Below are 69,518 nucleotides of genomic sequence, written 5' to 3' on the forward strand. Positions count from 1 at the left end.
TAGCTCAAAAATCTGGGGTTTTTCCCTCATGGAAATTTAGGTTTTTTAATAGGAAAATAGAGGAATTTGGGGAGGGGGCGCCACAACCCGGAAATGCCCCCTCAGAAAAAGGCGGGAAACGCCCCCTCAGAAAAAGGCGGGAAACGCCCCCTCAGAAAAAGCCCGCCACGAAATTCAGCTTTTTCCAAATAAATTCCCGGTTTTTAAGTGAAAATTTGGAATTTTTAGCTCAAAAATCTGGGTTTTTTCCACAGGAAAATAGAGGAATTTGGGGAGGGGGCACCACGACCCGGAAATGCCCCCTCAGAAAAAGGCCGGAAATGCCCCCTCAGAAAAAGCCCACCATGAAATTCAGATTTTTTTCCCAAAAAAATCCCGGATTTTAAGTGAAAATTCTGAAATTTTAGCTCAAAAATCTGGGGTTTTTCCCTCATGGAAATTTAGGGTTTTTTAATAGGAAAATAGAGGAATTTGGGGAGGGGGCGCCACAACCCGGAAATGCCCCCTCAGAAAAAGGCCGGAAACGCCCCCTCAGAAAAAGGCAGGAAACGCCCCCTCAGAAAAAGCCCGCCACGAAATTCAGCTTTTTTCCCAATAAATTCCTGGTTTTTAAGTGAAAATTTGGAATTTTTAGCTCAAAAATCTGGGTTTTTTCCATAGGAAAATAGAGGAATCTGGGGAGGGGGTGCCACAACCTGGAAACGCCCCCTCAGAAAAAGGCCGCCACGAAATTCAGCTTTTTTGTCCCCAAAAAATTCCCGGATTTTTAGTGAAAATTCCGAATTTTTAGCTCCAAAATCTGGGTTTTTTCCACAGGAAAATAGAGGAATTTGGGGAGGGGGCGCCACAACCCGGAAACGGCCCCTCAGAAAAAGGCCGGAAATGCCCCCTCAGAAAAAGGCCAGAAACGCCCCCTCAGAAAAAGGCCGGAAATGCCCCCTCAGAAAAAGGCCAGAAACGCCCCCTCAGAAAAAGGCCGGAAGCGCCCCCTCAGAAAAGGCCCGCCACGAAATTCAGCTTTTTCCCAATAAATTCCCGGTTTTTAAGTGAAAATTTGGAATTTTTAACTCAAAAATCTGGGTTTTTTACATAGGAAAATAGAGGAATTTGGGGAGGGGCGCCACAACCTGGAAATGCCCCCTCAGAAAAAGGCCGGAAACGCCCCCTCAGAAAAAGCCCACCATGAAATTCAGGTTTTTTGTCCCCAAAAAATTCCTGGATATTAGGTGAAAATTCTGAATTTTTAGCTCAAAAATCTGGGGTTTTTCCTCATGGAAATTTGGGTTTTTTATTAGGAAAATAGAGGAATTTGGGGAGGGGGAGCCCAACCCGGAAATGCCCCCTCAGAAAAGGGCCGGAAACGCCCCCTCAGAAAAAGGCGGGAAACGCCCCCTCAGAAAAAGCCCGCCACGAAATTCAGCTTTTTTGTCCCCAAAAAATTCCTGGATTTTAGGTGGAAATTTGAAATTTTTAGCTCCAAAATCTGGGGTTTTTTCCACAGGAAAATAGAGGAATTTGGGGAGGGGGCGCCACAACCCGGAAACGCCCCCTCAGAAAAAGGCCGGAAACGCCCCCTGCAGAAGAAGCCCGCCACGAAATTCACTTTTTTGTCCCCAAAAATATTCCCAGATTTTAGGTGAAAATTCCGAATTTTTAGCTCAAAAATCGCGGTTTTTTCCCTCATGGAAATTTAGCTTTTTTAATTTCCCAAAAAATCCCTAAGAATTCCCCAATGTTCCTCTCCCACACGTGCTGAACCTCCCCAAGCCGCCACATTGAGACCCCAGAACGCCCAAAAATCGCCCCAAAACTGCCAAAATCCCCCCAAAATTCCCAAATTTTCCCCAAAAATCTCCACATTTTTCCCTCAAGATTCCTGATTTCCCACAAAATTCCAGATTTTTTCAGCGGTTCTGTGGAATTTGTGCTCCTGCCCAGCCTGGCCACCATAGAGACCCACTGGATCTGGGCCCCAAAACTGCCCCAAATCCCCTCAGAAAATCCCCCCAAAAATCCCCAAATCCCCCCAAAAATCCCCCAAAATCCCCAAAAAATCCCAATAATTTCCTCAAAAATCCCCAATAATTAAAAAAAAATTCCAAAAAAATCCCCAAAAACTCCCAAATGTTCCTCTCCCACACGTCCCGAATCTCCCCAAGCCGCCATTTTGAAACCCCAGAACACCCAAACTCAACCCAAACACCCCCAAAAATCGCCCAAAAAATCCCAGAAAAATTTCCCAATTTTCCCCCCTCAAAATTCTCGATTTTTCCACCAATTCTCTGGAGTTTGGGCTCCTGCCCAGCCTGGCCACCACCGAGAACCGCTGGATCCGGGCCCAAAACCTCCCCAAATCCCCTCAAAAAAAAAACCCCAAAAATCCCTCAGAAAATCCCCCAAAATCCCCAAAAAATCTCCCCAAATCCCCAAAAAATCCTAATAATTTAATCAAAAATCCCCAATAATTAAAAAAAATTCCCTAAAAATTCCCTCAAAATTCCCAAATGTTCCTCTCCCACACGTCCCGAATCTCCCCGAGCCGCCATTTTGAGACCACAGAATGCCACAAAACCAGCCCGAAACCGCCCAAAATCGCCCCCAAAAAAAGAAAAACTCCCCAAAATTCCCATTTTTCCTACCAAATCTGTGGAATTCGGGGTCCTGCCCAGCTTGGCCACCACCGAGAGCCGCTGGATCCGGGCCCAGACGTTGGGGCCGGGCCCGGAGGGGCCAGGGGGGCCCAGCAGGGGGTGCAGGAACCCCCGGAACTGCAGCACCACGGCCGCGTCCCCCGGGGGGGTCAGAGTGATCGTCGCACTCCGGATCAGAGACACCTGAAGGGAGCAGAAAGTTCCGGAACAGTCTCAAAAATTCCAGAATTTTGGGGATTTTTTGCAAGTTTTGTGGGATTTTGAGGGGTTTTGAGGCATTTTTTTTGGAATTTTTAGAGGATTTTTTGGGGGAATTTTTTGTGGATTTTTTAGGGATTGTCTGTGAATTTTTGGGAGATTTTTGGGGATTTTTTTGGGGGGAATTTTGGGCTGATTTCTATTGGTTTGGGGGTGCAGGAACCCCCGGAACTGCAGCACCACGGCCGCGTCCCCCGGGGGGGTCAGAGTGATCGTCGCACTCCGGATCAGAGACACCTGAAGGGAGCAGAAAGTTCCAGAATTTTGGGGATTTTTTGCAAGTTCTGTGGGTTTTTGAGGGGTTTTGAGGTGATTTGGGGGATTTGTTTGGGGTTTTGGGGAGTTTTTAAAGGGATTTTTGAGGAGGATTTTTTGAGGATTGTTTGAGGAATTGTTGGGATTTTTTTTGGAATTTTTAGGGGATTTTTTGGGGGAATTTTTTGTGGATTTTTGTGGGACTTTTTGGGACTTTTTTGAGATTTTGGGGGATTTTTTTTAAAGGATTTTTGAGGGGTATTTTGGGGACATCTGGGGGGATTTTTTTGGGGGTGATTTTGTGTATTTTTGGGGCTCACCTTGTCAGGCTGGGACTCAATTTTGGGTCATTTTTTGTGTATTTTGGACCATTTTAACTGGACTTTTTTCCCCATTTTCACCAAAATTTTGGGGATATTTTGGGGATATATTTTGTTGATTTTTTAGAAAGGAATTTTGTTGATTTTTTGGGTTGATTTGTGGGATTTTTTGGGCCGTTTTCTGTCCATTTAAAGGGATTTTTGGGCCATTTTTGCTCCTTTTTTTTGCTATTTTACCCAGAATTTTGGGGATTTTTTTGGGGGATTGATTTTGGGTATTTTTGGGGCTCACCTTATCGGGCTGGGACTCAATTTTGGGTCACTTTTTGTGTATTTTGGACCATTTTAACTGGACTTTTTTTCCCCATTTTCACCAAAATTTTGGGGATATTTTGGGGATATATTTTGTTGATTTTTTAGAAGGGAATTTTCTTGATTTTTTGAGGTGATTTGTGTGATTTTTGGGCCTTTTTCTGTCCTTTTAAAGGGATTTTTGGGCCATTTTTGCTCCGTTTTTTTGGTATTTTACCCAGAATTTTGGGGATTTTTTTGGGGGGGTGATTTTGGGGATTTTTGGGGCTCACCTTGTCAGGCTGGGACTCATTTTTGGGGTGCTGGAAGGTCAGAAGGTGCAGCCCAGGTGGGACCCCGTGGCTCCGGCACTGCCCAAGCTCGGTCAGGAAATCGGCCCTGGGGCCCCACCAGCCGTGGGTGCCTGAGATCTGCCCCACCCGGCAGCGGGAGCGCTCTGGGGAGGCCAAAATCGGCTTCAGCGCCCCCAAAAACCCCAAAATCCACCCCAAAAACCCCCAAATCCACCCCAAAAACCCCAAAATCCACCCCAAAAACCCCCAAGTCCACCCCAAAACCACCAAAAATCCCAAAATCCACCCCCAAAAACCCCCAGATCCACCCCAAAAACCCCAAAATCCATTCCAAAAACACCAAAAACCCCAAAATCCAACCCCAAAAACTCCAAAATCCACCCCAAAAACCCCAAAATCCATTGCCAAAAACCCCCAAAATCCACCCAAAAAACCCCAAATCCACCCCAAAAACCCCCAAAATCCACCCTAAAAACACCAAAACCCACCCCAAAATCTACCCCCAAAAACCCAAAACTCCACCACAAAAACCCCAAAATCCATTCCAAAAACCCCAAAATCCAGCCCAAAAACCACATTTTCCCCCCATTTTCCGCCTTTTTTATCCCCTTTTTCCTCCATCAAACCCCATTTTTCCCCCCAAATTTCCATTTTCCCCCATTTTTCCCCAAAATCCCGGTTTTCCCCCCCCCTTTTTTCCCCAAAATCCCGGTTTTTTCCCCCATTTCTCCCAAAATCCCGCTTTTTTCCCCCCATTTTTCCCCAAAATCCCGTTTTCTTCTCCCCATTTTTCCCCAAAATCCCGCTTTTTCCCCCATTTCCCCACCCGCCAGCATCACACAGATGTCGCTCTATCCCCATTTCCCCATTTTCCCCCCATTTTTTCCCAAAATTCCCATTTTTTCCCCCATTTTTCGCACCTTCCAGCGGCACGCAGGTGTCGTTCTGCACGCACCAGCCGAAGCGCGGGGGGGCGTGGCCAACGTCGGGGGCGTGGCCAGCGTCAGAGGCGTGGCCAGCGTCGGATGCGTGCCCAGCGTCGGGGGCGTGGCCAGCGTCGGATGCGTGCCCAGCGTCGGGGGCGGAGCCTCGCGGTGGGCGGGGCGAGGCGGGCGCGGAGGCCCCGCCCCCCCCGAAGGCCAAGCAGGACTCGCAGTCCCCGAGGAGGCGCGAGAGGCCCGGGCAGGGCCCGGGCGGGCACTGAGGGGAAAATTGGGGAATTTTACAGCAAAAATCACCAAAAATCACCCCAAAATTCACCTCAAAACTCATCTGAAATTCCAGCACCACTGCCCCAAAATTTTATGGTGTTTTCTCCTGAAATTCACTTGAAATTCCCTCAGAATTCCATCGGAATCCGCCCGGGATTCCATCGGAATCCACCGAAAATCTACCCAGAAATTCCCCACCAAAAATCCACCAAAATTCTCTTAAAATTACGTCAAAATTCCATCAAAATCCATGCAAAGTTCCGCCTGAAATTCCCTTAAAATTACCTCAAAATTCCATCAAAATCCATGCAAAGTTTCTCCAGAAATTCCCTTAAAATTACCTCAAAATTCCATCTAAATCCACGCAAAATCCATGCAAAATTCCTCCAGAAATTCCCCCAAAATTCCATTGAAACTCTCCCAGAAATTCCCTCAAAAATTCCATCCAAATCCGCCCAAAATCCCCCCAAAAATTCCATCGAAATCCCCTCAAAATTCAATTGAAATTCCTTTGACATTCCACCAAAATTCTATCAAAATTCCCCCAGAAATTCCCTCAAAAATTCCATTGAAATTCCACTAAAATTCCCTCAAAAATTCCATCAAAATCCCACCAAAATTTCATCGAAATCCCCCCAAAATTCCTTTGAAATTTCACCCAAAATCCCCCCAAAATTCCACCAAAATTTCATCCAAAATTCCCCCAAAATTCCACAAAAATCCCCCAAAACTCCATCAAAATTCCATCCAAAATTCCCCCAAAAATTTCACCGAAATCCTCCCAAAATTCCTTTGAAATTTCCTTAAAAATTCCATTGAAATCCCCTCAAAATTCCCCCAAAATTCCACCAAAATCCCCCAAAAATTCCATCAAAATTCCCCCAAAATTTCATCCAAAATTCCCCCAGAAATTCCCTCAGAAATTCCATCCAAATTCCTTTGAAATTCCCTCAAAAATTCCATTGAAATCCCCTCAAAATTCCTTTGAAATTCCCCCAAAATTCCACCAAAATCCCCCCAGAAATTCCCTCAAAATTCCATTGAAATTCCACTAAAATTCCCCCCAAAATTCCATTGAAAATCCTTTGAAATTCCACCAAAATTCCCCAAAAAATTCCATCCAAATCTGCCCAAAATCTCCCCAAAATTCCATCCAAATCCCCCCGAAATTCCTTTGAAATTCCATCAAAATTCTCCCAGAAATTCCCTCAAAAATTCCATTGAAATCCCCTCAAAATTCCCCCAAAATTCCTTTGAAATTCCCTCAAAAATTCCATTGAAATTCCACTAAAATTCCACCAAAATTTCATCCAAAATTCCCCCAGAAATTCCATCCAAAATCCCCCCAAAATTCCACCAAAATTTCCACCAAAATTCCCTCAAAAATTCCATCAAAATCCCCCAAAATTCCACCAAAATTTCCATCAAAATTCCATCAAAATCCCCCAAAATTCCTTTGAAATTCCATCAAAATTCTCCCAGAAATTCCCTCAAAAATTCCATTGAAATCCCCCCAAAATTCTACCAAAATTCCCCCAAAATTCCTTTGAAATTCCCTCAAAAATTCCACCAAAATTCCCTCAAAAATCCCACCAAAATTTCATCCAAAATTCCACCCAAATTCCTCCGAAATTCCATCAAAATCCCCCCAAAATTCCTTTGAAATTCCCTCAAAAATCCCATTGAAATCCCCTCAAAATTCCATCAAAATTCCCATTGAAATTCCACCAAAATTAAATCCAAATCCACCCAAAATTCCATCGAAATTCAATCTAATTCCACCAAAATCCCCCCAAAAATTCCATCAAAATCTGCCCAAAATTCCCCAAAATTCCATCGAAATTCCCCCAAAATTCCACCAAAATCCCCCCAAAATTCCATCAAAATTCCACCCAAATCCACCCAAAATCCCCCAAAAATTCTCCCCAATTTTCCCCCATTTTTTCCCCCAAATTTTTCCCAAATTTTTCCCAAATTTTCCCGAATTTCCCCCAATTTGGGCCTCACCCGCTCCGGGGGCGTCCCCGGGGTTCCACAGCTCGGATCCGACTCCTCCTGAAAAATCCCAAAAAAATTTGGGAATTTTTGGGTGGAATTTTGGGGTTTTATTCAGGGATTTTGGGGTTTTTAAAGGGAATTTTGGAGGGGGAAAATTTTGGGGATTTTTGAGGATTTTTTTGGGGAATATTTGGAATTTTTTTGGAAAATTTTGGAGTTTTTGGGGAAAGATTTGGGGATTTTTTTGGGATGAAAATCAGAAATTTTTGGAGGAATATTTTGGGTTTTTTTGGGAATTTTTTGGGGTTAAATTTGGGGGGGTTTAGGGAGGAATTTTGGTGGTTTTAGGGTAAAATTTTCATTTTTTTAACTGAAATTTTGCCTTTTTTGAGGGGAAATTTTGGGATTTTTACAAGGAAATTCTGGCAATTTCCAGGCCCATATTTGGGGATTTTTGGGCTGAATTTGGGAGATTTTGGGGAAGGATTTTGGGGAAGAATTTTGGTACTTTTAGGGTAAAATTTTCAATTTTTGGGGTAGAATTTGGGGATTTTTACAAGGAAATTTGGGGATTTTTGGACTGAATTTGGGGAAGGAATTCTGATACTTTTAGAGTTAAATTTTCAATTTTTGGGGGCATAATTTGGGGACTTTTACAATGAAATTTTGGGGATTTTTACCAGGAAATTCGGGATTTTTACCAGGAAATTTTGGGGATTTTTACCAGGAAATTCTGGCCATTTCCAGGACTATAATTTAGGATTTTTTTGGGCTGAATTTGGGAGATTTTGGGCAGGAATTTTGGTACTTTTAGGTTCAATTTTCAATTTGGGGGCAGAATTTGGGGATTTTTCCCAGGAAATTCGGGGATTTTTACCAGGAAATTCTGGCCATTTCCAGGACCATTTTTGGGGATTTTTGGGCTGAATTTGGGGAAGAATTTTGTTACTTTTAGGGCTTAATTCTCTTTTTTTTTTGGGTATAATTTGGGGATTTTTACCAGGAAATTTTGGGGATTTTTGGGCTGAATTTGGGCAGGAATTTTGGTACTTTTAGAGTTAAATTTTCATTTTTTGGGGCAGAATTTGGGGCTTTTTTCAAGGAAATTTCAGGGATTTTTCCAATGAAATTTGGGGATTTTTACAATGAAATTTTGGGGATTTTTACCAGGAAATTTGGGGATTTTTCCCAGGAAATTCTGGCCATTTCCAGGCCCATTTTTGGGGGATTTTTGGCTGAATTTTGGGAGATTTTGGGCAGGAATTTTGACATTTTTAAGTTTAAAATTTTCAGGTTTTTTAGCTACAAATTTGGGATTTTTACCAGGAAATTCTGGCCATTTCCAGGCCCATATTTGGGCTGAATTTGGGAGATTTTGGGAAGGATTTTGGGCAGGAATTTTGGTACTTTTAGGGTTGAATTTTCAATTTTTGGGGGTAAAATTTGGGATTTTTACAAGGAAATTTTCAGGATTTTTGGACTGAATTTGGGCAGGAATTTTGGTACTTTTAGAGTTAAATTTTCATTTTTTGGGGGCATAATTTGGGGATTTTTACCAGGAAATTTTGGGGATTTTTCCAATGAAATTTGGGGATTTTTCCCAGGAAATTTGGGGATTTTTCCCAGGAAATTCTGGCCATTTCCAGGCCCATTTTTGGGGGATTTTTGGGCTGAATTTGGGAGATTTTGGAGAAGGATTTTGGGGAAGAATTTTGGTATTTTTGGGGGTAGAATTTGGGGATTTTTGCAAGGAAATTTTGGGGATTTTTACCAGGAAATTCTGGCCATTTCCAGGCCCATTTTTGGGGATTTTTGGGCTAAATTTGGGAAAGAATTTTCATTTTTTGGGTATAATTTGGTGATTTTTACAAGGAAATTTGGAGATTTTTACAAGGAAATTTTGCTGATTTTTACCAGGAAATTTCAGGGATTTTTACAAGGAAATTTTGGGGATTTTTACCAGGAAATTCTGGTCACTTCCAGGCCCATATTTGGGGGATTTTTGGGCTGAATTTGGGGAAAAATTTTGTTACTTTTAGGGCATAATTCTCATTGTTTTGGGGTATAATTTGGGGATTTTTCCAATGAAATTTTGCAGATTTTTCCCAGGAAATTTGGGGATTTTTCCCAGGAAATTCTGGCCATTTCCAGGCCCATTTTTGGGGGATTTTTGGGTTGAATTGGGGCGGTTTTGGGCAGGAATTTTGACATTTTTAGGGTAAAATTTTGAGGTTTTTTAGCTACAAATTTGGGATTTTTACCAGGAAATTCTGGCCATTTCCAGGCCCATATTTGGGCTGAATTTGGGAGATTTTGGGGAAGGATTTTGGGGAAGAATTTTGGTACTTTTAGGGTTGAATTTTCAGTTTTTGGGCGTAGAATTTGGGGATTTTTACCAGGAAATTTTGGGGATTTTTACCAGGAAATTCTGGCCATTTCCAGGCCCATTTTTGGGGATTTTTAGGCTGAATTTGGAAAGAATTTTCATTTTTTGGGGGCAGAATTTGGGGATTTTTTCAATGAAATTTTGGTGATTTTTACAAGGAAATTTCAGGGATTTTTACAATGAAATTTGGGGATTTTTACCAGGAAATTTGGGGATTTTTACCAGGAAATTCTGGCCATTTCCAGGAAATTTTTGGGGGATTTTTGGGCTGAATTTGGGAGATTTTGGGAAGGATTTTGGGGAAGAATTTTGGTACTTTTAGGGTTGAATTTTCAGTTTTTGGGCGTAGAATTTGGGGATTTTTACAATGAAATTTGGGGATTTTTACAATGAAATTTTGGGGATTTTTGGGCTGAATTTGGGCAGGAATTTTGGTACTTTTAGAGTTAAATTTTCAATTTTTGGGGCATAATTTGGCGATTTTTACAATGAAATTTTACGGATTTTTCCAATGAAATTTGGGGATTTTTACCAGGAAATTTTGGGGATTTTTCCCAGGAAATTCTGGCCATTTCCAGGACCATTTTTGGGGATTTTTGGGCTGAATTTGGGGAAGAATTTTGGTACTTTTAGGGCTTAATTCTCATTTTTTTGGGTATAATTTGGGGATTTTTCCAATGAAATTTTGCAGATTTTTACAATTAAATTTGGGGATTTTTACCAGGAAATTTCAGGGATTTTTACCAGAAATTTCGGGGATTTTTACCAGGAAATTTTGGGGATTTTTCCCAGGAAATTCTGGCCATTTCCAGGCCCATATTTGGGGGATTTTTACCAGGAAATTTGGGGATTTTTGGACTGAATTTGGGAAGAATTTTGTTACTTTTAGGACTTAATTCTCATTTTTTTTGGGGTATAATTTGGGGATTTTTACAATGAAATTTTGGGGATTTTTCCAAGGAAATTTTGGGATTTTTCCCAGGAAATTCTGGCCATTTCCAGGCCCATATCTGGGGATTTTTGGGTTGAATTGGGGCGGTTTTGGGCAGGAATTTTGACATTTTTAGGGTAAAATTTTGAGGTTTTTTAGCTACAAATTTGGGATTTTTACCAGGAAATTCTGGCCATTTCCAGGCCCATATTTGGGCTGAATTTGGGAGATTTTGGGGAAGGATTTTGGGGAAGAATTTTGGTACTTTTAGGGTTGAATTTTCAGTTTTTGGGCGTAGAATTTGGGGATTTTTACAATGAAATTTGGGATTTTTACAAGGAAATTTTGGGGATTTTTGGGCTGAATTTGGGCAGGAATTTTGGTACTTTTAGAGTTAAATTTTCATTTTTTGGGGCAGAATTTGGGGCTTTTTTCAAGGAAATTTCAGGGATTTTTACCAGGAAATTTGGGGATTTTTCCCAGGAAATTTTGGGGATTTTTCCCAGGAAATTCTGGCCATTTCCAGGCCATTTCTGGGGGATTTTTGGGTTGAATTGGGGCGGTTTTGGGCTCACTCACGCTCTGCTGGAGGATGTAGGAAGGAACTTTGTAGGCTCTGAGGTCGCCCCGAGGGGTCCCCGAGAATCCCCCGGCCACCAACAGCACCCGCCCGGCCAGGACCCCCGAAACGTGGGAGTAACGCCCCCCCCCGGGGGCTCCAGGCTCTGAAATTGGGGATTTTGGGTCAGTTTGGGGGGAAAAGAATCTTAAAAATAAAAAAAATTAAAAAAAAAAAAAAAATTCCCCAAAAAGCCCCAAAATCGCCACCCAAAAACCCCAAAATCGCCACCCAAAACCTCAAAAATTCACCCAAAATTGGCCCCAAAACTGCCCCAAAATCGTCACCCAAAAACCCCAAAATCGTCACCCAAAACTTCAAAATTCACCCAAAATTGGCCCCAAAACTGCCCCAAAATTCCCCTCCAAAAAATCAAATTTTGCCCCAAAATCCCCATTTTTTAACCAATTTTTGCTCAAAATCCCAACACCAAAATCGCCCCCAAAAACCCCAAAATTGTCACCCAAAACCTCAAAAATTGCCCCAAAATTGCCCCAAAATCCAACCCAAGACCCCAAAAATCCCAACCCTAAAACTGCCCCAAAAAGCCCCAAAATCCCCTCCAAAAAATCGAATTTTGCCCAAAATCCCCATTTTTTAACCAATTTTTGCTCAAAATCCCCCAAAATTGCCCCAAAATCCAACCCAAGACCCCAAAAATCCCAACCCTAAAATTGCCCCAAAAAGCCCCAAAATCCCCTCCAAAAAATCAAATTTTGCACCAAAATCCCCATTTTTTCCCCCATTTTTAAACCAATTTTTGCTCAAAATCCCAACACCAAAATCGTCCCCAAAAACCCCAAAATCGCCACCCAAAACCTCAAAAATTCACCCAAAAATTGCCCCAAAACTGCCCCAAAATCTCCCCCAAAAAGCCACAAAATCCCCCCTAAAAAGCCCCAAAATCGCCACCCAAAAGCCCAAAATCGCCACCCAAAACCTCAAAATTCACCCAAAATTGGCCCCAAAACTGCCCCAAAATCTCCCCCAAAAAGCCCCAAAATGGCCCCCAAAAAGCCCCAGAATCGTCACCCCAAAAACCCCAAAATCGCCACCCAAAACCTCAAAAATTCACCCCAAAATTGGCCCAAAATGGCCCCCAAAAAGCCCCAAAATCCCCCCCAAAAACCCCAAAATCGTCACCCAAAAACCCCAAAAACCTCAAAATCGCCACCCAAAACCTCAAAAATTCACCCAAAATTCCCAATGGCCCCAAACTGCCCCAGAATCTCCCCCAAAAAGCCCCAAAATCCCCCCCCAAAAACCCCAAAATCGCCACCCAAAAACCCCAAAATCGCCACCCAAAACTTCAAAAATTACCCCAAAATTGGCCCCAAAATTCCGCCCCCAAAAAGCCACAAAATCCCCCCCAAAAAGCCCCAAAATCCCCTCCAAAAAATCGAATTTTGCCCCAAAATCCCCATTTTTTCCCCCATTTTTTAACCAATTTTTGCTCAAAATCCCAACCCCAAAATTGCCCCAAAAAGCCCCAAATTCCCCCATTCCCGGCCAGGACCCCCGAAACGTGGGAGTAACGCCCCCCCCCGGGGCCCCAGGCTCTGAAATTGGGGATTTTGGGTCAGTTTGGGGGGAAAAGAATGTTAAAAATAAAAAAAAAAATAAAAGAAATAAAAAGCCCCAAAAAAGCCCAAAATCGCCACCCAAAACCTCAAAAATTCACCCAAAATTGGCCCCAAAACTGCCCCAAAATCTCCCCCAAAAACCCCAAAATCGTCACCCAAAACCTCAAAAATCCCCCAAAATTGCCCCATAATCCAACCCAGGAGCCCAAAATCCCAACCCCAAAATTGCCCCAAAAAGCCCCAAAATCCCCTCCAAAAAATCAAATTTTGCCCCAAAATCCCCATTTTTTAACCAATTTTTGCTCAAAATCCCAACACCAAAATCGTCCCCAAAAACCCCAAAATCGCCACCCAAAACCTCAAAAATTGCCCCAAAATTGCCCCAAAATCCCAACCCCAAAAAGCCCCAAAATCCCCTCCAAAAACTCAAAATTTGCACCAAAATCCAACCCAAGACCCAAAAAATCCCAACCCCAAAATTGTCCCATAAAGCCCCAAAATCTCCTCCAAAAAATCAAATTTTGCCCCAAAATCCCAATTTTTCCCCCATTTTTTAACCAATTTTTGCTCAAAATCCCCCAAAATTGCCCCAAAATCCAACCCAAGACCCCAAAAATCCCAACCCTAAAACTGCCCAACAAAAGCCCCAAAATCCCCTCCAAAAAATCAAATTTTGCACCAAAATCCCCATTTCTTCCCCCATTTTTAAACCAATTTTTGCTCAAAATCCCAACCCCAAAATCGCCACCCAAAAACCCCAAAATTGTCACCCAAAACTTCAAAAATTCACCCAAAATTGGCCCCAAAATGGCCCCCAAAAAGCCCCAAAATCCCCCCAAGAAGCCCAAAATCGTCACCCAAAAACCCCAAAATCCCCCCCCAAAAAGCCCCAAAATCATCACCCAAAAACCCCAAAATCATCACCCAAAAACCCCAAAATCGCCACCCAAAACCTCAAAAATTCACCCAAAATTGGCCCCAAAACTGCCCCAAAATTGCCCCAAAATCCACTCCCAAAAAGCCCCAAATTCCCCTCCAAAAAATCAAATTTTGCCCCAAAATCCCCCCTTTTTCCCCTCCCATTTTCCCCCATTTTTTCCCAATTTCCCTCCAATTTTTTCGCATTTTCCACCCAAATTCCCCCCAAATTCCCCATTCCAATTTTCCCCCATTTTTCCCAATTTCCCCCATTTTTGCCCATTTCCACCCAAATTTCACCCATTTTTTACCCAATTTTTTCCCCCAATTTTCCCACTTTTCACCCAATTTTCCCCCCAATCTCCCCCATTTTTCTTGCCCCAATTTTTGCCCAATTCCACCCAATTTTCCCCCAATTTCCCCCATTTTTTCCCCAATTTCCCCCAATTTTTTCCCATTTTCACCCAATTTTCCCCCAATTTTCCCCCAATTTCCCCCCAATTCTCACCCCTTTCCCCCAATTTTCCCCCATTTTCCCTCCCCATTTTTCCCCATTTCCCCCAGTTTTTGCCCAATTTCCCCCCATTTTGCCATTTTCCACCCCCTTTTTCCCCCATTTTTCCCCCAATTTTCCCCCAATTTTCCCCCCTATCTTCCCCATTTTCCCCCCAATTTTTTCCTGATTTCCCCCCATTTTTGCCCATTTTCCACCCAAATTTCCCCCAATTTTTATCCAATTCTCCCCCATTTTTCTTGCCCCAATTTTTTCCCAATTTTCCCCAATTTTTCCCCATTTTCCACCCAAATTTCACCCAATTTTCCCCCAATTTCCCCCATTTCCCACCCAAATTTCCCCCAATTTTTTCCCATTTTCCCCCCAATTTTCCACCAAATTCCCCCCAATTTTTGCCCAATTTCCCCCATTTTCCCCAATTTTTTCCCATTTTTCACCCAATTTTCCCCAATTTCCCCCAATTTTTTCCCATTTTTCCCCCAATTTTTTCCCATTTTTCACCCAATTTTCCCCCCCATTTTTGCCCATTTTCCACCCAAATTTCACCCAATTCTCACCCAACTTTCCCCCAATTTTGGCCCATTTTCCACCCAATTTTCCCCCAATTTCCCCCCAATTTTTCCCATTTTCCCCCAATTTTCTCCCCAATCTCCCCCATTTTTCTTGCCCCAATTTTTTCCATTTTCCCCCATTTTTGCCCAATTTTCCCCATTTTTCCCCCCAATTTTTGCCCATTTTTCCCCCATTTTCCCCCCAATTTTTCCCCAATTTCCCCCATTTTTCTTGCCCCAAATTTTTGCCCGTTTTCCCCCATTTTTTCCCCATTTCCCACCCAAATTCCCCCCAATTTTTTATCCAATTCTCCCCCAATTTCCCCCATTTCCCACCCAAATTTCACCCAATTTTCCCCCATTTTCCCCCCATTTTTCCCCCCATTTTTCCCCCAATCTCCCCCATTTTTCTTGCCCCAATTTTTGCCCGTTTCCCCCCATTTTTGCCCCATTTTCCACCCAAATTTCACCCAATTTTTTCCACCCAATTTTCCCCAATTTTTGCCATTTTTCACCCAATTTCCCCCCAATTTCCCCCCAATTTTTTCCCATTTTTCACCCATTTCCCCCCCCATTTTTTCCCGTTTTCCCCCTTTTTTCCCCCATTTTCCACCCAAATTTCGCCCAATTTTTACCCATTTTCCCCCCAATTTTCCCCCCAATCTCCCCCATTTTTCTTGCCCCAATTTTTTCCCAATTTCCCCCTTTTTTGCCCCATTTTCCACCCAAATTTCCCCCAATTTTCCCCCCAATTTTCCCCCCAATTTCCCCCATTTCCCACCCAAATTTCCCCCAATTTTTTCCCATTTTCCACCCATTTTTCCCCCAATTTTCCCCCCAATTCTCCCCCATTTTTCTCCCAATTTTTTCCCAATTTCCCCCCCATTTTTTCCCAATTTCCCCCCAAATTTCACCCAATTTTTCCCCAATTTCCCCCCAATTTTTTCCCATTTTTCACCCATTTTTGCCCATTTTCCACCCAAATTTCACCCAATTTTTACCCAATTTTTTTCCCCCAATTTTTGCCCAATTTTTGCCCATTTTCCCCCATTTTTGCCCCAATTTTCACCATTCTGGGTGTCCAGGGGGTGCCCTTGGCTCCAGCGGTGGCAGCGCAGGTGATAAAAGTGCAGCCCCTCCTCGTAGCACTTCTCCTCATGGTAGTGAGTGTGGACGTTTCCTCCTAAAATTTGGGCAATTTTGGGCCTTTTTCACCATTTTCCACATTTTTGGGGGGGTTGGGAGAGAAATCCCAAAAAAAACCCCGTGAAAATTGGGTGAAATTTGGGGAAAAAATGGAATTTTTGGGGAAAAAATTGAATTTTTTTGGTTTTTTTAATGCAAATTTTGGGGGTTTTTAATGCAAATTTTGGGGAATTTGGGGCCTTTTTCACCATTTTCCACATTTTTGGGGGGTTGGGAGAGAAATCCCAAAAAAAACCCTGTGAAAATCGGGCGAAATTTGGGGAAAAATGGAATTTTTGGGAAAAAATTTGAATTTTTTCGAGATTTTTAATTAAAATTTTGGGGTTTTTTTTCCCGATTTTTGGGGTTTATCCTAAATTTTGGGATTTTGGTGGATTAGGGAAAAAAATCCCAAAAAAAAAACCCCGTGAAAATCGGGTGAAATTTGGGCGAAAATTTGAATTTTTTGGGAAAAAAATTGAATTTTTTGGGGTTTTTTAATGCAAATTTTGGGGTTTTTTTTTCCCGGAAATTTGGGGAATTTTGGGCCTTTTTCACCATTTTCCACATTTTTGGGGGGGTTGGGAGAGAAATCCCAAAAAAAACCCCGTGAAAATCGGGCGAAATTTGGGGAAAAAATGGAATTTTTGGGGAAAAATTGAATTTTTGGGGGTTTTTTAATGCAAATTTTTGGGATTTTTTTCCCAGAATTTGGGGAATTTTGGGTTTTTATTCCAAATTTTGGGATTTTGGTGGATTAGGGAGAGAAATCCCAAAAAAAAACCCCGTGAAAATTGGGTGAAATTTGGGGCGAAAATTTGAATTTTTGCGACAAAAATCTGAATTTTTTCAGGTTTTTTAATGCAAATTTTAGGGGTTTTTTCCCAATTTTTGGGGTTTATCCCAAATTTTGGGATTTTGGGGGGATAAGGAGAGAAATCCCAAAAAAAACCCCGTGAAAATCGGGCGAAATTTGGGGAAAAAATGGAATTTTTGGGGAAAAATTTGAATTTTTTCGAGATTTTAATTAAAATTTTGGGGTTTTTTTTCCCAATTTTTGGGGTTTATTCCAATTTTTGGGATTTTGGTGGATTAGGGAAAAAATCCCAAAAAAAAACCCTGTGAAAATTGGATGAAATTTGGGTGAAAATTTGAATTTTTTGGGAAAAAAATTGAATTTTTTCAGGTTTTTTAATGCAAATTTTGGGGGTTTTTTCCCAGAAATTTGGGGAATTTGGGGCCTTTTTCACCATTTTCCACATTTTTGGGGGGGTTGGGAGAGAAATCCCAAAAAAAACCCCGTGAAAATCGGGTGAAATTTGGGCGAAAAATGGAATTTTTTGGGGAAAAATTTGAATTTTTTCGAGATTTTAATTAAAATTTTGGGGGTTTTTATCCCAAATTTTGGGGTTTATTCCAATTTTTGGGATTTTGGTGGATTAGGGAAAAAATCCCAAAAAAAAAACCCTGTGAAAATTGGATGAAATTTGGGCGAAAATTTGAATTTTTTGGGGAAAAAATTGAATTTTTTCGAGTTTTTTAATGCCAATTTTAGGGGTTTCTTTCCCCAGAATTTGGGGAATTTTGGGGTTTATTCCAAATTTTGGGATTTTGGTGGATTAGGGAGAGAAATCCCAAAAAAACCCCGTGAAAATTGGGCGAAATTTGGGGAAAAATTTGAATTTTTTGGGGTTTTTTACCCCAATTTTTATAGGATTTTTATGGGATTTTTTTTGGATTTTTCCCATTTTTTGCGAATTTTTTGGGGAATTTCGGGAATTTTGGGCTCTTTCATCTCCCAATTATGCTGACACCTTCAAAAATCCAAAAAATCACCCAAAATTTGGGATTTTAATGGGGTTTTCCCCATTTTAATGGGATTTTGATGGGGATTTTTGGATTTTTCCCATTTTTTTGGGAATTTTTTGGGGATTTTCGGGATTTTTGGGATTTTCGGGATCTTTCATCTCCCAGTGATGGTGCCACCCTCAGAAATCCCAAAAATTTGGGATTTTTTTGGATTTTGATGGGATTTTCACCATTTTAATGCGATTTTGATGGGGATTTTTGGATTTTTCCCATTTTTTTTGGGGATTTTTTTGGGAATTTTGGGAATTCTGGATCTGGGATCTTGTAATGATGGTGACACCTTCAAAAATCCAAAAAATCCCCAAAAATTTGGGATTTTGATGGGATTTTAATGGGATTTTCCCCATTTTAATGCGATTTTGACGGGGATTTTTGGATTTTTCTCATTTTTTCGGGAATTTTTTTGGGAATTTCAGGATTTTCGGGATCTGGGATCTCCCAATGATGGTGACACCATTAAAAATCCCCAAAATCCCCCAAAATTTGGGATTTCAATGGCGTTTTCCCCCATTTTAATGCGATTTCGACGGGGATTTTTGGATTTTTCCCGTTTTTTCGGGAATTTTGGTGGGAATTCCGGAATTTTGGGCTCTCACCGAACACCACCATGTAGTCCCCGATGAGGGAGGCCCCAAAGCCCCAAAATTTGGATTTTGATCGGATTTTATGGGATTTTAATGGGATTTTCCCCATTTTAATGCGATTTTGATGGGAATTTTTGGATTTTTCCCATTTTTTCGGGAATTTTTGTGGGAATTTTGGGAATTTTGACATCTTTGATCTCCTAATTATGGTGACACCTTCAAAAATCCCCAAAATTTGGATTTTTTCAAATTTTGGTGGCGTTTTCCCCATTTTAATGTGATTTTGACGGGGATTTTTGGATTTTTCCCGTTTTTTCGGAATTTTTGTGGAATTTTGGGAATTTTGGGATCTGGGATCTCCCAATGATGGTGACACCTTCAAAAACCCCCAAATTTAGGATTTTAATGGGACTTTTTCAGATTGTGGTGGCGTTTTCCCCATTTTAATGCGATTTTGATGGGAATTTTTGGATTTTTCCCATTTTTTCAGGAATTTTTGGGGATTTTTGGGATTTTTGGGAATTTCAGGATCTGGGATCTCCCAGTGATGGTGACACCTTAAAAAGACCCCAAAATTTTGGGATTTTTGATGGGATTTTTTTGGCGTTTTCCCCCATTTTAATGCGATTTTGATGGGATTTTTGGATTTTTCCCGTTTTTTTCGGGAATTTTTGTGGGAATTCTGGGAATTTCAGGATCTTTCATCTCCCAGTGATGGTGCCACTCTCAAAAATCCCCAAAATTTGGGATTTTAATGGGACTTTTTCGGATTTTTGTGACGTTTTCCCCATTTTAATGCGATTTTGACGGGGATTTTTGGATTTTTCCCGTTTTTTTGGGGATTTTTTTGGGAATTCCGGGAATTTTGGGCTCTCACCAAACACCACCATGTAGTCCCCGATGAGGGAGGCGCTGTGGAAGGCTCTTTCTCGGGGTCCCCATTGGGACCCCCCCCCAAATTCCCCCCGAGCCCTCAGGGAGCTCCAATGGCGCCGCTCCAGGTGGAAAAGGTCGGAGGAATTCACCCTGACACTGAACCTGTGGGGAAAAATGCACCAAAATCAGCAAATTCCTACCCAAAAAGGCTGGGAAAGGGGAAAAGTTGGAGTTTCTGGGAAAAAAAAATGGAAAAAAAACGGTGAAAAAATGAGAAAGATACGAAAAAAATGAGAAAAATGGGAATAAAATCCCATTAAAGGTGAGAAAAACCCTAAAATAAAACCTGAAAAAAATCCCACAGAAAGCTCAGAAAATAAAACCCCAAAATTCCTAAAAATGACCCCAAATTTGAGCCCAAAATAAACCCAAAAATGCCCAAAAATTTCCCCTAAAAAAGAGCCCGGAAAAGGTCCCTGGAGTTCACCCTGACACTGAACCTGTGGGGAAAAATGCACCAAAATCAGGAAATTCCTACCCAAAAAGGCTGGGAAAGGGGAAAAGTTGGAGTTTCTGGGAAAAAAAATGGAAAAAATTGGGAAAAAAATGAAGAAAAAATTAAAAAATTGGAGAAAAAATGAGAAAAAATGGGGAAAAAATGGGGAAAAATCCCATTAAAATGTGAGAAAAACCTAAAATAAAACCTAAAAAAATTCCCAAAGAAAGCTCACAAAATAAAACCCCAAAATTCCTGAAAATGACCCCAAATTGAGCCCAAATTGAGCCCAAAATAAACCCAAAAATTTCCCCTAAAAAAGAGCCAGGAAAGGTCCAGGAGTTCACCCTGACACTGAAGCTGTGGGAAAAATGCACCAAAATCAGCAAATTCCCACCCAAAAAGGCTGGGAAAGGGGAAAAGTTGGAGTTTCTGGGAAAAAAAATGGAAAAAAACGGTGAAGAAATGAGAAAAATACGAAAAAAAATGAGAAAAATGGGGAAAAATGCCATTAAAAAGAGCAGAAAAACCTAAAATAAAACCTAAAAAAAATCCCACAGAAAGCTCAGAAAATAAAACCCCAAAATTCCTGAAAATGACCCCAAATTTGAGCCCAAATTGAGCCAAAATAAACCCAAAAATCCCCCAAAATTTCCCCTAAAAAAGAGCCCAGAAAAGGTCCCAGGAGTTCACCCTGACACTGAAGCTGTGGGGAAAAATGCACCAAAATCAGCAAATTCCTACCCAAAAAGGCTGGGAAAGGGGAAAAGTTGGAGTTTCTGGGAAAAAAAATGGAAAAAATTGGGAAAAAATGGAGAAAATTGGGAAAAAATGAAAAAAATTGGGAAAAAATGGAGAAAAATGAAAAAAAAATGGGGGAAAAATGGGGAAAATCCCATTAAAAGGTGAGAAAAAACCCTAAAATAAAACCTTAAAAATCCCAAAGAAAGCTCACAAAATAAAACCCCAAAATTCCTAAAAATGACCCCAAATTGACCCCAAATTGAGCCCAAAATAAACCAAAATTCCCAAAAATTTCTCCTAAAAAGAGCCTGGAAAAGGTCAGAGGAATTCCCTCCTGACACTGAACCTGTGGGGAAAAATGCACCAAAATCAGCAAATTCCCACCCAAAAAGGCTGGGAAAGGGGAAAAGTTGGAGTTTCTGGCAAAAAAAAATGGAAAAAATTGGGAAAAAACGGAGGAAAATGAGAAAAAATGAGGAAAATATGGAAAAAAAATCCCATTAAAAGGTGAGAAAAACCCTAAAATAAAACCTAAAAAAATCCCACACAGAAAGCTCAGAAAATAAAACCCCAAAATTCCTGAAAATGACCCCAAAATTGAGCCCAAATTGAGCCCAAAATAAACCCAAAAATGCCAAAAAATTTCCCCTAAAAAAGAGCCCAGGAAAGGTCCCTGGAGTTCACCCTGACCCACTGAACACTGAACACCAGTGGGCACAAATGCCCACCCAAAATCAGCAAATTCCCACCCAAAAAGGCTGGGAAGGGGAAAGTGAGAGTTTCTGGAAAAAAAATGGAAAAAAACGGTGAAGAAATGAGAAAAATAGGAAAAAAATGAGAAAAATGGAGAAAAAATCCCACTAAATGTGAGAAAACCCTAAATAAACCTAAAAAAATCCCACAGAAAGCTCAGAAAATAAAACCCCAAAATTCCTGAAAATGACCCCAAAATTGTGCCCAAATTGACCCCAAATTCAGCCCAAATAAACCAAAAAATGCCCAAAATTTCTCCTAAAAAGAGCCTGGAAAAGGTCGGCGGAATTCACCCTGACACTGAAGCTGTGGGGAAAAATGCACCAAAATCAGGAAATTCCCACCCAAAAAGGCTGGGAAAGGGGAAAAGTTGGAGTTTCTGGGAAAAAAAAATGGAAAAAATTGGGAAAAATTGAGAAAATTGGGAAAAAAATGGAGGAAAAATGAAAAAAATGGGGAAAAAATGGGGAAAATCCCATTAAAATGTGAGGAAAACCTAAAATAAAACCTAAAAAAATCCCACAGAAAGCTCAGAAAATAAAACCCCAAAATTCCTAAAAATGACCCCAAATTGAGACCAAAATAAACCCAAAAATTCCCAAAATTTCCCCTAAAACCCCCCAAATTATCTCCCAGTCCAAACCAGTATAAACCAGTATAAACCAGTCTCCTCCCAGTCCCTTAAAATCCCCTAAAATCCCCCCTAAATCACCTAAAACTCCCCCAAAACTGCCCTAAACCTTCCCAAATCTCTCTCCCAGTACAAACCAGTGTCTCCCAGTCCCCTCCCAGTACAAACCAGTGGTCTCCCAGTCCCCTCCCAGTACAAACCAGTGTCTCCCAGTATCTCCAGTATAAACCAGTCCTCCCAGTACAAACCAGTCCATCCCAGTCCATCCCAATCCCCTTCTAGACCCCTAAAATCCCCCTAAAATCACCTAAAACTCCACTAAAATACCATAAAACGCCCCCAAAACTGCCCTAAACCTTCCCCAATCTTGCTCCCAGTCCCCTCCCAGTATAAACCAGTCCCTCCCAGTACAAACCAGTCCATCCCAGTCCATTCCAATCCCCTTCTAGACCCCTAAAATCCTCCCTAAATCACCTAAAACACCCCAAAACCTCCCCAAAACTCGGTCCCAGTCCCTCCCAGTATATCCCAGTCCCCTCCCAGTACAAACCAGTGTCTCCCAGTCAAAACCAGTGTCTCCCAGTACAAACCAGTACAAACCAGTTCAAACCAGTACCTGGCGGTGGAGGGGCGGTGCCCGCCGTAGACCAGGAGGCTGCGGGAGGGGGGGTGGAACACCAGGGAGTGCCCCCAAAATCCCATAAAACCCCCCCAAATCTCTCTCCCAGTCCCTCCCAGTGGTTCCCAGTCCCCTCCCAGTACAAACCAGTACAAACCAGTTCAAACCAGTACCTGGCGGTGGAGGGGCGGTGCCCGCCGTAGACCAGGAGGCTGCGGGAGGGGGGGTGGAACACCAGGAGTGCCCCCAAAATCCACTCAAACCCCCCCAAAACTTCATCAAAACTGCCCTAAACCTTCCCAATCTTGCTCCCAGTCCCTCACAGTATAAACCAGTATAAAACCAGTATAAACCAGTATAAACCAGTCCATCCCAGTCCATTCCAATCCCCTCACAGACCCTAAAATCTCCCTAAATCACCTAAAACCCCCCAAAACTGCCCTAAACCTTCCCCAAATCTCTCTCCCAGTACAAACCAGTACAAACCAGTATAAACCAGTATAAGCCAGTCCCTCCCAGTCCATCCCAATCCCCTTCTAGACCCTAAAATCCCCCCTAAATCACCTAAAACACCCCCAAAACCTCCCCAAAACTGCCCTAAACCTTCCCCAAATCTCTCTCCCAGTGGCTCCCAGTCTGTCCCAGTCCCCTCCCAGTCCCTCCCAGTCTGTCCCAGTCCCCTCCCAGTACAAACCAGTGTCTCCCAGTACAAACCAGTCCAAACCAGTACCTGGCGGTGGAGGGGCGGTGCCCGCCATAGACCAGGAGGCTGCGGGAGGGGGGGTGGAACACCAGGGAGTGCCCCCAAAATCCACTCAAACCCCCCCAAAACTGCCTAAACCTTCCCCAAACCTCTCTCCCAGTGTCTCCCAGTCCCCTCCCAGTACAAACCAGTACAAACCAGTCCAAACCAGTACCTGGCGGTGGAGGGGCGGTGCCCGCCGTAGACCAGGAGGCTGCGGGGAGGGGGGTGGAACACCAGGGAGTGCCCCTAAACCCCCCAAAAACCTCCCCAAAACTGCCCTAAAACCCCCCCAAACCTCTCTCCCAGTGTCTCCCAGTACATCCCAGTATAAACCAGTACAAACCAGTCCATTCCAGTCCATCCCAATCCCCTTCTAGACCCCTAAAATCCCCCCTAAATCACCTAAAACACCCCCAAAACCTCCCAAAACTGCCCTAAACCTTCCCCAAATCTCTCTCCCAGTGCATCCCAGTGGCTCCCAGTCCCCTCCCAGTACAAACCAGTGTCTCCCAGTCCCTCCCAGTGGCTCCCAGTCCCCTCCAGTACAAACCAGTACAAACCAGTCCAAACCAGTACCTGGCGGTGGAGGGGCGGTGCCCGCCGTAGACCAGGAGGCTGCGGGAGGGGGGGTGGAACACCAGGGAGTGCCCCCAAAAATCCCATAAAAACCCCCCCAAAACTGCCCTAAACCTTCCCCAAATCTCTCTCCGAGTACAAACCAGTATAAACCAGTATAAACCAGTATAAACCAGTCCCTCCCAATCCATCCCAATCCCCTTCCAGACCCTAAAATCCCCCCTAAATCACCTAAAACACCCCAAAACCTCCCCAAAACTGCCCTAAACCTTCCCCAAATCTCTCTCCCAGTGCATCCCAGTGGCACCCAGTCCCCTTCCCAGTACAAACCAGTGTCTCCCAGTACAAACCAGTGTCTCCCAGTACAAACCAGTTCATCCCAGTCTAACCCAGTACCTGGCGGTGGAGGGGCGGTGCCCGCCGTAGACCAGGAGGCTGCGGGAGGGGGGGTGGAACACCAGGGAGTGCCCCCAAAATCCCATAAAACCCCCCCAAAACTTCATCAACCCCCCCCAAACCTCTCTCCCAGTGTCTCCCAGTACAAACCAGTGTCTCCCAGTCCCCTCCCAGTACAAACCAGTTCAAACCAGTACCTGGCGGTGGAGGGGCGGTGCCCGCCGTAGACCAGGAGGCCGCGGGAGGGGGGGTGGAACACCAGGGAGTGCCCGGCAGCTCGGGGGGGTTTCCCCCCCCAGGCCCCCACGGGCTCCCAGGGACCCCCCCCGGGCAGGTGGAAACGGAAAAGGCCCGAGGAGAAAACGTCCCCGGGAGTGCGGCCTGGAAATGGGGAGAAAAGGGGGAAATTTGGGGGGGATAAACACAAAAAAAATTGGGATTTTTAGAGGTTGGGATTGAGGAATAATTGCCTAAAATTGGCCTGAAAATCGGCATCGAAATCGGCCCAAGATGCCCAAAAGTCTCAAAAATAAATTGGGATTTTTCCAGGCTTGAAATTACCACAGATCACCCCAAAAATCCACCCCAAAAATCCCCCAAACTCCTTCTTAAAATCCCCCAAATCCCCCTAAAATCCCCCCTAAAATCTCTCAAAATCCCCCTAAAGACCCCAAAATCACCCCCAAACCCCTTAAACCCACCCCAAACACCCCAAAATGTCCCAAAATCCCCGGAATTTGCCTCAAAATCTCACCCCCGAACACGCAGAGCCACTCGTGGTCCAAGATGGCGGCGGCGGGGCTGGCCAGGCCGGGGGGGCTCCAACCCACCCCAAAATCCCTTAAATCCCCCCAAAACCCCCCAAATCCCCCCCCAAACCCCCCGAATTTCCCACAAAATCGCCCCCAAAACGCCCCAAAATCCCCGATTTTTCCCTAAATTCTCACCCCCGAACACGTAGAGCCACTCGCTGTCCACGATGGTGGCGGCGTGGCCGGCCAGGCCGGGGGGCTCCAAACCCACCCCAAAATCACCCCCAAAAACCCAAAATCCACCCCAAAATCACCCCTAAAATCCCCAAAATCCCCCCAAACCCCCGAATTTCCCACAAAATCATCCCTAAATCCCACAAAATCGCCCCCAAACACTCCCAAAATCCCGGAATTTGCCCAAACTCTCACCCCCGAACACGCAGGGCCACTCGTGGTCCAAGATGGCGGCGGCGGGGCCGGCCAGGCCGGGGGGGCTCCAAACCCCCATAAACTCCCCCAAAACCCCCTTAAAACCCCCCAAAATCCCCCAAATCCCCCCAAACCCCCCGAATTTCCCACAAAAACCTCCCTAAATCCCACAAAATCCCCCCAAAACCCCGGAATTTGCCCCCAAATTCTCACCCCCGAACACCCAGAGCCACTCGTGGTCCAAGATGGCGGCAGCAGGGCCGGCCAGGCCGGGGGGCTCCAAACCCACCCAAAATCACCCCTAAAAACCCCAAAATTCCCCAAATCCCCTCCAAACCCCCCGAATTTCCCACAAAATCCTCCCTAAATTCTACAAAATCCCGATTTTTCCCTAAATTTTCACCCCCGAACACACAGCCACTCGTGGTCCAAGATGGCGGAGGCGGGGCCGGCCAGGCCGGGGGGGCTCCAAACCCACCCAAAATCACCCCAAAACCCTCTTAAAACCCCCCAAAATCCCCCAACCCCCCCCAAACCCCCCGAATTTCCCACAAAATCCCCCCCAAAACGCCCAAAATCCCCGATTTTTCCCCAAACTCACCCCCGAACACGTGGTCCAAGATGGCGGCGGCGGGGCCGGCCAGGCCGGGGGGCCTCCAAACCCACCCCAAAATCACCCCCAAAAACCCCAAAATCCACCCCAAAACCCCCAAATCCCCCAAATCACCCCAAAACCCCCGAATTTCCCCAAAAATCCTCCCTAAATCCCACAAAATCCCCCCAAAATGCCCCAAATCCCCAAACTCTCACCCCCGAACACGCAGAGCCACTCGTGGTCCAAGATGGCGGCGGCGGGGCCGGCCAGGCCGGGGGGCTCCAAACCCACCCCAAAATCACCCCTAAAAACCCCAAAATCCACCCCAAAACTCCCCAAAATCCCCCAAATCCCCCCAACCCCCCGAATTTCCCACAAAATTCTCCCCAAAATGCCCCAAAATCCCCGGAATTTTCCCCAAACTCTCACCCCCGAACACGTGGTCCAAGATGGCGGCGGCGGGGGCCGGCCAGGCCGGGGGGGGGGGTCCAAACCCACCCCAAAATCACCCCCAAAACCCAAAATCCACCCTCAAACCCCCTAAATCCCCAAATCCCCCCAAACTCCCCGAATTTCCCACAAAATCGCCCCCAAAACGCCCCAAAATCCCCGATTTTTCCCCAAACTCTCACCCCCGAACACGTGGTCCAAGATGGCGGCGGCAGGGGCCGGCCAGGCCGGGGGGGGGCTCCAAACCCCCATAAATCCCCCCAAACTCACCCCAAAATCCCTTAAAACCCCCCAAAATCCCCCAAATCCCCCACAAACCCCCCGAATTTCCCACAAAATCCCCCCCAAAAATCCTCAAAATCCCGGAATTTGCCTCAAACTCTCACCCCCGAACACGCAGAGCCACTCGTGGTCCAAGATGAGCGGCGGCGGGGCCGGCCAGGCCGGGGGCGCTCCAAACCCACCCCAAAATCACCCCCAAAAACCCCAAAATCCACCCCAAAACCCCCTAAAATCCCCCAAATCCCCCCCAACCCCCCGAATTTCCCACAAAATCGCCCCCAAAACCTCCCAAAATCCCCGATTTTTCCCCAAACTCTCACCCCCGAACACGCAGAGCCACTCGTGGTCCAAGATGGCGGCGGCGGGGCCGGCCAGGCCGCGGGGGCTCCAAACCCACCCCAAAATCCCTAAATCCCCCCAAAACCCCCCAAATCCCCCCAAACCCCCCGAATTTCCCACAGAATCGCCCCAAAACGCCCCAAAATCCCCGATTTTTCCCTAAATTCTCACCCACGAACACGCAGAGCCACTCGCTGTCCACGATGGTGGCGGCGGGGCCGGCCAGGCCGGGGGGACTCCAAACCCACCCCAAAATCACCCCCAAACTCACCCAAAATCCACCCCAAAACTCCCCAAATCCCCCCCAAACCCCCCGAATTTCCCACAAAATCGCCCCCAAAACCCCCCAAAAATCCCCGATTTTTCCCCAAACTCACCCCCAAACACATAGAGCCACTCATGGTCCACGATGGTGGCGGCGTGGCCGGCCAGGCCGGGGGGGCTCCAAACCCACCCCAAAATCACCCCCAAAAACCCCAAAATCCACCCCAAAATCACCCCTAAAATCCCCAAATCCCCCCCAAACCCCCCGAATTTCCCACAAAATTGCCCCCAAAACGCCCCAAAATCCCCGGAATTTCCCCAAACTCTCAGCCCCGAACACTCAGAGCCACTCGTGGTCCAAGATGGCGGCGGCGGGGCCGGCCAGGCCGGGGGGGCTCCAAACCCCCATAAACCCCCCCAAACTCACCCCAAAATCCCTTAAAACCCCCCAAAATCCACCAAATCCCCCCCAAACCCCCTGAATTTCCCACAAAATCCTCCCTAAGTTCCACAAAATCCCCGATTTTTCCCCAAATTCTCACCCCCGAACATGTAGAGCCACTCGTAGTCCAAGATGGCGGCGGCGGGGCCAGCCAGGCCGGGGGGACTCCAAACCCACCCCAAAATCACCCCTAAAAACCCAAAATTCCCCAAATCCCCTCCAAACCCCCCGAATTTCCCACAAAATCCTCCCTAAATTCTACAAAATCCCCGATTTTTCCCCAAATTCTCACCCCCGAACACGCAGAGCCACTCGTGGTCCAAGATGGCGGCGGCGGGGCCGGCCAGGCCGGGGGGGCTCCAAACCCCATAAACCCCCCAAACTCACCCAAAATCCCTTAAAACCCCCTAAAACCCCCCAAAGACCCAAATTTCCCACAAAATCGCCCCCAAAACCCCCAAAATCCCCGATTTTTCCCCAAACTCACCCCCAAACACATAGAGCCACTCGCTGTCCACGATGGTGGCGGCGTGGCCGGCCAGGCCGGGGGGGCCCCGGGGGTCGTTTTTGGGGGGCTGCAGCAGCCGCCAGCCCCCCCCGGGCCGGGCATCGAAGGCCCAGAGGTCGTTGGTCAGGGCCCCCCCCCGCAGCTGCCCCCAAAAATCACCAGGGAGTCCCCCCAGGCCACGGCAGAGTGCGAGTGCCGGGGGGCCTGGGGAGGGGAGAATTGGGGTCACCGGGGGTTTGGGGGGTTTTGGGGGGGGATTTGGGGAGAATTTGGGGTGCTTGGGGGATTTGGGGGGGATTGGGGGGGATTTGGGGTGAAATTCGGGGTCACTTGAGGGATTTGGGGGGGGTTTGGGGGAATTTGGGGGGGATTTGGGGTGGATTTGGGGGGTATTTTGGGGGGGTTTGGGGGTCACTCGGGGGATTTGGGGTGAAATTCGGGGTCACTTGGGGGATTTGGGGGGAATTGGGGGGGTTTTGGGTCACCTGGGAGGTTTGGGGGGGATTTGGGGTGAAATTCGGGGTCACCTGGGGGGATTGGGGGGGATTTGGGGTCACCAGGGGGGTTTGGGGGGAAATTCAGGGGGTTTGGGGGGGATTTGGGGGAAATTCGGGGTCACCGAGGGGGTTTGGGGGGGTTTGGGGGGGATTTGGGGTGAAATTTGGGGTGCTTGGGGTGGATTTTGGGTCACCAGGGGGATTTGGAGGGGTTTGGAGGGGTTTGGGGGGGATTTGGGGTAAATTCGGGGTCACTTGGGGGGTTTGGGGGGGATTTTGGGGTGAAATTTGGGGGGTTTGGGGGGGAAATTTGGGGTCACTTGGGGGGTTTGGGGCAAAATTCGGGGAGATTGGGGTGGATTTTGGGGTCATTTGGGGGGATTTGGGGTGCTTGGGGTGGATTTTGGGGTGCTTGGGGGGGATTTGGAGGGGTTTGGGGGGGATTTGGGGTGGATTTCGGGAGGTTTGGGGGGGTTTGGGGGGACAGAGTTGGGGTCACGGGGGGTTTGGGGGGGATTTTGGGGTAAATTTGGGGTCACCTGGGGGGATTTGGGGGGGATTGGGGGGGATTTTGGGGTCACCTGGGAGGTTTGGGGGGGATTTGGGGTGGATTTGGGGGGGTTTGGGGGGGATTTGGGGGGGGATTGGGGAGGTTTGGGGGTCACTCGGGGGATTTGCAGGGATTTGGGGAGATTTGGGGGGCCTGGGGAGGGGGAGAATTGGGGTCACCGGGGGGTTTGGGGGGCATTGGGGGGAATTTGGGGTAAATTCGGGGTCACCTGGGGGGATTGGGGGGAATTTGGGGTCACCGGGGGGATTGGGGGGGATTTGGGGTGGATTTGGGGGGTATTTTGGGGGGGATTGGGGGGGTTTGGGGGTCACTCGGGGGATTTGGGGGGGGTTTGGGGGGATTTGGGGGGGATTTGGGGTGAAATTTGGGGTGCTTGGGGTGGATTTTGGGGTCACCAGGGGGATTTGGAGGGGTTTGGGGGGGATTTGGGGGGAAATTCAGGGGAGTTGGGGTGGATTTGGGGGAGTTTGGGGGGATTTTGGGGGGATTTTGGGGTGCTTGGGGGGGTTTGGGGGGCATGGGGGGAGAATTGGGGTCACCGGGGGGTTTGGGGGGGATTTTGGGGTGATTTGTTGGGATTTTTGGATGGTTTGGGTGGATTTGGGGAGATTTTGGGGTAATTTTGGGGTAATTTTGGTTAATTTTGGTGAATTTGGGGGGCTCTCACCGGGGAAGGGATTTTAGGGTAATTTTGTGAGATTTTGGGGTATTTAGGGTAATTTTAGGGTAATTTTGGGATAATTCTGGGGTAATTTTGGGGGTTTTGGGGCAGTTTAGGGTAATTTTAGGGTAATTTTGGGGGTTTTTAGGGTAATTTTAGGTTAATTTATGGTAATTTAGGGTAATTTTGTGGGATTTTGGGGTAATTTTGAGGTCATTTTTGGTAATTTTGGTTAATTTAGGGTAATTTTGGGGGTTTTTAGGGTAATTTTGTGGGATTTTGGGGTAATTTTAGGGCATTTTTGGGTAATTTAGGGTAATTTTGTGGGTTTTTAGGGTCATTTTGGGGTAATTTTAGGGCAATTTTGGGGTAATTTTGTGGGATTTTGGTGTAATTTTGGGTAATTTTAGGGTAATTTTGTGGGTTTTTTAGGGTAATTTTGTGTGATTTTAGGGTAATTTAGGGTAATTTTAGGGCATTTTTGGTTAATTTAGGGTAATTTTGGGTGTGTCTCACCGGGGAAGGGATTTTAGGGTAATTTTGTGAGATTTTGGGGTATTTAGGGTAATTTTGTGGGGTTTTAGGGTAATTTTGTGGGATTTTTTGGGTAATTTTGAGGTCATTTTTGGTAATTTTGGTTAATTTAGGGTAATTTTGGGGTCTCTCACCGGGGAAGGGATTTTAGGGTAATTTTGTGAGATTTTGGGGTAATTTTGGGGTAATTTTAGGGCATTTTTGGTTAATTTAGGGTAATTTTGGGTCATTTTAGGGCATTTTGGGGTAATTTAGGGTAATGTAATTTAGGGTCATTTTAGGGCATTTTGGGGTAATTTAGGGTAATTTTGGGTAATTTTGGGGTAATTTTGGGGTCTCTCACCGGGGAAGGGATTTTAGGGTAATTTTGTGAGATTTTGGGGTAATTTTGGGGTAATTTTGGGGCTCTCACCAGGGAAGGGATTTTAGGGTAATTTTGGGGTAATTTTGGGGTAATTTTGGGGGCTCTCACCAGGGAAGGGATTTTAGGGTAATTTTGGGGTAATTTTGGGGTAATTTTGGGGTCTCTCACCGGGGAAGGGATTTTAGGGTAATTTAGGGTAATTTTGTGTGATTTTAGGGTAATTTTAGGGCATTTTGAGGTAATTTAGGGTAATTTTGGGGGTTTTTAGGGTAATTTTTGGGGGTTTTTAGGGTAATTTAGGGTAATTTTGGGTAATTTAGGTTAATTTAGGGTAATTTTGTGAGATTTTGGGGTAATTTAAGGTAATTTTTGGGGTCTCTCACCGGCGCAGGGCGCCCGGGGCTCTCGGGGATCCGTTCCCAGCGGTTGGAGCTGAAGTTGTACCTGACCAGATCCCCCAGGGCCTCGTTCAGGTCCAGTCCTGGCCAGGGGGGACACGCTCAGGACCCCTCCCCAAATCCCCCAAAAATCCCCAAAAATCCCCCAAATCCATCCCAAAAAATCCCCAAAAAAAATCCCATTGAAAAAATCCAAAATTGCCCCAAATTCCCCCAAAATCGCCCCAAAATTGCCCCAAAATTCCCCCCAAAATTGCCCCAAAATTCCCGCCAAAAATCCCCCAAAATCCACCAAATCCATCCCAAAAAACCCCAAAAAATCCCATTGAAAAAATCCAAAATTGCCCCAAATTCCCCCAAAATCGCCCCAAAATTCCCCCCAAAATAGCCCCAAATTCCCCAAAAATCCCCCAAATCCATCCCTCAAAGAAACCTCAAAAAAATCCCATTGAAAAACCCCAAAAATGTCCCAAATTCCCCCAAAATTGCCCCAAATTTCCCGCAAAATCGCCCCAAAATCCCATTAAAAATTCCCCAAAATCCCCCAAATCCATCCCTCAAAGAAACCTCAAAAAATCCCACTAAAAAACCCCAAAATCGCCACAAATTCTCCCCAAAATCCCTAAAATCCCCCAAATCCATCCCCAAAAATCCCAAAAAAATCCCATTAAAAAAACACCAAAATTGCCCCAAATTCCCCCCATTTTTACCCCAAAATCCCCATTTTTTCCCCCAAAATCCCAATTTTTTTCCCTTTTTTCCGTATTTTTTCCCAATTTTTTCCCCACCAAAACCCCATTTCCCCCCCATTTTTTCCCCATTTTTTGCCCCAAATCCCCTTTTTACCCCATTTTTTGCCCCAAAATCCCCATTTTTTCCCCATTTCCCCCCATTGTTCCCCATTTTTTCCCTTTTTATTCCCACCATTTCCCCTCATTTTCCCCCATTTTTTGCCCCAAAATCCCCATTTCCCCCCATTTTCCCCCTTTTCCCCCATTTTTTCCCCATCTTCCCCCCATTTTTCCCCCTCAACTGCCCCCCAAACCCCATTTTTTGCCCCAAAATCCCCATTTTTTGCCCCATTTTTTCCCTATTTTTTCCCCATTTTTTCCCCATTTTTCCCTATTTTTTCCCCATTTTTTTCCCTATTTTTTCCCCATTTTTCCCCCAAAATCCCCATTTTCCCCCCATTTTTTGCCCCAAAAAACCCCAATTTTTCCCCATTCTCCCCCCATTTTTTGCCCCAAAATCCCCATTTTTCCTCCATTTCCCCCCTCCAAAACCCCAATTTTTCCCCCATTTCCCCCCATTTTGCCCCCATTTTTTGCCCCAAAATCCCCATTTTTTTCCCGTTTTTTCCCCATTTTTTCCCCTTTTTCCCCCAAACTCACCCCCAAACACGTAGAACATCCCCATCCCTTCCAGCACGGCCCCGGCCGCCCCAAATCCCTCAAAAACCTTTGATTTTTTTTCCCCCATTTTTCCCCAAACCCCATTTTTTTCCCCATTTTTCCCCATTTTCCCCCATTTTTTCCCCATTTTTTGCCCCAAAATCCCCATTTTTTGCCCAAAAAAACCCCATTTTTTTCCCCAAAAACCCCATTTTCCCATTTTTTACCCCAAAACCTCCATTTTCCCCCCATTTTTTCCCCATTTTTTGCCCCAAAATCCCCATTTTTCCCTCATTTTTTGCCCCAAAATCCCCATTTTTTTCCCATTTTTCCCCATTTTTTTCCCCATTTTTTCCCCAAAATCCCAAATTTTCCCCTTTTTTCCCCATTTTTCCCCAAACTCACCCCCAAACACGTACAGCATCCCGGTCCCTTCAGCACGGCCCCGGCTGCCCCAAATCCCCCACAAATCCCCCACAAACCTCGGCTTTTGCCCCATTTATTTCCCAATTTTTCCCCATTTTCCCCCATTTCCCCCCAATATTCCCCTCATTCTCTCCCCAAAACCCCATTTTTCCCCCATTTCGCCCCCCATTTTTTCCTCATTTTTTCCCCATCTTCCCCCCATTTTCCCCCTCAAACCCCCTACCCAAACCCCATTTTTCCCCCATTTTTCCCCCCATTTTTTCCCCCAAACCCCCTTTTTCCCCAAAAAAACCCATTTTTTCCCCATTTTTTCCCCAAACTCCCCTTTTTTTTGCCCTATTTTTTCCCCATTTTTCCCCATCTTCCCCCCATTTTCCCCCTCAAACCCCCTACCCAAACCCCATTTTCCCCCATTTTTCCCCATTTTTTGCCCCATAATCCCCATTTTTTTGCCCTATTTTTTCCCCATTTTTCCCCCATTTTCCCCCATTTTTTCCCCATTTTTTGCCCAAAAAAAACCCATTTTTTTCCCCAAAAACCCCATTTTCCCATTTTTTACCCCAAAACCTCCATTTTCCCCCCATTTTTTCCCCATTTTTTTTGCTCCAAAACCCCATTTTCCCCCCTTTTTTGCCCCAAAATCCCAATTTTTTCCCCTTTTTTCCGTATTTTTTCCCAATTTTTTCCCCACCATTTTTCCCCACCAAAACCCCATTTCCCCCCCATTTTTTCCCCATTTTTTGCCCATTTTTTGCCCCAAAAACCCCATTTTTTCCCCGTTTTTCCCCATTTTTTCCCCAAAATCCCCATTTTTTCCCCATTTTTCCCCCTACTCACCCCCAAACACGTAGAACATCCCCGTCCCTTCCAGCACGGCCCGGCCGCCCCAAATCCCTCAAAAACCTTGGCTTTTGCCCCATTTTTCCCCATTTTCCTCCCATTTATTTCCCCCATTTTCCTCCCATTTATTTCCCCCATTTTTTCCCCATTTTCCCCCAATTTTTCCCTTTTTTCTTTCCACCATTTCCCCCCATTTTTTCCCATGTTCCCCCAAATTTTCCCTATTTTCCTCCCCCAATTTTCCCCTCATTCTCTCCCCCATTTCCTCCCCAAACTTTCCCCATTTCCCATTTTCCCCCATCTTCCCCCAATCTTTCCCCATTTTCCCCCTTTTCCCTCCATACTTCCCCATTTTCCTCCCCAGTTTTCCCCTAATTTTCCCCATTTTTCCCCCATTTTTCCTCCATTTTCCCCTCAACTCCCCCCCAAACCCCATTTTTCCCCCATTTCCCCCATTTTTCCCCCATTTTTCCCCATTTTCCCCCCATTTTTCCCCCAAAACCCCATTTTTTTAACCATTTTCCCCCAATTTTTGCCCCAAAATCCCAATTTTTGCCCAAAAATCCCCATTTTTGCCCCAAAACCCCATTTCTCAACCTATTTTTTCCCCATTTTTCCCCCCATTTTTGCCCCAAACCCCCCATTTTTTCCCCATTTTCCCCCATTTTTCCCATTTTCCCCCCAATTTTTCCCCATTTTTGCCCCAAACCCCCCATTTTTTCCCCTTTTTTTCCCGTTTTTCCCCATTTTTTCCCCATTTTTTCCCCAAAATCCCCATTTTTTCCCAATTTTTTCCCAATTTTCCCCCCATTTCTTGCCCCAAAATCCCCATTTTTTCCCCATTTTTCCCCCATTTTTTCCCCATTTTCCCCCCATTTTTTGCCCCAAAATCTCCATTTTTTGCCCCAAAAACCCCATTTTTTTCCCGTTTTTCCCCATTTTCCCCATTTTTCCCCAAAATCCCCAAAATTCCCCATTTTTCCCCAAACTCACCCCCAAACACGTACAGCATCCCCATCCCTTCCAGCACGGCCCCGGCCGCCCCAAATCCACCACAAACCTTGGCTTTTGTCCCATTTATTTCCAATTTTTTCCCATTTTTCTCCCATTTATTTCCCCAATTTTTCTCCATTTATTTCCCCATTTATTTCCCCATTTTTTCCCCATCTTCCCCCCATTTTCCCCCTCAAACCCCCTACCCAAACCCCATTTTTCCCCCATTTTTCCCCATTTTTTGCCCCAAAACCCCATTTTTCCCCCATTTTTTTTCCAAAATCCCCATTTTTTGCCCCAAAATCCCCATTTTTTTGCCCTATTTTTCCCCATTTTTCCCCCAATTTTCCCCCATTTTTCCCTACCATTTTCCCCCCATTTTTTCCCCATCTTTCCCCCATTTTTTCCCCCATCTTCGCCCCATTTTTCCCCCAAAATCCCAATTTTTTCCCCTTTTTCCCCATCTTTCCCCCATTTTTTCGTCATCTTTCCCCCATTTTTCCCCTCAACTCCTCCCCTAAATCCCCATTTTCTCCCCATTTTTTGCCCCAAAATCCCCATTTTTCCTCCATTTCCCCCCTCCAAAACCCCAATTTTTCCCCCATTTCCCCCATTTTCCCCCCATTTTTTCCCCATTTTCCCCCCATTTTTGCCCCAAAATCCCCATTTTTTCCCCATTTTTCCCATTTTTCCCCCATTTTTCCCCCATTTTTCCCCATTTCCCCCCAAACTCACCCCCAAACACGTACAGCATCCCTGTCCCTTCCAGCACGGCCCCGGCCGCCCCACATCCCTCAAAAACCTCAGCTTTTTCCCCATTTATTTCCCAATTTTTCCCCATTTTCCCCCATTTCCCCCCAATATTCCCCTCATTCTCTCCCCCAAAACCCCATTTTTCCCCCATTTCGTCCCCCATTTTTTCCTCATTTTTTCCCCATCTTCCCCCATTTTTCCCCTCAAACCCCCTACCCAAACCCATTCTCCCCCATTTTTGCCCCCATTTTTCCCTTTTCTTTTTCCCCATTTTTTCCCCATTTTTTCCCAAAATCCCCCATTTCCCCCATTTTTCCCCATTTCCCCCCCTCCCCCCCAAACACGTACAGCATCCCTGTCCCTTCCAGCACGGCCCCGGCCGCCCCAAATCCTCACCAAATCCCCCACAAACCTCGGCTTTTCCCCCATTTATTTCCCAATTTTCCCTCCATTTTTTCCCCCCAAAACCCCATTTTCCCCCAATATTCCCCTCATTCTCTCCCCCAAAACCCCATTTTTCCCCCATTTCGCCCCCCATTTTTTCCTCATTTTTTCCCCATCTTCCCCCATTTTTCCCCCTCAAACCCCCTACCCAAACCCCATTTTTCCCCCATTTTTCCCCCCATTTTTTACCCCAAACCCCCTTTTTCCCCCCAAAAAAAACATTTTTTCCCCATTTTTCCCCAAACTCCCCATTTTTTTGCCCTATTTTTTCCCCATTTTTCCCCATCTTCCCCCCATTTTTCCCCCCTCAAACCCCCTACCCAAACCCCATTTTTCCCCCATTTTTCGCCCCAAAATCCCCATTTTTTTGCCCTCTTTTTTCCCCATTTTCCCCTCATTTTCCCCCCAATTTTTCCCTTTTTTTCCCCCTATTTTTCCCTGTTTTTTCCCCATTTTCCCCCAATTTTTCCCCCATCTTTCCCCCATTTTTGCCCCAAAAAAACCCAGTTTTTTCCCCATTCTCCCCCCATTTTTTGCCCTAAAATCCCCATTTTTCCCCCAATTTTCCCCCCCAAACCCCATTTTTCCCCATTTTTCCCCATTTCCCCCCCTCAACTGCCCCCCCAAAACCCCATTTTTTGCCCCAAAAACCCCATTTTTTCCCATTTTCCCCATTTTTTCCCCATTTCCCCCATTTTTCCCCATTTTCCCCCAAACTCACCCCCAAACACGTAGAGCATCCCGGTCCCTTCCAGCACGGCCCCGGCCGCCCCAAATCCCTCAAAACCTTTGATTTTTTTCCCCCATTTTTCCCCAAAACCCCATTTTCCCCCAATTTTTTCCCCATTTTTCCCCCATTTTTCCCCATCTTTCCCCCATTTTTGCCCCAAAAAAACCCAGTTTTTTTCCCCATTATCCCCCCATTTTTTGCCCCAAAATCCCCATTTTTTCCCCATTTTTCCCCCATTTTTTCCCCATTTTCCCCCCATTTTTTGCCCCAAAATCCCCATTTTTTCCCATTTTTCCCCCATTTTTTCCCCATCTTTCCCCCATTTTTGCCCCAAAAAAACCCAGTTTTTTCCCCATTCTGCCCCCATTTTTTGCCCCAAAATCCCAATTTTTTCCATTTTTTCCCCCTCAACCACCCCAAAATCCCATTTTTTCCCCAAATCCCCTCCCAAAACCCCATTTTCCCCCATTTTCACCCCCATTTTTTCCCCATTTTTTGCCCCAAAATCCCCATTTTACCCCCATTTTTTGCCCCAAAATCCCCATTTTTTCCCGTTTTTCCCCATTTTTTCCCCATTTTTCCCCCCAAACCCCAATTTTTTCCCCTTTTTCCCCATTTTCCCCCCCAAACTCACCCCCAAACACGTAGAACATCCCCATCCCTTCCAGCACGGCCCCGGCTGCCGCAGTCCTGGGGGGGAACTGGGGATCCCCGGGGCTGACCCGGACCCAGCGCCCGCCCCCCCGGGGGTCCCGCAGGGCGAGGTCACAGCTGAACCCCACAAAGCCCGGCCGGCACTCACAGCGCCCCGTGGCCTGAAATCCCAAAAATTTGGGGTCAGGAGGGCATTTGGGGGGTCCCCAAAAGTTTTGGGGTCTCTCAGTTTCAATCCCAAAAGCTTTGGGGTCTCCCTGTTCTGTTTTGGGGTCTCTCAGCTCCATTTCTGAAGCTTTTGGGGTCTCTCAGTTCCATTTCTGGACCTTTTGGGTCTCCCTCAAAAGTTTTGGGGTCTCTCAGTTCCAATCGCAAAAGTTTTGGGGTCTCCTGGAGCCATTTCTGGAGGTTTTGGGGTCTCTCAGTTCCATTTCTGGAGGGTTTGGCTCTCCCTCTTCTGTTTTGGGGTCTCTCAGTTCTGTTCTGGAGGGTTTGGGGTCCCGCAGGGCGAGGTCACAGCTGAACCCCACAAAGCCCGGCCGGCACTCGCAGCGCCCCGTGGCCTAAAATACCCAAAATTTGGGGGGTCAGGGGGGTCAGGAGGGGGGGCAGAGGCGTTTTGGGGGGGTTTGGGGTCTCCCCCAAAAATTTTGGGGTGCCAAAGTTCCAATCGCAAAAGTTTTGGGGTCTCCCAGTTCTGTTTTGGGGTCTCCCAGATCCATTTCTGGAGGTTTTGGGGTCTCCCTGTTCTGTTTTGGGGTCCCTCAGTTTCAATCCCAAAGGTTTTGGGGTCTCTCAGTTCCATTTCTGGGGGCTTTAGGATCTCTCCAGCAGTTTTGGGGTCCCTCAGTTTCAATCGCAAAAGTTTTGGGGTCCCAAAGCTCCAGTCCCAAAGGTTTTGGGGTCTCTCAGTTCCAATCGCAAAAGTTTTGGGGTCTCCTGGAGCCATTTCTGGAGCTTTTGGGGTCTCCCAGTTCTGTTTTGGGGTTTCCCAGTTCCATTTCCGGAGGTTTTGGGGTCTCTCAGTTCTGTTTTGGGGGGTTTGGGGTCTCTCAGTTCTGTTTTGGGGTCTCTCAGTTCTGTTCTGGAGGGTTTGGGGTCCCCCAGGGCGAGGTCACAGCTGAACCCCACAAAGCCCGGCCGGCACTCGCAGCGCCCCGTGGCCTGGAATACCCAAAAGTTTGGGGTTAGGAGGGCATTTTTGGGGTTAGGAGGGCATTTGGGGGGGTTTGGGGTCCCCCAGTTCTGTTTTGGGGTCTCCCCAGTTCTGTTTTGGGGTCTCTCAGTTCCATTTCTGGAGGGTTTGGGGTCCCGCAGGGCGAGGTCACAGCTGAACCCCACAAAGCCCGGCCGGCACTCGCAGCGCCCCGTGGCCTGGAATCCCAAAAGTTTGGGGTCAGGAGGGCATTTGGGGGGGTTTGGGGTGTCCCCAAAAGTTTGGGGCTCTCCCTGTTCTGTTTTGGGGTCTCTCAGTTCTGTTTTGGGGTCTCTCAGTTCCAGTCCCAAAAGTTTTGGGGTCTCGCAGTTCCAGTCCCAAAAGTTTTGGGGTCTCTCAGTTTCAATCCCAGAAGTTTTGGGGTCTCCTGGAGCCATTTTGAGAGGTTTTGGGGTCTCTCAGTTTCAATCCCAAAGGTTTTGGGTCTCCCTGTTCTGTTTTGGGGTCCTAAAGTTCCAGTCCCAAAAGTTTTGGGGTCCCTCAGTTCCATTTCTGGAGGTTTTGGGGTCTCTCAGTTCCAATCGCAAAAGTTTTGGGGTTCCCTGGAGCCATTTCTGGAGGTTTTGGGGTCTCTCAGTTCTGTTTTGGGGTCTCTCAGTTTCAGTCCCAAAAGTTTTGGGGTCTCTCAGTTCTGTTCTGGGGGGTTTGGGGTCTCCCCAGCAGTTTTGGGGTCTCTCAGTTCCAATCGCAAAAGTTTTGGGGTCTCAAAGCTCCAATTCCAAAGGTTTTGGGGTCTCCTGGAGCCGTTTCTGGAGCTTTTGGGGTCTCTCAGTTCTGTTTTGGGGTTTCCCAGTTCCATTTCTGGAGGGTTTGGGGTCCCGCAGGGCAAGGTTGCAGCCGAACCCCACAAAGCCCGGCCGGCACTCGCAGCGCCCCGTGGCCTGAAATCCCAAAAGTTTGGGGTTAGGAGGGCATTTGGGGGGTCCCCAAAAGTTTTGGGGTCTCCCTGTTCTGTTTTGGGGTCCCAAAGTTTCAATCGCAAAAGTTTTGGGGTCTCCTGGAGCCATTTTGGGAGCTTTTGGGGTCTCCCAGTTCTGTTTTGGGGTCTCTCAGTTCTGTTTTGGGGTCTCTCAGTTTCAGTCCCAAAAGTTTTGGGGTCTCAAAGCTCCAGTCCCAAAAGTTTTGGGGTCTCCCAGTTCCATTTCTGGAGGTTTTGGGGTCTCTCAGTTCCATTTCTGGAGGATTTGGGGTCTCTCAGTTCTGGTTTGGGGTCCCGCAGGGCGAGGTCACAGCTGAACCCCACAAAGCCCGGCCGGCACTCGCAGCGCCCCGTGGCCTGGAATCCCAAAAATTTGGGGTCAGGAGGGCATTTTTGGGGTCCCCAAAAGTTTTGGGGTCTCCCAGTTCTGTTTTGGGGTCTCTCAGTTCTGGTTTGGGGTCTCTCAGTTCTGTTCTGGAGGGTTTGGGGTCCCGCAGGGCGAGGTCACAGCTGAACCCCACAAAGCCCGGCCGGCACTCGCAGCGCCCCGTGGCCTGAAATCCCAAAAGTTTGGGGTTAGGAGGGCATTTTTGGGGTGTCCCCAAAAGTTTTGGGGTCTCTCAGTTTCAATCCCAAAAGCTTTGGGGTCTCCCTGTTCTGTTTTGGGGTCCCAAAGTTTCAATCGCAAAAGTTTTGGGGTTCCCTGGAGCCATTTTGGGAGGGTTTGGGGTCTCTCAGTTCTGTTTTGGGGTCTCCCAGAGACATCCCTGAAAGGTTTTGGGGTCTCTCAGTTTCAATCCCAAAAGTTTTGGGGTCTCTCAGTTCCAATCGCAAAAGTTTTGGGGTTCCCTGGAGCCATTTCTGGGAGGGTTTGGGGTCTCCCTGTTCTGTTTTGGGGTCTCCCAGATCCATTTCTGGAGGTTTTGGGGTCCCAAAGTTCCAATCCCAGAGGTTTTGGGGTCTCTCAGTTTCAATCGCCAAAGTTTTGAGGTCCCAAAGTTCCAGTCCCAAAAGCTTTGGGGTCTCTCAGCTCCATTTCTGAAGCTTTTGGGGTCTCTCAGTTCCATTTTTGGAAGTTTTGGGGTCTCCCTCAAAGTTTTGGGGTCTCTCAGTTCCAATCGCAAAAGTTTTGGGGTCTCCTGGAGCCATTTTGGGAGGTTTTGGGGTCTCCCTGTTCTGTTTTGGGGTCTCTCAGTTCCATTTCTGGAGCTTTTGGGGTCTCTCAGTTCTGTTTTGGGGGGTTTGGGGTCTCTTTGTTCTGGAGGTTTTGGGGTCTCAAAGCTCCAGTCCCAAAGTTTTGGGGTCTCCCTGTTCTGTTTTGGGGTCTCCCAGATCCATTTCTGGAGCTTTTGGGGTCTCTCAGTTTCAATCGCAAAAGTTTTGGGGTCCCAAAGCTCCAGTCCCAAAAGTTTTGGGGTCTCTCAGAGCCGTTTCTGGAGCTTTTGGGGTCTCTCAGTTTCAATCGCAAAAGTTTTGGGATCCCAAAGCTCCAATTCCAAAGGTTTTGGGGTCTCCTGGAGCCGTTTCTGGACCTTTTGGGGTCTCCCTGTTCTGTTTTGGGGTTTCCCTGTTCTGTTTTTGGGGGGTTTGGGGTCCCCCAGGGCGAGGTCACAGCTGAACCCCACAAAGCCCGGCCGGCACTCACAGCGCCCCGTGGCCTAAAATACCCAAAATTGGGGGTTAGGAGGGCATTTTTGGGGATTTGGGGTCTCCCCCAAAAATTTTGGGGTGCCTAAGTTCCAATCGCAAAAGTTTTGGGGTCTCTGAGTTTCAATCGCAAAAGTTTTGGGGTCTCCCTGTTCTGTTTTGGGGTCTCTCAGTTCTGTTTTCAGGGATTTGGGGTCTCCTCAGAAGTTGTGGGGTCCCTCAGTTCCAATTCCAAAAATTTTGGGGTCTCCCTGTTCTATTTTGGGGTCCCAAAGTTCCAGTCCCAAAGGTTTTGGGGTCTCTCAGTTTCAATCGCAAAAGTTTTGGGGTCTCCCAGTTCTGTTTTGGGGTCTCCTGGAGCCATTTCTGGAGGTTTTGGGGTCACTCAGTTCCATTTCTGGAGCTTTTGGGGTCTCCCTGTTCTGTTCTGGGGGGTTTGGGGTCTCTCAGAGCCATTTCTGGAGGTTTTGGGGTCTCCCTGTTCTGTTTTGGGGTCCCTCAGTTTCAATCCCAAAGGTTTTGGGGTCTCTCAGTTCCATTTCTGGAGGGTTTGGGGTCTCCCCAGAAATTTTGGGGTCTCCCAGTTCCAATCGCAAAACTTTTGGGGTCCCAAAGCTCCAGTCCCAAAAGTTTTGGGGTCCCTCAGTTCCATTTCTGGAGGTTTTGGGGTCTCTCAGTTCCAATCGCAAAAGTTTTGGGGTTCCCTGGAGCCATTTCTGGAGGTTTTGGGGTCTCTCAGTTCTGTTTTGGGGTCTCTCAGTTTCAGTCCCAAAAGTTTTGGGGTCTCCTGAATCCATTTCTGGAGGTTTTGGGGTCTCTCAGTTCTGTTTTTGGGGGTTTGGGGTCTCTCAGTTCTGTTTTGGGGTCCTAAAATTCCAGTCCCAAAAGTTTTGGGGTCTCTCAGTTTCAATCGCAAAAGTTTTGGGGTCTCCTGGAGCCATTTTGGGAAGTTTTGGGGTCTCTCAGTTCTGTTTTGGGGTCTCTCAGTTCTGTTTTGGGGTCTCTCAGTTTCAGTCCCAAAAGTTTTGGGGTCCCAAAGCTCCAGTCCCAAAAGTTTTTGGGGTCTCTCAGAGCCGTTTCTGGAGATTTTGGGGTCTCTCAGTTTCAATCTCAAAAGCTTTGGGGTCTCTCAGTTCTGTTTTGGGGTCTCCCAATTCTGTTTTGGGGTCACTCAGTTCTGTTTTGGGGTCTCTCAGTTCTGTTTTGGGATCTCCTGGAGCCATTTCTGGTTTGTATTTCTGGAGGTTTTGGGGTCTCTCAGTTCTGTTTTCCAGGGGGTTTGGGATCTCCCCCAAAAGTTTTGGGGTCTCTCAGTTCCAGTCCCAAAATTTTGGGGTCCCAAAGTTCCAATCGCAAAAGTTTTGGGGTCTCCTGGAGCCACTTCTGGACCTTTTGGGGTCTCTTTGTTCTGGAGGTTTTGGGGTCTCAAAGCTCCAGTCCCAAAAGCTTTGGGGTCTCCTGGATCCATTTCTGGAGGTTTTGGGGTCTCTCAGTTCCATTTCTGGGGGTTTGGGGTCTCTCAGTTCAGTTTTGGGGTCTCCCAGTTCCATTTCTGGAGGTTTTGGGGTCTCCTAGAACCATTTTTAGAGGTTTTGGGGTCCCCCAGTTCTGTTTCGGGGTCTCTCAGTTCCATTTCTGGAGCTTTTGGGGTCTCCCTGTTCTGTTCTGGGGGGTTTGGGGTCTCCTGGAGCCATTTCTGGAGGTTTTGGGGTCCCTCAGTTTCAATCGCAAAAGCTTTGGGGTCTCTCCGTTCTGTTTTGGGGTCTCCCTGTTCTGTTTTGGGGTCTCTCAGTTCCATTTCTGGAGCTTTTGGGGTCTCTCAGTTCTGTTTTGGGGGGTTTGGGGTCTCTTTGTTCTGGACGTTTTGGGGTCTCAAAGCTCCAGTCCCAAAAGTTTTGGGGTCTCTCAGTTTCAATCGCAAAAGTTTTGGGGTCCCAAAGCTCCAATTCCAAAGGTTTTGGGGTCTCCTGGATCCATTTCTGGAGGTTTTGGGGTCTCCCTGTTCTGTTTTTGGGGGGTTTGGGGTCCCCCAGGGCGAGGTCACAGCTGAACCCCACAAAGCCCGGCCGGCACTCGCAGCGCCCCGTGGCCTAAAATACCCAAAATTGGGGGGTCAGGAGGGCATTTGGGGGGTCCCCAGCAGTTTTGGGGTCCCAAAGTTCCAGTCCCAAAAGTTTTGGAGTCTCTCAGTTCCAATTGCAAAAGTTTTGGGATGTCCCAGTTCCATTTCTGGACCTTTTGGGGTCTCTCTGTTCTGTTTTGGGGTCCCTCAGTTTCAATCCAAAAGTTTTGGGGTCTCTCAGTTCCATTTCTGGCCCTTTTGGCATCTCCTTCACTCATTCCTGACCCTTTTAAACTCCCTCAACCCCCCCCCAAACCCTCCAAAACCCCCCAAAAAAACCCCAAAAAACCCCCAAAAACCCCAAAACCCCCCCAAATCTTTGTCCTAACCTGGTTGCAGGAGCCCCCAGGGGGGTGGCAGTGCTGGGCACACACAGGGGTGGCACAGGAAGGTCCCTCCCAGCCCTGGGGACACTGGCAGTGGCCCTGGGAAACTCCCCAAAAACCCCCCAAAAAAGACCCCAAAAAACCCCAAAAATTGCCGAAAAAACCCCAAAAATACCCCGAAAAAACCCAAAAAAATCCCAAAAAATTGCCCAAAAAAACCCAAAAAATTACCCAAAAAAACCCAAAAATCTCAAAAAATTGCCCAAAAAATTGCCGAAAAAACCCGAAAAAAACCCCAAAAAAACCCCAAATAACCCTGATAAAACCCTCAAAAACTGCTCAAAAAAAACCCAAAAAAACCCCAAAAAAACCCCAAAAAATTGCCCAAAAACCCCCAAAAAAACCCAAAAAAATCCCAAAAAAACCCCAAAAAATTGCCGTAAAAATTGCCGAAAAAACCGCAAATAACCCCCAAAAAATCCCAAAAAAATCCCAAAAAAATTGCCGAAAAAACCCGAAAAAATCCCAAAAAATTGCCCAAAAAACCTCGAAAAAGGCCCGAAAAAAACCCCAAAAAACCCCAAAAAACCCCCAAAAATTGCCCAAGAAACCCTGAAAAAACCCTGAAAAAACCCCAAAAAACTCCAAAAAATTGCCGATAAAACCCCGAAAAAACCCCAAAAATTGCCCAAAAAAACCCCAAAAAAACCCCGAAAAAATCCAAAAAAACCCCGAAAAAACCCTGAAAAAAACCCAAAAAATCCAAAAAATTGCCCAAAAAATCGCCCAAAAACCACCAAAAGAACCCTCAAAAAACGCCAAAAAAATCCTAAAAAAAACCCTCAAAATCACCCAAAAAAATCCCAAAAAAACCCCAAAAAAACCCCAAAAAACCCCCAAAACCCCCCCAAATCTTTACCCTAACCTGGTTGCAGGTGCCCCCGGGGGGGGTGGCAGTGCTGGGCACACACAGGGGTGGCACAGGAAGGTCCCTCCCAGCCTTGGGGACATTGGCAGTGGCCCTGGGGAAACTCCCCAAAAACCCCCCAAAAACCCCAAAAAAACCCTAAAAAATTGCCGAAAAAACCCCGAAAGAACCCCAAAAAATCCCAAAAAATTGCCCAAAAAACCCTGAAAAAATCCCAAAAAAAAACCCAAAAATCCCAAAAAATTGCCCAAAAAACCCTGAAAAAATCCACCCCTGGGGGTGGCAGAAAACCCCCCAAAAAAACCCCGAAAAAGCCCCAAAAAGTTGCCGAAAAAACCCCAAAAAGCCCTGAAAAAAACCCCCAAAAAACCCAAATAACCCCGGAAAAACCCCGAAAAAATCCCCAAAAAATCCCAAAAAATTGCCCAAGAAACACCAAAAAAAACCCAAAAAAACCCAAAAAATCCGAAGAAATTGCCCAAAAAATCCCTCAAAAATCCCTCAAAAATCCCAAAAAATCCCAAAAAAATCCCAAAAAATTGCCCAAGAAACCCTGAAAAAACCCCCCAAAAAAACCTAAAAAACCCTCAAGAAAAACCCCAAAAAATTGCAAAAAATTGCCCAAAAAACCCTGAAAAAACCCCAAAACCCCCCAAAACCCCCCCCAAATCTCTGTCCTGACCTGGTTGCAGGTGCCCCCGGGGGGGTGGCAGTGCTGGGCACACACAGGGGTGGCACAGGAAGGTCCCTCCCAGCCTTGGGGACACTGGCAGTGGCCCTGGGGGTGGCAGAAAACCCCAAAAAAACCCCAAAAAACCCCAAAAAAAGCCCCAAACCCATGTCCTGACCTGGTTGCAGGTGCCCCCGGGGGGGTGGCAGTGCTGGGCACACGCAGGGTGGCACAGGAAGGTCCCTCCCAGCCTTGGGGACATTGGCAGTGGCCCTGGGGAAACTCCCCAAAAACCCCTCAAAAACCCCCCAAAAAAACCCCTCAAAATCCCCCAAAAAACCCCAAAAAAACCCAAATCTTTGCCCTGACCTGGTTTCTGGAGCCCCCATGGGGGTGGCACAGGAAGGTCCCTCCCAGCCTTGGGGACATTGGCAGTGGCCCTGGGGAAACTCCCCAAAAACCCCCTCAAAAACACCCCGAAAAAGCCCAAAAAATTGCCGAAAAAACCCCAAAAATACCCCGAAAAACCCAAAAAAATCCCAAAAAATTGCCCAAAAATTGCCCAAAAAACCCTGAAAAACCCCCAGAAATTGCCCAAAAAACCCCAAAAAATCCCCAAAAATTGCCCAAAAATTGCCCAAAAAACCCGTAAAAAAACCTCAAAAAATCTCAAAAAATTGCCCAAGAAACACCGAAAAAATCCCGAAAAAACCCCTAAAAACCTCCAAAAAAACCGCAAAAACCCCCAAAAAATTGCCCAAAAAACCCCGAAAAAACCCCCCCAAAAAACCTAAAAAACCCTCAAGAAAAACCCCAAAAAATCGCAAAAAATTGCCCAAAAAACCCCGAAAAAACCCCCAATAAATCCCCAAAAACCCAAAAAAACCTCCAAAAACCCTAAAATCCCCCCCAAATCTTTGTCCTGACCTGGTTACAAGAGCCCCCAGGGGGGTGGCAGTGCTGGGCACACACAGGGGTGGCACAGGAAGGTCCCTCCCAGCCTTGGGGACATTGGCAGTGGCCCTGGGGAAACTCCCCAAAAACCCCCAAAACAACCCCAAAAAACCCCAAAAAAACCCCAAAACTCCCCCAAATCTTTGTCCTGACCTGGTTACAGGTGCCCCCGGGGGGGGTGGCAGTGCTGGGCACACACAGGGGTGGCACAGGAAGGTCCCTCCCAGCCCTGGGGACACTGGCAGAAAACCCCCAAAAACAACCCCCAAAACCCCCAAAAAAACCCCAAAAAAACCCCGAAACCTTTACCCTAACCTGGTTACAGGTGCCCCCGGGGGGGTGGCAGTGCTGGGCACACACAGGGGTGGCACAGGAAGGTCCCTCCCAGCCTTGGGGACATTGGCAGTGGCCCTGGGGGTGGCAGCGGCCGCGGCCCGAGCAGCCCCCGGGGCACAGAGACAGAGCCCAGGTGGCGTTGAAGCCCAGCAGGTTGTAGTTGGCATCGCTGAAAAGGTGCAGAAGCATCTGGAAAAAGGAGAGGAAATGGTTAAAATGTGCTGGGAAAATTGGAGAGAAATGTATAAAAAAATTAGCACTTGAATTGGGGAAAAATTAAAAAAAATCGCCTGAAAATCGCGAAAAATTCCAAAAAAAAGCCCCTAAAATTCACAAAAAAATCCCAAAAAATCTCCAAAAAATCCCTAAAAGCATCCCTAAAAATCACCAAAAAATCCCCCCCAACTAAAAATCACAAAAAAACCCCAAAAAACCGTAAAAAATTCCCTAAAAATCCCCAAAAAATCCCCAATTTTGCTTTACAATAATCCCAATAAACCCCCCAAAAATCCCTAAAAAATCCCCAAAAAAATCCCTAAAAATCCCCTAAAAATTCCTAAAAAATCCCCAAAATATCCCTAAAAAAATCCCAAAAAAATCCCAATAAATTCCCCTAAAAACCCCCAAAACACCCCTAAAAATCCCTAAAAAAATCCCCAAAAAAATCCCTAAAAATCCCCTAAAAATTCCTAAAAAATCCCTAAAAATCCCCCCAAAAAATCCCTAAAAAATACCAAAAAAATCCCCCAAAAATCGCTAAAATTACCCAAAAATTCCCCAAAAAATTCCCTAAAAATCACCAAAAATTAACAAAATTTCCCTAAAAATCCCTAAAAATCCCCAAAAAAATCCCCAAAAATCACCGAAAAGTCCACAATTAAAAAAAAAAAATCCCAATAAACCCCCCAAAAATCTCTAAAAAATCCCAAAAAAAATCCCTAAAAATTCCCCAAAATTCCCCAATAAATCCCCCCAAAAAAACCCTAAAAATCCCAATAAATCCCCCCAAAAAATCCCAATAAATCCCCCCAAAAAATCCCTAAAAAATCCCCCAAAAATTCCTAAAAATCCCCAAAAAACCCCTAAAAATTCCCCCAAAAAACCCCTAAAAATCAACAAAAAAATCCCTAAAAATTACAAAAAAAATCCCTAAAAATCCCAAAAAAATCCCGAAAAAATTCCCCAATAAACCCCCAAAAACCCCTAAAAATCCCCCAAAAAATCCCTAAAAATCCCTGAAAAATCAAAAAAGCCCCCTCAAAATTAAAAAAAAATTCCCTAAAAATTACTAAAAAATCCCTAAAAATTACCCAAAAAAAAAACCCAAAAATAAAAAAAATCCCTAAAAATCAACAAAAAAAAATCCCTAAAAATCAAAAAAAGTCCCAAAAAATCCCCCAAAAATTTTTAAAAATCCCCCAAAAAATCCCAAAAAATCTCCCAAAAAAATCCCTAAAAAATCCCCCCAAAAAAATCCCAATAACTCCCTAAAAATTCCCTAAAAAGTCCTCTAAAATTAACAAAAAAATCCAAAAAAATCCCTAAAAATTACCCAAAAAATCCAAAAAAATCCCTAAAAAATCCCCAAAAAATCCCTAAAAATCCCCCAATAAAAATCCCCAATAAAAATCCCCAAAAAATCCCCAAAAATCACCAATTAAAAAAAAAATCCCAATAAACCCCCAAAAAATACCAAAAAATCCCCCAAAAATCCCTAAAAATTACAAAAAACCCCTAAAAATCCCAAAAAAACCCCTAAAAATTACCAAAAAATCCCAAAAAAATCCCCAAAAAATTCCCTAAAAATCCCCCAAAAATCCCTAAAAAATACCCAAAAAATCCCTAAAAAATCCCCAAAAAAACCCCTAAAAATCCCCCCAAAAAATCCCCAAAAAATACCAAAAAAATCCCTAAAAATCCCCGAAAAAATCCCCAAAAATCCCAATAAATCCCCCCAAAAATCCATAAAAAAATTTAAAAAAACCCCTAAAAATCATCAAAAAACCCCTAAAAATTACCAAAAAAATCCCTAAAAATTACGGAAAAAACCCCTAAAAATTACTGAAAAAATCACAAAAAAACCCCAAAAAATCCCAAAAAAAATCCCAAAAAATCCCCTAAAAATCCCAAAAAATTCCCAAAAAATCCCCCAAAAATCCCAAAAAATCCCCAAAACCCCCTACAACTCCCCCACCCAAAAAAAAACCCCAAAATCCCCACAAAATCTTATTAAAAAACCCCAAATCCCTGCAATTCCTGACCTTCCCTGAGGTGGCCTCGATGGGGGCGGGCAGGGCGCTGCCGCTGAGCGCTGCCAGGAGGCGGCCGCGCGTGGAGGCGCCGTCGTAGACGAACAGGTAATCGTAGGTGCACTCCGTGTCCATGAAGGTGAAGGTCAGCAGGATCCTGTGTCTGGGGCTGGGGGCTGGGATTAGGGGGGAAAAAGGAAAAAAAAAGCAAAAAAATTGGGAAATCCTAAAGAAAATCCCATAAAAATCCCAATTGGGGAAGTCGGGATAAAGGGAGGTGGGGTCGATTTAAGGGGAGGGATGGGGAAGAGGAAAGGGGAAGGGGGGACCCCAAAAGTACAAAAAAACCCATTAAAAACCCCTAAAACCTCCCCCAAAAATCCCATAAAAATCCCATCAAAATCCCCTAAAACTTCCCCCAAAAATCCCATTTAGATCCCATAAAAAATCCCATTGAAATTCTATTGAAATCCCATTGAAATTCCATACAGGTCCCTTTAAGAGGAGGGCGCCATCTTGTGGATGTGAGGGACTCGTAATTGGGGAAGGGGAAACCACAAAAGATCCCAAACTTAAAAAACCCAAAATCCCCAAAAATCCCATTAAAATCCCTAAAACCTCCCCCAAAAATCCCATAAAAATCCCATAAAAGTCCCATTGAAATTCCATAAAGGGCCCTTTAAGAGGAGGGCGCCATCTTGCGGATGTGAGGGACTCGAGTACAAAGTGAGGCTGGGATTAGGGGGGAAAAGGGGAAAAAAAAAGCAAAAAAATCGGGAAATCCTAAAGAAAATCCCATAAAAATCCGAATTGGGGAAGTCGGGAGAAAGGGAGGTGGGGTCGATTTAAGGGGAGGGATGGGGAAGAGGAAAGGGGAAGGGGGGACCCCAAAAGTACAAAAAAACCCATTAAAAACTCCTAAAACCTCCCCCCAAATCCCATCAAAATCCCATTAAAAACCCCTAAAACCTCCCCCAAAAATCCCATTGAAATCCCATAAAAAATCCCATTGAAATTCCATAAAAGTCCCTTTAAGAGGAAAGCGCCATCTTGTGGATGTGAGGGACTCGTAAGAGGGAAGGGGAGACCCCAAAAGATCCCAAACTTAAAAACCCAAAAAGCCCCAAAATCCCCAAAAAATCCCCATTAAAAACCACCAAAACCTTCCCCAAAAATCCCATAGAAATCCCATTGAAATCCATTGAAATTCTATTGAAATTCCATAAAGGGCCCTTTAAGAGGAAGGCGCCATCTTGTGGATGTGAGGGACTCGTAAGAGGGAAGGGGCAGGGGGAACGCAAAAAGTAGAAAAAATGCCCAAAACCGTCCAAAAAAAAAATCCTATTAAAAACCCCTAAAACCTCCCCCAAAATCCCATCAAAATCCCATCAAAATCCCCTAAAACTTCCCACAAAAATCCCATAAAAGTCCCATTAAAATCCCATTAAAATTCCATAAAGGTCCCTTTAAGAGGAGGGCGCCATCTTGTGGATGTGAGGGACTCGTAATTGGGGAAGGGGCAGGGAAGACCCCAAAAGATCCCAAATGCCAAAAACCCCAAAATCCCCCCAAATCCGTAAAAAAAATTTTAAAATCCTATTAAAAAACCGCAAAAAATGTTGGCGTCTCTTTGTGGAATTTTGAAGTATGAGGGGTTTTTGGGGCCGTTTTTGGCTTTCTCTGAGGGGATTTTGGGTTTCTCTGAGGGGATTTTAGGGTCGAGGGGGGGTTTTGGGTTCACCGAGCCCAATTTTGGGGTGAATTTCAGCATTTTCGGGGTCTCTGTGGGGTTTTTGGGGCACATTTTGAGGTTCCCCCCCCCCCCTCCATGATCCACCCGCACTTCCCGCTCACAGGGCCAGGGAAGCTTCGTTCCCCAGAGGATTTTGGGCGTTTTTTGAGCCGATTTTGAGAATTTTGGGGCCGATTTTGGGGTTTTCGGGGTCGCCGAGGCCGATTTTGGGGTGAATTCGGGGGATTTCGGGGTCCCTCACCTTCGATGAGCCACTCGCAGTTGCCGTTGACCGAGTAATTGCCGGGGCCGTCGGTGACGAAGCCGCGGGGTCCCCTCAGGATCTGGCGCTGCCCTTTGCAATCCCCGGCTCCCACCCGGGGTGGGACCCCAAAAAAACCCCAAAAAAACCCCAAAAGCAGCGCCCGGGGACCCCCATGGTTCCAGGCTGGGGGGGGGGGGGGAGCTGGAAGAGAAAATTTGGGGTTAAAAGGAAAGGAATTGGGGCCGGGAGGTGCTAAAAAGGTTTTAAAGCTCACAGGGGATCCCAAATCCCAAAGAAAGCCCCAAAAGCCCACAAGGACCCCCTGAAACACCCCAAAAATCACACAAACACCCCAAAACCCCCTCAAACACCCCTAAAAACCCCCTAAAATTTTAACGGGATGCTCCAGACCTGACTGTGGGGATGCTGAACCTTCCCCCAGGACCCCCGAATCCCCTCAGGATTCCTGAAACCCCTCAGGACCCCCCAAATCTCCCCAAAATCTCCTCATGATCCCCTTAGAACCTCCCAAATTCACTCTTAAGCCCTTGAGGATTCCCCAAATCCTCCCCCAAAGCCTCACGATCCCCTCACAACCCTCTAAAACCCCCTCAATCCCCTCACAATCCCTTCACGATCCCCTAAAACCCCCGAAAATCCCCTCACGACCCCTTAAAAGACCCTCATCCCCTCATGATTCCCTCACGAACCCCTCGTCCCCTCACGACCCTTTAAAATCCCGTAAAATCCCCTCAGGACCCCCTAAAATCCCCTCACTATCTCCTCAGGATCCCCCACATCCCCTCACTATCCCCTCAGCATCCTTAAAACCTCCTCATCCCCTCACGACCCCCCAAAACTTCTCACGATGCCCTCAGCACCCCTAAAACCCCCTCACGACCCCTCAAAACCGCCTAAAAACCCCTAAATCTCCTGACGATCTCCTCAGCCCCCCCAAAACCGCCTTATTCCCTCACAACCCCCTCAGCATCCCTAAAACCGCCTCACAATCCCCTCACGACCCCTCAAAACTCCTCACGACCCTTCACAATCCCCTCAACACCCCCTAAAACCGCCTCACCCCCTCACGATCCCCTCACGACCCCCCAGAACCCCCTCACCCCCTCACGATTCCCGCGTCCCCTCAGTCCCACCTCCCCCCCACCGGGCCCGCCGGGGTCCCGCAGGCCTCACGGGCTCTGCCAGGCCCCGCGAAGCAGCGAGGGCTCGCGGGGGCCGCTGGGAGAGCTCCCCTAAGCGCCGAAAAGCGGCGATAAAGTCGCGATAGAGCCGCGATAGAGCCGCGATAGGCGCGGCCCCTCCCCCCCTCACCCGCTGGCGGCGGCTCCTGAGGCGGCGGGGGGGAGAGGGGGCGGGGCCAGCAGAGGGGGCGGGGCCAGAAGAGGCGGGAAATTGGGCGGGGATTGAAAGTGGGCGTGGTTCAGTGGAGAAATGGGCGTGGTTATTGAAGGGGCGGGGCTACTGAGGGAGTGTGGGCGGGGCCGGAGGGAAATTCGGGATTTTTGGGGTGAAAAATGCGAAATTTGGGACAGGGAGCGTCTCCTTTGCTCCAGGGTGAGGCGATCCCACGACAGCTGCGTGTTCTTCTCGCAGCCTTCATCCTCCTCATCATCAAATCGGGTGCAAGGGGCATTTACCAGTGGGAAAATTGGGGATTTTTGGGGTGAAAAACCTGGATTTTGGGACAGGGAATGATCCCGTTTGCTCCAGGGTGTGGCCGCTCCAGCTCGTCCTCCTCGGAGTCTTCATCCTCTTTCTCCTCCTCAAATCGCCCCAAAATCATCCAAATTCACCCCAAAAGTGCCCAAAATCAGCCCAAAATTGCTCCAAATCGCACTAAAACCAGAATTGCCCAAAATCAGCCCCGAATCACCCCAAAGTTGCCCTAAATCTCCTGAAACCTCCCCAAAACCTACTCAGGACACCCCCAGCTCCTTAAGAAGGCCTCAAGACCCCCAAAAATCTCCCCAAAATCCCTCCAAATTGTTCAAAATCCCCCCAAATTGCCCAAAATCTTCAGAAACTCCCTCAAAACCGACGCAGGAGCCCCGAAACCCCTTTAAAAATCGCCCCAAATCCCCCCAAATCCCCCCCAAATCCTCCAAAATTGCACCAAATCACCCCTAAAACCGCAAAGAAATTGTTCCAAAATCCCCCAAAATTGCCCCCAATCACCCCAAAAATTGCCCGAAGTCTTCTGAAACTCCCTCAAAACCTACTCAGGAGCCCCCAAACCCCTTTAAAAATCGCCCCAAATCTCCCCTAAATCCCCCAAAATCGCCCCCAAATCCCCCAAAATCCCCCCCAAATCCCCCAAAATCGCCCCCAAACCCCTTTAAAAATTGCCCAATCACCCCAAAAATTGCCCAAAGTCTTCTGAAACTCCCTCAAAACCGACTCAGGAGCCCCCCAAACCCCTTTAAAAATCGCCCCAAATCCCCCAAAATCCCCCCCAAATCCCCCAAAATTGCACCAAATCACCCCCAAAACCGCAAAGAAATTGTTCCAAAATCCCCCAAATTGCACCAAATCACCCCAAAAATTGCCCAATCACCCCAAAAATTGCCCAATCACCCCAAAAATTGCCCAAAATCTTCTGAAACTCCCTCAAAACCGACTCAGGACCCCCCAAACCCCTTTAAAAATCGCCCCAAATCTCCCCCAAATTCCCCCCAAAATCCCCCCCACCCCGGCCCCCGCCTTAGCCCCGCCCCCGCCTAAACCCCGCCCTCGTCTTAGCCCCGCCCCTCGCCTTAACCCCGCCCCGCCTTAGCCCCGCCTCCGCCTTAGCCCCGCCCTCTCCTTATCCCCGCCCCTCGTGGGCGTGGCCGTGTCGCAGTGGGCGTGGCCGGCGCGGGCAGCGATCGATGGGGCTGCGGCCGGGGGCGATCCCGGCTTTGGGGGTGCCGGGTTTGGGGGTCCCGGGGGGGCTCCCGGGGGTCGCCGCGGGTTTGGGGGTGCCGGGGGGGTCCCGGGGGGGTTCCCCGGTGCTGCTGCCGCTGCTGCTGCTGCTGCTGCCCGCGGGAGCCGCCCCCAAATACGTGCGGGGCCGCATCAGCACCAAGGAGGTCAGCGGGGAATTTGGGGAGGGGGCTTCGGGGATGGGGGGGGGGGGGGGAGAAGGGATTGGGGACCCCCCCCATCATCATCATGGCCGGATTGGGTGGGGGGATTGATTGGTTTAATTGGAATTAATTTAATTTAATTTGATTTGATTTAATTTGATTAATGGAGGACCCCCCCCCCCATTATATCGGGAGCCGCCAAATTTACACGAGACCCCCCCCCCCCCATTATATCGGGACCCCTCCCCAAATTACATCAGGACCCCCCCATTTCCATCGGGACCCCTCCCATTGATATCGGGACCCCCCCATTTCCATCGAGACCCCTCCCCAAATTACACCGGACCCCTTCATTTATATCGGGACCCCCCCCATTGTATCGGGACCCCTCCCCAAATTACACCGGACCCCCCATTTCCATCGAGACCCCTCCCCAAATTACATCGGGACCCCCAAAATTGCACCGGACCTCCCCAAATGGCACCGGACCCCCCCATTTCCATCGGAACCCCCCCATTATATCGGGACCCCTCCCCAAATTACATCGAGACCCCCCCAAAATGCACCGGACCCCCCCCAAATTGCACTGGACCCCCCCATTATATCGGGACCCCTCCCCAAATTACACCGGACCCCCCCATTTCCATCGGAACCCCCCCATTGATATCGGGACCCCCCCCATTTCCATCGAGACCCCTCCCCAAATTACACCGGGATCCCCCAAAATTGACCGGACCCCCCCATTTCCATCGAGACCCCTCCCCAAATTACATCGGGACCCCCCCAAATTGCACCGGACCCCCCCAAATTCACCGGACCCCCCCATTTCCATCGGGACCCCTCCCCAAAATTGACCGGACCCCCCCATTATATCGGGACCCCTCCCCAAATTACACCGGACCCCCCCCATTATATCGGGACCCCCCCCATTTCCATCGAGACCCCTCCCCAAATTACATCGGGACCCCCCCCATTTCCATCGGAACCCCCCCATTATATCGGGACCCCCCCATTTCCATCGAGACCCCTCCCCAAATTACATCGGGACCCCCCCAAATTACACCGGGACCCCCCCCATTTCCATCGAGACCCCTCCCCAAATTGCACGAGACCCCCCCCATTTCCATCGGGACCCCCCCATTATATGGGGACCCCTCCCCAAATTACATCGGGACCCCCCCCAAATTGCACCGGACCCCCCCATTATATGGGGACCCCTCCCCAAATTACATCGGGACCCCCCCCAAAATTCACCAGACCCCCCCTTATATCGGGACCCCCCCATTATATCGGGACCCCTCCCCAAATTACATCGGGATCCCCCAAATTACACCGGACCCCCCCCCTTATATCGGGACCCCCCCATTGTATCGGGACCCCTCCCCAAATTACACCGGGACCCCCCCATTTCCATCGAGACCCCTCCCCAAATTGCACCGGACCCCCCCCTTATATCGGGACCCCTCCCCAAATTACACCGGACCCCCCCATTGATATCGAGACCCCTCCCCAAATTACACCAGACCCCCCCATTTCCATCGAGACCCCTCCCCAAATTACATCGGGATCCCCCAAAATTGACCGGACCCCCCCATTTCCATCGGGACCCCTCCCCAAATGACATCGGGACCCCCCCAAATTACACCGGACCCCCCCCTATTTATATCGGGACCCCTCCCCAAATTACACCGGACCCCCCCATTATATCGGGACCCCTCCCCAAATTACATCGGGACCCCCCATTTCCATCGAGACCCCTCCCCAAATTACCTCGGGACCCCCAAAAATTGCACCAGACCCCCCCATTCCCCCCCATTATATCGGGACCCCTCCCCAAATTGCACCAGACCCCCCCCATTATATCGGGACCCCCCCCATTATATCGGGACCCCTCCCCAAATTACATCGGGACCCCCCCCATTTCCATCGGGACCCCTCCCCAAATTACACCGGACCCCCCCATTTCCATCGGAACCCCCCGATTATATCGGGACCCCTCCCCAAATTACATCGGGACCCCCAAAAATTGCACCAGACCCCCCCATTCCCCCCCATTTCCATCGGGACCCCTCCCCAAATTACACCGGACCCCCCCATTTCCATCGGGACCCCCCCATTATATGGGGACCCCTCCCCAAATTACATCAGGACCCCCAAAAATTGCACCAGACCCCCCCATTTATATCGGGACCCCTCCATTTATATCGGGACCCCTCCCCAAATTACACCGGACCCCCCCCATTGATATCGGGACCCCCCCATTGATATCGGGACCCCTCCCCAAATTACACCAGACCCCCCCATTTCCATCGGGACCCCTCCCCAAATTACACCAGACCCCCCCATTGATATCGGGACCCCTCCCCAAATTGCACCAGACCCCCCCCAAATTGCACTGGACCCCCCCCCAAATTGCACTGGACCCCCCCATTATATCGGGACCCCTCCCCAAATTACACCGGACCCCCCAAATTACATCAGACCCCCCCATTTCCATCGGGACCCCTCCCCAAATTACACCGCCCCCCCCCCCCCCCCGTGTTTTTGGGGGGTCCCTGGGGGGTCCCGGGGCTGTTCAGGACCCCCCCCCCAAATGAATCCCCCGCGGTTGCCATGGAAACGCAGAGCGCGGCCGTTGCCGTGGCAACCGCGGGGTTTGGGGAGGGGTCTCGGGGCGGGATTTGGGTCTGGGGTCCTCAATTGGGTCTGGGGTCCCTGATTTGGGTCTGGGGTCCCAATTTGGGTCTGGGGTCCCCATTTGGGTCTGGGGTCCCAATTTGGGTCTGGGGTCCCCATTTGGGTCTGGGGTCCCTATTTGGGTCTGGGATTCCAGTTTGGGTCTGGGGTCCCCATTTGGGTCTGGGGTCCTCATTTGGGTCTGGGGTCCCAGTTTGGGTCTGGGGTCTCCATTTGGGTCTGGGGTCCCCATAATTTGGGTCTGGGGTCTCCCTGATTTGGGTCTGGGGTCCCCCTGATTTGGGTCTGGGGTCCCAGTTTGGGTCTGGGGTCCCTGATTTGGGTCTGGGGTCCCTGATTTGGGTCTGGGGTCTCGATTCGGGTCTGGGGTCCCTGATTTGGGTCTGGGGTCTCTGCAGGACTGGGTGTTCCTGACCCGTTTCTGTTTCCTGTCCGATTTCGGCCGCCTCGATTTCCACTTCCGGTACCCCGAGGTCAGCCCCGAAGCCCCCAGACCCAAATTAACCCAGATACCCCAGACCCAAATTAACCCAGATACCCCCTAAAGCCCCCAGACCCAAATTAACCCCGAAGCCCCCAGACCCAAATTACCCCAGATATCCCCTAAAGCCCCCAGACCCAAATGAAGCCCCCAGCCCCAAATACCCCAAGAATCTCCTAAAGCCCCCAGACCCAAATAACCCCCAAATATCCCCCAAAGCCCCCAGACCCAAAATCCCCCAAATATCCCCCAAAAGCCCCCAGACCCAACTGAAGCCCCCAGCCCCAAACTGAAGCCCCCAGCCCCAACTGAAGCCCCCAGCCCCAAATAAAGCCCCCAGCCCCAATTCTCCCAGATTCTCCCCAAGCCCCCAGCCCCAATTGAAGCCCCCAACCCCAAACTCCCTGAAGCCCCCAGCCCCAATTGAAGCCCCCAGCCCCAAATGAAATCCCCAGCCCCAACTGAAGCCCCCAGCCCCAATTCCCCCAGATTCTCCTGAAGCCCCCAGCCCCAGTTGAAGCCCCCAGCCCCAGTTGAAGCCCCCAGCCCCATTTGAAGCCCCCAGCCCCAATTCCCCCCGTCCCCGGCCCCCTCCCCACTTTAGGCCCGCTGCTGCCAGAACATTCTGCTCTACTTCGACGACCCCTCCCAATGGCCCGCGGTCTACAGGAGGGGGGGCAAGGTACGAATTGGGGCTGGGGGCTTCAATTGGGGCTGGGGGCTTCACCTGGGGCTGGGGGCTTCACTTGGGGCTGGGGGCTTCAATTGGGGCTGGGGGCTTCAACTGGGGCGGGGGGCTTCAACTGGGGCTGGGGGCTTCAATTGGGGCTGGGGGCTTCACCTGGGGCTGGGGGCTTCCATTGGGGCTGGGGGCTTCAGTTGGGGCTGGGGGTTTTGGGGGGGTATTTGGGGCTTTGGGGGGGAATTGGGGCTGGGGGCTTTGAGGGAGTCTGGGGGTATTTGGGGCTGGGGGCTGCAATTGGGGCTGGGGGCTTTAGGGGGGAATTGGGGCTGGGGGCTTCAATTGGGGCTGGGGGCTTTGATAGAATCTGGGGTTATTTGGGGCTGGGGGCTTCATTTGGGGCTGGGGGCTTCAATTGGGGCTGGGGGCTTTGAGGGAGTCTGGGGGTATTTGGGGCTGGGGGCTTCAATTGGGGCTGGGGGCTTCAATTGGGGCTGGGGGCTTCAAGGGAGTCTGGGGGGTATTTGGGGCTGGGGGCTTCAATTGGGGCTGGGGGCTTCAATTGGGGCTGGGGGCTTCAGGGGAGTCTGGGGGTATTTGGGGCTGGGGGCTTCACCTGGGGCTGGGGGCTTTTGGGGGGTATTTGGGGCTGGGGGCTTTGGGGGCTTCAATTGGGGCTGGGGGCTTCACCTGGGGCTGGGGGCTTCATTTGGGTCTGGGGGCTTCAATTGGGGCTGGGGGCTTCGAGGGAGTCTGGGGGTAATTGGGGCTGGGGGCTTTGGGGTTGGTGAATTTGGGGAGGGGTCTCGGGGTTAATTTGGGGAGGGGTCTCTGTGACTTTGGGGTTAATTTGGGGAGGGGTCTCTGAGCCCGGAGGAATTTGGGGAGGGGTCTCAAGTTGCAAAATTTGGGGTTTTTGGGGCTCTTTCGGGGCAATTTTGGGGCCATTTTGGGCTTTTTTGGGGCCTGAAACTTCGGGTTTTTTGGGGAGGGGTCCCGGGGTGAATTTGGGGAGGGGTCTCTGTGATTTTGGGGTGAATTTGGGGAGGGGTCTGAAGTCCCTAAATTTGGATTTTTTGGGGCTCTTTTTGGGGCAATTTTGGGGCCTTTTTGGGCTCTTTTGGGGCCATTTTGGGCTCTTTTGGGGCATTTTTGGGGCCTGAAACTTCGGGTTTTTTGGGGAGGGGTCTCGGGGTGAATTTGGGGAGGGGTCTCAGATGTCTCAGAGAATTTGGGGAGGGGTCTTGGGGTGAATTTGGGGAGGGGTCTCAAGTCCCAAAATTTGGGGTTTTTGGGGCTCTTTTGGGGCCTTTTTGGGGCTTTTTCGGGCATTTTTGGGCCCTAAAACTTCGGGTTTTTTGGGGAGGGGTCTCGGGTTTTTTGGGGAGGGGTCTCGGGGTGAATTTGGGGAGGGGTCTCGGTGCCTTTGGGGTGTGAATTTGGGGAGGGGTCTCCAGGACTGCCTGGCCAAGGAGTCGGTGATCCGGCCCGAGAACAACCAGGTGATCAACCTGACCACGCAGTACGCCTGGTCCGGCTGCCAGGTGCGAATTGGGGCTGGGGGCTTCGGGGGGGAATTCGGGGAGGGGGCTCGGGGGTCCAGGGCAATTTGGGGAGGGGTCTCGGTGCGAAAATTTGGGCGTTTTTTGGGGTTTTTTTGGGCGTTTTTTGGGGTTTTTTGGGGATTTTTTTGGGCCTTTTTTGAGGCTTTTTTGGGGCTTTTTGGGCTCTAAAAAACCTGGGAATTTGGGGAGGGGTCTCAGGGAATTGGGTCTGGGGGCTTCCCAGGCCATTTGGGGAGGGATCTCAGCTCTCAAAATTTGGGGTTTTTTGGGCCTTTTTTGGGGGGTTTTTGAGGCGTTTTTTGGGCCTTTTTTGGCTATAAAACCTCGAGGAATTTGGGGAGGGGTCTCAGGGAATTGGGTCTGGGGGCTGCGGGGGGAATTCGGGGAGGGGTCTCGGGGGTCCAGGGCAATTTGGGGAGGGGTCTCGGTGCGAAAATTTGGGCTTTTTTGGGCCTTTTTTGGGTTTTTTGGGGGGTTTTTTGGGCCTTTTTTTGGGCCTTTTTTGGGGCTTTTTGAGGCCTGAAAACGGGGAATTTGGGGAGGGGTCTCAGGGCTCTGGGGATATTTTGGGGAGGGTCTCAGGGAATTTGGGGAGGGGTCTCAGCTCTCAAAATTTGGGCTTTTTTGGGCCTTTTTTGAGGCTTTTTTGGGGCTTTTTGGGGTCTGAAAACTCTGGAGTTTTTTGGGGAGGGGTCTCAGGGAATTTGGGGAGGGGTCTCAGGGGTCCGGGGCCGTTTGGGGAGGGGTCTCGGCGCGAAAATTTGGGGTTTTTTGGGCCTTTTTTGGGCGTTTTTTGGGGCTTTTTTGGGCCTTTTTTGAGGCTTTTTTGGGCCTGAAAACTCGGGGAATTTGGGGAGGGGTCTCAGAGAATTTGGGGAGGGGTCTCAGGGGTCCGGGCCAATTTGGGGAGGGGTCTCAGCTCGCAAAATTTGGGCTTTTTTGGGGCTTTTTTGGGGTTTTTGGAGGGTTTTTTTGGGGCTTTTTGAGGCCTGAAAACTCGGGGAATTTGGGGAGGGGTCTCAGGGGTCTGATGGAATTTGGGGAGGGGTCTCAGCTCTCAAAATTTGGGGTTTTTTGGGGATTTTTTGGGCGTTTTTTGGGCCTTTTTTTGGGTTTTTTGGGGCCTGAAAACTCAGGGAATTTGGGGAGGGGTCTCAGGGAATTGGGGCTGGGGGCTTCGGGGAGAATTCGGGGAGGGGTCTCGGGGGTCTGGGGCCATTTGGGGAGGGGTCTCGGCGCGAAAATTCGGGGTTTTTTGGGGCTTTTTTGGGCGTTTTTTGGGTTTTTTTGGGGGGTTTTTTGGGTTTTTTTGGGGTTTTTTTGGGGCTTTTTGGGGTCTGAAAACTCGGGGAATTTGGGGAGGGGTCTCAGGGGTCTGGGGATATTTTGGGGAGGGGTCTCAGGGAATTGGGTCTGGGGGTTTCGGGGGCAATTTGGGGAGGGGTCTCGGCTCTCAAAATTTGGGCTTTTTTGGGCCTTCTTTGGGCCTTTTTTGAGGCTTTTTGGGCCTTTTTTGGGGCTTTTTGGGGCCTGAAAACTCGGGGAATTTGGGGAGGGGTCTCAGGGGTCTGAGGGAATTTGGGGAGGGGTCTCAGGGGTCTGAGGGAATTTGGGGAGGGTTCTCAGCTCTCAAAATTTGGGGTTTTTTGGGGTTTTTTTGGGCGTTTTTTGGGCCTTTTTGGGCCTTTTTTGGGGCTTTTTGGGCTATAAAAGCTTGGGGAATTTGGGGAGGGGTCTCAGGGAATTGGGGCTGGGGGCTGCGGGGGGAATTCGGGGAGGGGTCTCGGGGGTCGGGGGCCATTTGGGGAGGGGTCTCGGCGCGAAAATTTGGGGTTTTTTGGGGCTTTTTTGGGCGTTTTTTGGGGTTTTTTTGGGGCTTTTTTGGGGCTTTTTGGGGCTTCTTTGAGGTCTGAAAACTCGGGGAATTTGGGGAGGGGTCTCAGGGGTCTGGGGCAATTTGGGGAGGGGTCTCAGCTCTCAAAATTTGGGGTTTTTTGGGGCTTTTTTGGGCGTTTTTTGGGGCTTTTTTGGGCGTTTTTTTGGGGCTTTTTGGGGCTTTTTGGGGTCTGAAAACTCGGGGAATTTGGGGAGGGGTCTCAGGGGTCTGAGGGAATTTGGGGAGGGGTCTCAGCTCTCAAAATTTGGGGTTTTTTGGGCGTTTTTTGGGGTTTTTTGAGGCTTTTTTTGGGCCTTTTTTTGGGGTTTTTGGGGTCTAAAAACTCGGGGAATTTGGGGAGGGGTCTCAGGGCTCTGGGGATATTTTGGGGAGGGGTCTCAGGGAATTGGGTCTGGGGGTTTCGGGGGCAATTTGGGGTGGGGTCTCAGCTCTCAAAATTTGGGCTTTTTGGGGCTTTTTTGGGGTTTTTTTGGGCCTTTTTTGGGGCTTTTTGGGGCTCTTTGGGCTCTAAAAACTCGGGGAATTTGGGGAGGGGTCCCAGGGCGAATTTGGGGAGGGGTCTCAGGGAATTTGGGGAGGGGTCTGAGGGGAATTTGGGGAGGGGTCTCGGCTCTCAAAATTTGGGCTTTTTTGGGCGTTTTTTGGAGTTTTTTGGGGTTTTTTGGGGGTTTTTTTGAGCCTTTTTTGAGGCTTTTTTTGGGGCTTTTTGGGGTCTGAAAACTCTGGAGTTTTTTGGGGAGGGGTCTCAGGGAATTCGGGGAGGGGTCTCGGGGGTCCGGGGCAATTTGGGGAGGGGTCTCAGCTCTCAAAATTTGGGTTTTTTTGGGCGTTTTTTGGGTTTTTTTTGGTGTTTTTTTGGGCCTTTTTTGAGGCTTTTTGGGCTTCTTTGAGGTCTGAAAACTCGGGGAATTTGGGGAGGGGTCTCAGGGGTCTGAGGGAATTTGGGGAGGGGTCTCAGCTCTCAAAATTTGGGGTTTTTTGGGTTTTTTTTGGGCGTTTTTTGGGCGTTTTTTGGGGTTTTTTTTGGATTTTTTGGGCCTTTTTTGGGCCTTTTTGAGGTCTGAAAACTCGGGGAATTTGGGGAGGGGTCTCAGGGGTCTGGGGATATTTTGGGGAGGGGTCTGAGGGAATTTGGGGAGGGGTCTCACCTCTCAAAATTTGGGTTTTTTTGTGCCTTTTTTGTGCCATTTTTTAGGCTCTTTTTGAGTTCTTTTAGGCCATTTTTGGGGTTTTTTTTGGGCCATTTTAAGCTCTAAAAACTCCGGGTTTTTTGGGTTTTTTTTGGTTTTTTTTTTTGGTTTTTTTTGGGGAGGGGTCCCAGGGGGGTCTCTTGTGAATTTTGGGTCTGGGGTCTCCCCAGGTGCTGCCGGGGGTCTCGGGGAGGGTCCTGAGCTGCTCCAGCGGCCGCAGCTTCCGCTCGGTGCGGGAGCGCTGGTGGTACGTGGCGCTCAGCAAATGTGGGGTGAGTGACCCAAAAACCCCCAAAATCAGCCCAAAATCGCCCCCAAAAATCCCAAAAATCACCTGAAAAACCCCCAAAAAACACCAAATTCACCTCAAAAACCCAAAATGACCCAAAAACCCCAAAAAAACCCCATCAAAATACCCCAAAAATGGCCAAAATCCACCCCAAAATCCCCCAGAGCTCAGGGAGGGAGCATTGGGGGAGTGACCCAAAAACCCCAAAAATCTCCCCAAAAATCACCCCAAAAATCCCCCAAAAATCCCAAAAATCAGCCCAAAATCATCCTAAAAACCCCAAAATGACCCAAAAACCCCAAAAAACCCCATCAAAATACCCCAAAAATGCCCCAAAATCCACCCCAAAATCCCCCAGAGCTCAGGGCGGGAGCATTGGGGGAGTGACCCAAAAACCCCAAAAATCACCCCAAAAAACCCCCAAAAAATCCCCAAAATCCGAAAAAACACCCCAAATTCACCTTAAACGCCCAAAAGAACCCAAAAACCCCAAAAAACCCCATCAAAATACCCCAAAAATGCCCCAAAATCCACCCCAAAATCCCCAGAGCTCAGGGTGGGAGCGCTCAGCACGTGTGGGGAGAGTGACCCAAAAACCCCAAAAATCACCCCAAAAACCCCAAAAATCACGTGAAAAAACCCCCAAAAAACCCCAAACTCACCTTAAAAAGCCCAAAATGACCCAAAAACCCCAAAAAACCCCATCAAAATGCCCCAAAATGTCCCAAAATCCACCCCAAAATCCCCAGAGCTCAGGGCAGGAGCGTTGGGGGAGTGACCCAAAAACCCCAAAAATCACCCCAAAAATCAGCCCAAAAATCCCCCCAAAATCCCAAAAATCAGCCCAAAATCATCCTAAAAACCCAAAATGACCCAAAAACCCCAAAAAACCCCATCAAAATACCCCAAAAATGCCCCAAAATCCACCCCAAAATCCCCCAGAGCTCAGGGCGGGAGCATTGGGGGAGTGACCCAAAAACCCCAAAAATCACCCCAAAAACCACCCCAAAAACCCCAAAAATCACCTGAAAAACCCCCAAAAAACCCCAAATTCACCTCAAAAAACCCAAAATTACCCCAAAACCCTAAAAAACCCCATCAAAATACCCCAAAATGCCCCAAAATCCACCCCAAAATCCCCCAGAGCTGAGGGCGGGAGCGCTCAGCACGTGTGGGGGGAGTGACCCAAAAACCCCAAAAATTCACCCCAAAATCGCCCCAAAAAACCCCAAATTCACCTTAAAAAACCCAAATGCCCCAAAAACCCAAAAAAACCCCATCAAAATGCCCCAAAATGTCCCAAAATCCACCCCAAAATCCCCAGAGCTGAGGGCGGGAGCGCTCAGCACGTGTGGGGGGAGTGACCCAAAAACCCCAAAAATCACCCCAAAAATCCCCCAAAATACCCAAAATCACCCCAAAATCGCCCCAAAAAACCCCAAATTCACCTCAAAAACCCCAAAATGACCCAAAAAACCCCAAAAAACCCATCAAAATACCCCAAAATGTCCCAAAATCCACCCAAAATCCCCCAGAGCTCAGGGCGGGAGCGCTCAGCACGTGTGGGGAGAGTGACCCAAAAACCCCAAAAATCACCCCAAAATCGCCCCAAAAATCCCCAAATTCACCTTAAAAAACCCCAAAAATCATCCCAAAAACCCCAAAATGACCCAAAAACCCCAAAAAAACCCCATCAAAATGCCCCAAAATGCCCCAAAATCCACCCCAAAATCCCCCAGAGCTCAGGGTGGGAGCGCTCAGCACCTGTGGGGAGAGTGACCCAAAAACCCCAAAAATCACCCCAAAAATCCCCAAAATGACACAAAATCCCTCAAAATCAGCCCAAAATCACCTTAAAACCCCAAAATGACCCAAAAACCCCAAAAAAAACCCATCAAAATGCCCCAAAATGCCCCAAAATCCACCCCAAAATCCCCAGACCTGAGGGTGGGAGCATTGGGGGAGTGACCCAAAAACCCCAAAAATCACCCCCAAAAATCACCCCAAAAACCCCAAAAATCACCTGAAAAACCCCCAAAAAACCCCAAATTCACCTTAAAAACCCAAAATGACCCAAAAACCTCAAAAAACCCCATCAAAATACCCCAAAAATGCCCCAAAATCCACCCCAAAATCCCCCAGAGCTGAGGGCGGGAGCGCTCAGCACGTGTGGGGGAGTGACCCAAAAACCCCAAAAATTCACCCCAAAAACCACCCCAAAAACCCCAAAAATCACCTGAAAAACCCCCAAAAAACCCCAAATTCACCTTAAAACGCCCAAAAGAACCCAAAAATCCTAAAAAAAAACCATCAAAATACCCCAAAATGCCCCAAAATCCACCCCAAAATCCCCCAGAGCTGAGGGTGGGAGAGCTCAGCACTTGTGGGGGGAGTGACCCAAAAACCCCAAAATCACCCCAAAAATCCCCAAAAAATCCCCCAAATCCCAATAATCAGCCCAAAATCACCTTAAAAACCCCAAATTCACCTCAAAAACCCCAAAATGCCCCAAAAACCCCCAAAAACCCCATCAAAATGCCCCAAAATGCCCCAAAATCCACCCCAAAATCCCCCAGAGCTGAGGGTGGGAGCGCTCAGCACCTGTGGGGAGAGTGACCCAGAAACCCCAAAAATCACCCCAAAAATGCCCAAAATAGCCCCAAAAATGCCCAAAAATCAGCCCAAAATCATCCTAAAAACCCCAAAATGCCCAAAAAAACCCCAAAAACCCCATCAAAATGCCCCAAAAATGGCCCAAAATCCACCCCAAAATCCCCCAGACCTGAGGGCGGGAGCGTTGGGGGAGTGACCCAAAAACCCCAAAAATCACCCCAAAATTCACCCCAAAATCACCCCAAAAATGCCCAAAATCACCCCAAAATCGCCCCAAAAAACCCCAAATTCACCTCAAAAACCCCAAAATGACCCAAAAACCCCAAAAAACCCCATCAAAATGCCCCAAAATGTCCCAAAATCCACCCCAAAATCCCCAGAGCTCAGGGTGGGAGCGCTCAGCACGTGTGGGGAGAGTGACCCAAAAACCCCAAAAATCACCCCAAAATCACCCCAAAAATCCCCCAAAAATCCCAAAAATCAGCCCAAAATCATCCTAAAAACCCCAAAATGCCCCAAAAACCCCAAAAAAACCCCATCAAAATACCCCAAAAATGCCCCAAAATCCACCCCAAAATCCCCCAGAGCTGAGGGTGGGAGCATTGGGGGAGTGACCCAAAAACCCCAAAAATCACCCCAAAAATCCCCAAAAAAATTCCAAAAAAATCCCCAAAAAATCTTAAAATCCTCAAAATCTCCAAAAATCCCAAATCCACCCCAAAAAACCCCAAAAAAACCCTGCAAGGAAACCTGAAAAAAACCCCAAAAAATCCCCAAAAAATCAAAATAAAGCCCCAAAAAAACCCCAAAAAATTCCCAAAAAAATCCCAAAAAATTCCTAAAAATGCCCCAAACCCTCAAAAACCCAAAAAGGCCTAAATTTACCCCAAAAATGCCCCAAAGGGCGGCGGGCTGGAGCTGGAGTACGAGATGGTTCTGACCAACAGCGACTCCTTGTGCAGCAAAAACCCCAAAAAATGCCCCAAAAAAATCCCCCTAAAAAATCCCTAAAAAATCCCAAAAAATCCCAAAAATCTGAAAATCCTAAAAAACTCCAAAAATCCCAAATCCACCCCAAAAAAACCCCAAAAAAATGCTGTTAGAAAACCTGAAAAAAACCCGAAAAAATCCCCAAAAAATCAAAATAAAGCCCCAAAAAACCCCCAAAAAATTCCCAAAAAAATCCCCAAAAATTCCTAAAAATGCCCCAAACCCTAAAAACCCCAAAAAGGCCCAAATTTACCCCAAAATGTCCCAAAAGGGCGGCGGGCTGGAGCTGGAGTACGAGATGGTTCTGACCAACGGCGACTCCTTGTGCAGCAAAAACCCCAAAAAATGCCCCAAAAAATCCCAAAAAAATCCCAAAAAAATCCCTAAAAAATCCCAAAAAATCCCCAAAATCTGAAAATCCTAAAAAACTCCAAAAATCCCAAATCCACCCCAAAAAACCCCAAAAAACCCTGCAAGGAAACCTGAAAAAAACCCGAAAAAAATCCCCAAAAAATCAAAATAAAGCCCCAAAAAAACCCCCAAAAAATTCCGAAAAAAATCCCAAAAAATTCCTAAAAATGCCCCAAACCCTCAAAAACCCAAAAACCCCAAAATTTACCCCAAAATCTCCCAAAAGGGCGGCGGGCTGGAGCTGGAGTACGAGATGGTTCTGACCAACGGCGACTCCTTCTGGACCCGGCATTTCTCGGCCGACGAGTTCGGTGCGGGGGAATTGGGGCTGGGGGCTTCGGTTTGGGGGAATTTTGGGATTTTTTGGGGTTTTTTGGGTTTTTTTGGGGATTTTTGAGGGTTAATTTGGGATTTTTGGGGATTTTTGGGGGAATTTTTTGGGGTTTTTTGAGGTTTTTTTGGGAATTTTTTGGGGAATTTTTGGGTTTTTTTGTGGGGGTTTATTTGGGGCTGGGGGCTTCAATTGGGGCCGGGGGCTTCGATTTGGGGATTTTGGGGTTAATTTGGGTTTTTCGGGGATTTTTTGCGGGTTTTTGGGTTTTTTTGGGGCGATTTTTGGGGCTTTATTTTGGATTTTTTGGGGTTTTTTGTTCGATTTTTTGGGGGATTTATTGGGGCTGGGGGCTTCAATTGGGGCCGGGGGCTTCGATTTGGGGATTTTGGGGTTAATTTGGGTTTTTTGGGGGGGGGTTTTTAGGGTTAATTTGGGTTTTTCGGGGATTTTTTAGGGGATTTTTTGGGGGTTTTTTGGGGTGTTTTGGGGGCTTTATTTTGGATTTTTTGGGATTTTCAGGGACTTTGATTTGGGGCTAGGGGCTTCAATTGGGGCTGGGGGCTTCGGTTTGGGGAATTTTTGGGATTTTTTGGGGACTTTTTTGGGGTTTTGGGGGGTTTTGGGATTTTTTGGGGGTTTTTTTTAGGGTTAATTTGGATTTTTTGGGGTTTTTTCTGGGGGTTTTTGGGGTTTTTGTTGGGGGTTTCATTTGGGTCTGGGGGTTTCGATTTGGGGCTGGGGGCTTCATTTGGGGAATTTTTGGGATTTTTTGGGTTTTTTGGGGACTTTTTTGGGGTTTTGGGGTTTTTTGGGGTTTTTTTGGGGTTTTTTATTTGGGGCTGGGGGCTTCATTTGGGGGATTTTGGGGGTTTTTTGGGGGGGTTTTTGGGGGTTTTTTGGGTTTTTTTTAGGGTTTTTTTTTGATTTTTTGGGCTTTTTTGGGGTGGTTTATTTGGGGCTGGGGGCTTCAATTGGGGCCGGGGGCTTCGATTTGGGGATTTTGGGGTTAATTTGGGTTTTTTTGGGGGGGTTTTTAGGGTTAATTTGGGTTTTTCGGGGATTTTTTAGGGGATTTTTGGGGGGGTTTTTGGGGTGTTTTGGGGGTTTTTGGGGATTTTTTGGGTTTTTGTTGGGGGTTTCATTTGGGGCTGGGGGCTTCAATTGGGGCTGGGGGCTTCGGTTTGGGGAATTTTTGGGATTTTTTGGGGACTTTTTTGGGGTTTTGGGGGATTTTGGGATTTTTTGGGGTTTTTTGGGCTCTATTTTGGATTTATTTGGTTTTTTTTCGGGTTTTTTTTGGGGATTTTTGTTGGTGGGTTTATTTGGGTCTGGGGGCTTCAATTTGGGGCTGGGGGCTTTGGTTTGGGGTTTTTTGGGGTTTTTTGGGGGGTTTTTGGGGGGTTTGGGATTTTTTTGGGTTTTTTTTGGGCTTTATTTTGGATTTATTTGGGTTTTTTAGGGGATTTTTGGGGGTTTTTGTTGGGGAGTTTATTTGGGGCTGGGGGCTGCAATTGGGGCTGGGGCTTCGGTTTGGGATTTTGGGGTTAATTTGGGTTTTTCGGGGATTTTGGGGGATTTTGGGGGATTTTTTGGGGGGTTTTTGGGGTTTTTGGGGGTTTTTTTTTGTGTTTTTTGGGGGCTTTATTTTGGATTTTTGGGATTTTCAGGGGCTTTGATTTGGGGCTGGGGCTTCATTTGGGGGAATTCTGGATTTTTTGGGGCATTTTGGGGATTTTGGGGTTTTTTGGGGATTTTTGGGGGGTTTTGGAATTTTTTTGGGGTTTTTGTTGGATTTTATTCGGGATTTTTGGGGCTTTATTTGGGATTTTTTGGGGTTTTTTATTCGATTTTTTTGGGGTTGATTTGGGGCTGGGGTCTCAGGGTTAATTTGGGCGGGGCCTCCGTTAACGTGGGGCGTGGCCTCTGCTAATTCGGGCGGGGTCTCCATTAATTTGGGGCGTGGTCTTCATTAATTTGGGGGCGGGGTCTCTGTCATTTTGGGGGCGTGGTTTCAGGGTTAATTTGGGGGCGTGGTCTCATCTAATTTGGGGAGTCTTCGGCTTAATTTGGGGCGTGGTCTCCGCTAATTTGTGGGCGTGGTCTGGGTTATTTGGGGCGTGGCCTCTCCAAATTTGGGGCAGGGTCTCCGCTAATTTGGGGCGTGGTCTCTGCTAATTTGGGGCGTGGCCACTGCTATTTTGGGGCGTGGCCTCCTCTAATTTGGGGCGTGGTCTGGGTTAATTTAGGGCGCGGTCCCTGTTAAATTGGGGCGTGGTCTCAGGTTAATTTGGGGCGTGGTCTCTGTTAATTTGGGGCGTGGTCTGGGTT

At 47.8% G+C, this 69,518-nt stretch overlaps 2 protein-coding genes and 1 long non-coding RNA gene across 3 annotated transcripts in view; 1 reads left to right on the forward strand and 2 right to left on the reverse strand.

Moving 5' to 3' along the window:
- Positions 1-2,639: 2,639 nt before the first annotated feature.
- Positions 2,640-28,457, reverse strand: LOC143693078 (multiple epidermal growth factor-like domains protein 8; the record flags this gene model as incomplete). The annotated part of the gene is made up of 10 exons (XM_077173138.1): positions 28,315-28,457; positions 24,472-24,655; positions 19,316-19,476; positions 15,870-15,983; positions 11,195-11,340; positions 7,308-7,355; positions 5,010-5,289; positions 4,069-4,232; positions 3,043-3,146; positions 2,640-2,817 (listed from the first exon to the last, which is right to left on the reverse strand). Coding segments are annotated over exons 3-10 (1,047 nt in total), but the record flags the coding sequence as incomplete, so codon positions are not given.
- Positions 28,458-28,508: 51 nt separating this feature from the next.
- LOC143693079 (uncharacterized) lies at positions 28,509-32,779 on the reverse strand. The gene is made up of 3 exons (XR_013180561.1): positions 32,752-32,779; positions 31,346-31,443; positions 28,509-28,539 (listed from the first exon to the last, which is right to left on the reverse strand). It is a non-coding gene; the product is annotated as an uncharacterized LOC143693079 (long non-coding RNA).
- Positions 32,780-53,828: 21,049 nt separating this feature from the next.
- LOC129134546 (transmembrane protein 145) overlaps positions 53,829-69,518 on the forward strand; it is a 19,831-nt gene continuing 4,141 nt past the window's right edge. Inside the window, exons 1-6 of the mRNA XM_077173139.1 lie at positions 53,829-54,044; positions 57,137-57,211; positions 57,824-57,901; positions 59,359-59,445; positions 62,724-62,825; positions 67,083-67,167. Coding sequence (XP_077029254.1) covers positions 53,844-54,044; positions 57,137-57,211; positions 57,824-57,901; positions 59,359-59,445; positions 62,724-62,825; positions 67,083-67,167 — 628 coding nt within the window. The 5' untranslated portion in view covers positions 53,829-53,843. The remainder of the gene's footprint in view (positions 54,045-57,136; positions 57,212-57,823; positions 57,902-59,358; positions 59,446-62,723; positions 62,826-67,082; positions 67,168-69,518) is intronic.

The sequence above is a fragment of the Agelaius phoeniceus genome, unplaced genomic scaffold, assembly GCF_051311805.1.
Source record: "Agelaius phoeniceus isolate bAgePho1 unplaced genomic scaffold, bAgePho1.hap1 Scaffold_261, whole genome shotgun sequence".
NCBI classification, from domain to species: Eukaryota; Metazoa; Chordata; class Aves; order Passeriformes; family Icteridae; genus Agelaius; species Agelaius phoeniceus.